The 63,860-nt window shown below is 41.2% G+C and overlaps 1 protein-coding gene across 1 annotated transcript; it reads right to left on the reverse strand.

Moving 5' to 3' along the window:
* Nucleotides 1–6,792: 6,792 nt before the first annotated feature.
* On the reverse strand, nt 6,793–40,724 carry LOC127190941 (zona pellucida sperm-binding protein 3 receptor-like). Its single transcript, XM_051148200.1, has 11 exons — nt 40,631–40,724; nt 39,583–39,762; nt 35,788–35,887; nt 24,659–24,744; nt 24,292–24,486; nt 22,117–22,299; nt 18,970–19,167; nt 12,581–12,781; nt 12,048–12,134; nt 7,789–7,991; nt 6,793–7,002 (listed from the first exon to the last, which is right to left on the reverse strand). Exons 1-11 carry the CDS (start codon nt 40,722–40,724, stop codon nt 6,793–6,795), a joined length of 1,737 nt encoding a protein of 578 aa, XP_051004157.1.
* Nucleotides 40,725–63,860: the final 23,136 nt, after the last annotated feature.

Consider the following 63,860-nt stretch of genomic DNA (forward strand, 5'->3'; position numbering starts at 1 on the left):
TTATAATTAAACAATAGATGATAAATGCATCGTCTGCTTGGGTTGAAGATAAAGGATGTTCTGTTGGAGTTAAGGCTTCAACATCCTGCTATGTTCCTTACTCCCAGAGAGCTGGAAAGACCCCAAGAGCTCCCTGCCAATCAGCTGAAAATGCTTTATCTAACTACAGACATTGTGCTCAGAACAAAATCCATTCTTCTTTTTTTTTACCTGGTCAAAATGATGTACTGCTGCCCTCCCCTTAGCTTTCCACCTGGTTACCTGGTTGGTACCTGGTTATGACTTTTCTTATAAAAAGCCTGCCTTAGAAGCAGACCAATGTCACAGTTAGGCTCCCAAATTCTTTCTGTGTCCATGGTCATGACCAGCCTTGGGTGTGCCGTTCTAATAAACCATCAATATCTCACTGAGATTGGTGCTCGAGTGGTCTGTGTGGCAATTCTTGTATTATAACAGTGACTAACATTTTAAGTCACTGAAGCAGAAGGGCAGAGTTAAACAGGGCAAGGACAGAAGAGAAAGTAACACCCCAAATATGGCAGAAAATGACATGACTTTGCATGAGAGCCAGGGCGTAGAGATCAGAGGACAACCTTCAGGACGGGGCTCTCTCCTTCTACCACATGGGTCTTGGGGATCAAAGCCCGGCCCCCAGGCTTGGCCACAGAGACCTTATGTACTGAGCTATCTCACGGACACAATTCCAAGACTTTCCCACTGTTTTCCCCTCCCCACAACAGGGACACTTATTGGCTCCGTGTCACCCCCATCCCCCCATGTCCCCCCATGACCCCTCCATGCATCTCACACATGAGCTATACTAACATTCAGACCAAGCAGCTCTTCAGGAATGGAGTGTATTCTCAATGCATGTATGCTATCAAACTGACATTGGGAATACACGAGTAGAAAATTAAAGGAATACGTTGCGATTGTTTAAAGTACACGTGAACACTAAATGGTAACAAACACATCGTTACTGCAGACAGGAAGGAGCATGCCAACTTACAGCAAAGTTTGACAGTGGCACGGTCAGAAGGAAGACCTTTTTATCCCAACATTAAACCTCTCACAAACGCACTAAGGGGAATGCTTTAGAGGGATTACTTGTTCAACCACAAACTGTATTCAGTAGGCACTGTCTGAGTTAAGGCTGGTCCACTGGTAGCTTCCAGGTCATATATTTGAGCCTGCTGGAAAGGGAGTGAGTCTTTATGAACCTGTATTCTTTACGATTTGCCATTTGTTCCAGCAGTGAGTGTTTGTTACCTGGCATCTCAGAGGCAACAGCGAACACTGGGGACAAGCCAAAAGTCACCTTTACCATCCAGCTGAGTTGCCGCACGTGCAATAGGATCACAACAGCCACGTGCACAGCTTCCAGGAAGAAAGAGGAACATTGCCCAGAAGTCAGTGAGTAGGCCCTCCTCCCTGAAATATCAAAGGTTAAATGTCAGCCTTCCCCCAAGAGAAAGGCGAACAAATATAGCCACCCTGTGATTGCTTCATCTTCCAAAGAAGAACTAGGATGATTTTAACAAGCAGCCGATTCTGCTTCTTAGTCAGGTTCCAGAGCTTTCCACAAATGGCTGCATTTGTTTTCCTGGGAAGCTACTGCACGAATGTTGTGAGCATATTTTGCAGACAGGGCAGTGATTCAGAAAGACAGAGTTACCTGGTATAGCTTTCTTATGACTTGCCAAGTCTAGTCCTTAACCTGTCTGCATCAAACTCTTCACGCTACGCTGAACTAATTTACAGACATTTCCCGGTGGATCCCTGAGACAGTCATTTAGGTCAGTGTTCCTGGAAACCTCACACTTCTACTGTGGTAGAAATGACCACAAACTGTGGCTTCATCGAAAGACCAAATCCCCATTAAAAACCTACCGAGAATCATGCGGCTCAGCCACAAGTCCAAGTCACTCAAGCCTTTGTCTGCTTGTGTGCTAAAAGGAGTTTGAAACTAAAATAGTCTCCATGATGTTTTTCAGTTCAGAGACTCCAAGTTTCAAGCCAAGGGGAAAATTGTAAATAACAGTAGGCATGTTTCCTTAAGGCACAGGATGCACAGGGAAGGGCTGAGATCTTTGCTGATGGCATCCTCTCCCATGGCCCCCACACACCACAAATGATCAAATCTGTGCTTAATGAATGAAAAGGTATATAGGTGAAGGTTCTGTGAGATTGTTTAGCAGGTAAAGGTACCTGCTGTTACGTCTACCAACCTGAGTCTGATCTGCAAGACCCACACAGTACAAGGAGAGCACCAGCTCCCACAAGTTGTCCTCTGAGGATGTGAACCACAGCACATGCTCACGCAGCCACACACACGTTCATTTAAATAAATAGTGTGTGTGTGTGTGTGTGTGTGTGTGTGTGTGTGCATGAAATGTTTAAAAACATCAAAAATGAAATGCTTCCCTTAAAAAAAAATCTGTATGTAAATGGGAAAAACATCTTGCTGGTCTGCCTTGGTTCACCAAGAAGTCCTTGAAATTGAAAAAAAAAAAATCATGAAAAACAATGCAGAATACATTAGACACAGACAAAAGGAATGAGAAGTAAGTAGAATTTGCATTGGTGACCAGCTACCTGGAGGCTGAGCTACCCCCAGTAGGGACCCTCCCATGTAAACCTTCTATTGTATCTAGTGACATTCTCATCTACCTGTATCTTTCATGGTACCATGTCCCAAGAAGGCCTCTCAATCAGTTGACTTCCCATCACGGAGGATACAGTAACTGGTCTTTTCAGCAATGGATTCTCAGATGCATTTGGAATTACATCCTTGTAACCAGGCTTCCTACATAAATATCTTCGGTAGACTTACAGAGAAGCTTATCCTTGGCCGTAATAGGAATTTCTTTGTTACATATTATTATTGTGTTTCCTAGGGAGATGTGACTACTTACCCCAAACCCACAACAGACCTCAGTACAGATACCACCAAAATCCAAGTTGGTGAACTAATGAGTATTATTGGGGTTCCTCATAGGAATAAGGATGAGGAGGTTATATACAGGAACAGAAATGACCCAAAGGTAGCTGAATCACCAGAGCCCACCCCACCTACCAGTGAAGCTCACAGGCTGGGAACACGGAGCTTATGGCACAGCCTACAGGCAGTTCCAAAGGTTGGAGAGTGCCCTTTCCAAGTGACTCTGTTGGTCCAAGACACTTCCAGGGAGCTCAGCTGGTTTCTGCTTCTTCTGGGCAGTGTGCCTGGTCTCTGAGTCATCTTTGTAGCACGGCCTGTCTGAAAGTGACCCTCAGTGGTCTTTATTGCTTACTCTGGGAAAGAAGGGGGCCTAAGGAATCTGGTCAGCATCAGGGACTTCCTGAAGCTATTTTGTATTGTTTGCCTTAAGGAGGTTCCCTGGGTGATGGGATATTTCAATCTCTCAGGAAACTGCTACACAACAACTGTGGAAACTCACTTAACATCAGAAAAAAAAGAACATTAATACATTGTAATTGTGGAGATTCACTTGTCCTAACTACTATTCCATCATAATATCACAAAGCTGTAGTAAATAATCCACTGTGGTATTGCTGTGGTCAGCCAAATACACCAAGAATCACCAACCAAAAGCCAAACAGAAGAGCTAAATAACACGTGGTCAATTTATTTGTACTGAAATGATATCAGGACCATAGTCAAATTATATATTTCTTAGTTACTTTTGTGGTGACAAAACGTCATGACCAAGAGTATCAGAGAATTGTTAGCCCATGTCCATCATGGTGGGGAATGTGGCAGGAGGCTGGCCGGCATGGCACTGGAGCAGTAGCTGAGAGCTCACATCCAGATCTGTTAGCAGAAGGCAGAGATGGTCTTGGATTGGCTTTTGAAACCTCAAAGCCCACACCTCCCCCAACAAAGCCACACCTCCTCCAGCAAGGCCACACCCACTCCAACAAGGCCACACCTACTTCAACAAGGTCACACCTACTTCAACAAGGCTACATATCTTAATCCAGTGGCTCTCAATCTCTAGATTGTGATCCCTTTGGGGGCTGAATGACCTTTTCACAGGGGTCACCTAAGGCCATCTGAAAACACAGATATTTGCATTATGATTCATAACAGTAGCAAAATTATAGTTATGAAGTAGTAACGAAAATAATTTTAAGCTTAGGGGTCAGGGTTGTAGCATTAGGAAGTTAATCCATCTACCAACTGAAATCCAAGCATTCAAATGTATGACCCTATGGGGACATTCGCATTCAAACCACCACAGTACTCTAAAAGAAACGTGACACAATTATATTTGTAATCTTGGGGTAAGTGTGGATTTCTCTAACAAGATATAAGAAAATCCTGGTTAAAGGGGGCACATGTGAAATACAGGCATTTTGCAATACTTGTGCGATTCCTCACAGACACCAAAAATCAACTCAAATAACTCAGATCATATCACACAGTTGCAAAATGTTTGTGTGTAACCTATACAAATGCTCTTGCATGTCTTCAGATTTTCTACATTTCTTAACAATATCTAATACAATGTACGTGCTATATGAAGACTTGTTACATTGGGGCTGGAGAAAGAGATGGCTCAGCCCTTAAAGGATAGGCCACAACCAAAAATATAAGAATTGTTGTATTGTTTGGGGGGAAGAATGACAGGGAATCTGTACATGTTCATTACAAGTACACAGGGTTTTTGTTTTGTTTTTTTTTGTTTTTGTTTTTGTTTTTTTTTTTCTGGATGGGAGAAGTAGTTTTCAACTACAGTTGGTTGAGTCTACACATGAGACTACAGCTATGCAGGGTTCACTGCATTGCATTACACTTACGTTCTGAATGTATGTTTATAGTGATAAAACCCTAGGAAAGAAAAAGACACATCAGAGTATGGAAACAGGGGCTTTACCACACATCCCAGAACAGACATTTATCCAGAATTCATAAACATCTAGACACTAAATTATAAGTAGTTGAACAAGCCAATGGAAAAATGAGTAAACATCTTACTTAATATTTTATGAAAAAAGAAAGTCTGAAGGTACACCGAACATGTGTTGTTTAAGCTCATTATTTATTTATTTTATTTATTTATTTATTTTTTTGAGACAGGGTTTCTTTTATATAACCTTGGCTGTCCTGAACTCCCTTGTTAGACCCACCTGGCCTTGAATTCACAGAGATCCTGCCTCTGTCTCCCCGAGTGCTGGGATTACAGGCATGCATCACCACGTCCATCTAAATGCATTAATCTCTAGGAAAATACAAATTAGAAGCTCAACCCGCCAACACTCCATGCCCAGCAGAATTTCCCAGAAAGAATGTGCATAAGAGGAGCAGTACTTCCTAGAACACTTGCCTTCTGTGGATGGAAACACTCTTTGGTGGGATCATTTTGGAAAACTGCTGAGAAAACACATGCAAACTCAGGATGTACCAGCTATTTTATCCTTAGGTCTGCATGGAATAAGAATCTATATAGAAGCCACACACAAAATATATTCTTAACAGTACACTCATAATATCTTAAACAGAAAATAATCCAAATGTCTGCCTGCCTTAGGTAAGTAAAATGTGACATAGCCACAGAGAGGCACAAAACTAAATAGCATTGAGAAAAAGTGAATGGCTAAGACCATTGGCTGCTCTTCCAGAGGACCCAGCTTCAGTTCTCAGCACCCACATGGCAGCTCATAACTGTTTGTCACTCCAGTTTAAGAGGATGTGGCACCCTCACATAGACCCACACGCAAAACAATGCACATAAAAATAAATACATCTTTTAAAAAGAAAATAAATGCAAAATACAGATATGTTTATGAAAAAAGATGAGATTGATATAATCTATTGTGTCTGTCTTAGTTAGGGTTTCTATTGCTGTGATTAAAACAAACAAACAAACAAACATGGCCAAATGCATCTTTGTTTCGTCTTCTAGCTTAAACGCCATCACACAGGGGCATCAGGACAGGAACCTGGAAACAGGGATTGATGCAGAGGAGGAATGTTGTTTATTTGCTTGCTCTTCTGGCTTTCTCTGTTGACACCACCTACAACATGCTGAGCCTTCCCACCTCAATCATTAACCAAGAAAACACCCACAGGCTTGTGTACAGGTCACCTTACAGAGGCGTTTTCTCAATTGTGGTTTTCTATCCTAGTGTAACTCTAGCTTGTGTTAAGTTGGCAAAACAAACAAACAAATAAATGACAGGACTTATGTCTGATTTAATTTTTATAAGGCAGAGGAACAGATTAGACCAAATTGCTTTCAAGGGAGACTAGAAGTCTTTGTAGTGTGGCCTGTGACCAGAAGGTGGCACCATTGAATCGCTGCTGTCCAGTAAGATTCTCCACCCAGCCTGCCTACCCGCCTCTCCTGGGAGAGTGTTTCCTAACTGGCAAGGGGCTCACTGGGCTCCTGAGATACAGTGGAATAGCATTCAGTGACTGTTCAGCAGAAACGACACCAGGACAGTCCAAGTTGCGTTCTTTGCAAGGTAGAAAATAAAGGGAAAATTAGATTACCTACAGACATGTTAGACAGTGAATTTGTGTTCCAGGTAAATACTCGTGAGACATACTGAACAGAGCGACAATACAAATATTTGATATTTGATAGTTTATGTTTAACCATTTCAGTGAGTCGAGTCATGTTGACAGTTGAACCACAATGGTTAGTCAACAATGATGTAGTTCACAAAAACAAAAACAAAAACAAAACAAAAAAAACAACCTAAGTTCTTCTGGCCCAGAAACTTAACAGGAGTGGTGGTGCTTTAAGGGCCGGCGCAGCTGCTGCTACGTGGGGATTCCGTGCCTTAACCAAAAGGCCTGAACAGCCTCTTCATTTTCAGATGTTCAAAAGGTTTCTTGTAGGCCCTGGTCCATTTCTCAGTCTCCTGTTCTAATATTTTGACCTCCAGAAACAGCTTGTACACCTGCAGGGCCCTTCTCACATCTTCTGGGCTTGAGAGGCACTGCAGGATCTTTCTGCCTTCATTCACTAGTCTGCAGTCGTCAAGGCCCTCCTAGAGGTTAAAAAAAAAAAAAAAAAAAGTAGGGAGATGGAGCAAAGAAATAAACAGGGGAGGGTGGAGTCTGAGAGGGATTCCTGTCAAACGTGAGGCTGATATAATAGATGAACATACAGAAAATCAGGAGAGACTTTGCATCCTAGCAGGTGTGTGTGTGCACATGCAGGCCACACCATTAGGAAGATGGGCATGTATGTATGCCTGCATACGTGTGTGTACGTGCGCGTGTGTGTGTGTGCCTGTCTGTCTGTCTGTCTGTGTCTGTGTGTCTGTGTCTGTGCTTTCAGACAGGATTTTGAAGGCAAGAACAGACTTAAACTTAAGACTCTCCTATGCCCACCTCCGTATGCCACTACACCTGGCTCTTGATTAGCAGAAAAGTACAGCTGAAGAAGAAAAGACACAAAGCTACAAGGAGATCTAGAGCACCCCCATAAGAGTAGAGGGGGAGTCCTGCACATGACCCAGAAGCAGAACAAAAGTATACAGACCACAAATATGTAAATCTACAGCCAAGGTGCTAGGTCTAGAAAACCCTCAATTCTAAAGTTCTGGACCCAGCCACAGAGAAAAAAAGCAAAAACAAACCAAAAAACCCAAACAAACAAACAAACCTATTCTTTCAAGTTCACCATGTTACAAATGAGAGTCTGGTAAACTGGGCATCCTGCCGGAAGTCAGGTGACACCATCATAGAACGGGGCAGAGCCTTGGGAAGAGACTACTTACTAAGTGTAAGGGTGACATCACAGAAGTTCCCTGGGTTGGGCCACTCATCACTTTACAGTTCGGTATCTCAGGGAACCATGTCTTGTTCTCCGAGCAGAAGATGGTTGAGGAACCAACTAGGTCATATCCAGTGTCACACTGAATGGTGACATTTTCCATTTCAACGTAGTGGTCCTTCTCCACAAACAGGCTTCCATGCATGATCATTGGTTTGGGACACATACCTCTAGCGAAAATGTCCTTTGAGCTTTCTGCTAAGAAGCATCAGAATTGAATGAGACAATGAAGATTGTGAGAAACTTTGTCCATTCTTGCACTCACGTTCTGTGAAACTTACTAATTTCAGAAATTACAGAAGTCCTGATATCCATTGAGAAAAGCAGTGAGTACATCTATCTGCTAAGTGTTTGTTGCTTTATAAATATTGTCACTATAACTTTATGAATTGGTTTCTATCATCATTAACATTTTACCAACAACGAAATGAATAAAGTTAATAATCTTGTAAGTCTCCTGCAACTTTTTCAGTGTTAGAACCTACATTTTGCCTTCCTTCCCACGGCCTTGATCTAATGCATGATACTAAAGATACACTTTTCCTTGTCCCGTCCTCACCTTTTAATGTTCCAGGGTTCAATAGAAATAGTGGCTTTTGATTGCTAGCAAGTGAACCAAGGACACTGAAGAGGCAGTCACACTCTTACTTCATCTTCAGTCTGTATCAGTTTACCAACCAGGAGCGTCATCGGCTCATAGAAACAAAAAGGCCGTGAGAGGTGGCAGCCAGCATTAACTTTCATGCAGATTTGCAACACTTCATGAACTGGGTATTAACTTTTGAGATCCCTCTTTCTTAGGAGGAAATGAAGGTTGCCATGCCAAGTTTACTGAAGGCACAAATAAATTCTTAGATCAAAATCATCAAGTCTAGTCTCTAAATATGCTAAAACAACACCCAACAGCTGAGTGGTTGTGGCTGCTTCTGGCAATGGTGCTAACTGTGCTTGGAAAGCTCAGGGAGGGAACTAATGCTCATTTTAATATTCTTTTTGACTTTTAAAAAATCTGCCATTCGTATCTTAAATGTAAATAAATAAATACATGGTAAACTTGGGATAGGCCTTGATCAATGGGAAATATTGCTGTTATTATTTTGTAACCCTGCCTCCCATGCATTGCTAGTGGACCTGGTATTACATTGGGGAGGCAAAGGTACCCAGAGAAAAGACATGCAAGACACACAGCAGGTTCAACCAAACATATCTGCCCCGCCCTGCCCCCCCCCAACACGTTCACATGTAGAAGCCTCAAGGTGAGCATGTATCTGTCTGTGTTCCGTTGCTGTAACACTCACTCTGGGTAATCAGCAGTGAGATGGGCTTATGTAGATTCTGATTCATGGACATCTAAAAGGAATGGGGTTTTAAAACTGGTTCCTCCATGCTCTGGTGGTGAGTATGAAAGGACAAAGCATCCAGAGAGAGCAGAACAAACAGCTCACTTCTACTCCAAGCCACCCTGGCATGGCTGGTCCATCCACCCCCAGGACCAAGACATAATCTGTTCATAAAGGCTCAGTCACCTCTTATGTTATAATGCTGCCACATTGGAACTTAAGTTACAAACACAAGAACTTCAGTCCTGGCATGGGGGGGGGGGCGGTGTATTTAAATAGTACCCTTCCGCCTCCGGACATTAACAAGTTCACGTCTCTCATGCCGAGAAATGAATGCTTTCCCTGCTAACAGCTGCAAAGTCTTACTTGTTCCACCTTCAAAACACAAGGTCCAGGGTCTCATGGGAGACTCAAGGTGTGACACAATCTGAGGGGAAATAAGTTTCTCTACTTCAAACAGGATACACAGGTATGAAAAAGGAGACATAAGACCAAAGGAAATCTAAACTTCAGAAGACTGAACTTCAGTAGGGGAAATGCACTGGATCTATTTTTTTTTCCATCCCCAGTTACAAAGGAAGCACTTTCCTTATGGCATTTTCACAGCTCTTGTTGCTCCTCGTCTATCCACTCTCCTCCGTCCTATTTGTACCCTCCCCCTTCTTCTTCCCATTTTCATGTCATATGAGTTCTATGTCCCTCCCTTAAAGCCCATTTTCTCTTCTACTGGGCACCTTACCAGTTTCCTACTCAGACTCAAAACACACACACACACACACACACACACACACACACACACACACACACGGAAAAGCCACATGTGAAAGAGCACATACACTGCTCGTCATGCTGAGCCCGTTACTTCACAGCGATCTGTTTCCAGTTCTAGCCCTTTCTCTACAAATTTCAAATTTCATCTTTCTTTAGGGCCAAATAAAGTTTCTTTGTGTATATGTACCACCTTTCCACTGCCCATCCATCTGGTGATGCTCTTCTAGGCTGATTCTGTTTCTTTGTGAATCCGTAAATGCAGATGTGCAAGCATCTCTGTGGCAGGGTATGGACTCCTGTGAACTTATGCCCAGATGTGGCATATCTGAATCACATATTAGTTATATTTTTAGGTTTTTAAACAACTTCCACACATGGTGGCTGTGCTAGTTTACACTCTAATATGTAATAGTGAACAAGGTTCCCTCTTTCTCCACAGACTCACTAGCATTTGTTTTCATGCTTCCTTCATGACAGCCATTCTAACGGGTAAGATGAAATCTCAAAATACTTTTAATTTGTATTTCCTTGATGGTTAAGGATGTTGAACAGTTCTTAAAATATATGCTGGCCTTTGTATTCCTTCTTTTGAGAGCTATCTGTTCAGTTCACTGGCCTACCTGTTGATTGGAAGTTTTGTTTTATCTGTGTTTAATTCTTTTGCAGTTAAAAAAATACTCTATAAAATAATTCTTTGTCTGAAGTATAGCTAGAAAGGCTTTTTTTTTTTTTTTTTAAACTATTCTGCTGCCTGGCTATTTACTCTGCTGATAGTTTCTTTTGCTGAGAAAAAGCTTTTTATTTCCATGGAACCACATTTGTCAATAACTATAGCCATTTCCTGTTATTGGAATTCTATTAAAACACTCTTGTCTAAGCTGGGCGTGGTGGCACATGCCTGTGATCCCAGCACTCTGGGAAGCAGAGGCAAGGGCAGATCTCTGTGAGTTCAAGGCCAGGCTGGTCTACAAACCCTGTCTAGAAAAAACAAAACAAAATAAAACAAAAACCGCTCTTGTCTATGTTTATAGTCTGAAATGTGTTCACCATGTTTTCCTACTGCTGTATCAACATCTCTGGTGTTAGTTAAGATATTTCATCCACACTGGATTGGCTTTTGTTCAGGATTAGAGATATGGGTTTAATTTCACTCTTCTGCAGGCACTTGACCTCTTTTGCCAGCTAGCACCACTTATTGAATAGGCTCTTTGTTTTCTTGATACATTTTTACACTTCTCTCAAAAATGAAGTGTACATATCTCTAAGAGTTTATTTCTGAGTCCCCTATGCTCCACCTGTCTGCGTATGTTTCTCTTCCAGTGCCATGCTGTCTTTGTCACTAGCCCTGTGGTGGTTTCAGGTCAGGTAATTGACATTTTTTGCCTGTGCTCTGACTGCATAGCATTCCTTTTGCTGTCTGTGGGGTTTCTATGTGTGTTTCCAAATGAATTTTAAAACTTTTTTCACAGTTCTATGAAGAAGCTCATTGGAATTTTAATGGAGATTGCATTCACTCTATACAGCTCTATGGAGAGAACAGCTATTTTCACAATCTAAATTCTGCTAATCCAGGAGCTTAGGTTTTTCCAACATCTGATGTCTTATTCAATTTCTTTTTCCAATGTCTTAAAATTTTTGGTTGTTTTTTTTTTTTTTTAATATATATCCTTGGTTAAGCTTATCCCTTTATCTTTTATCTTAAATTGTTTATTTCAGGTGTGTGAGTGTTTTGCCTGCATATATGTATGTGAACCACATTTGCCTGACACCTGGAGGTCAGAAGCGGTGATTATGTATCCCCACTCCCCAACTGGGGTGGGGGGAGTGAATCCAGGTATTATGAGAACAGCGGGGCTCTTAACCACTGGCACATCTCTTCAGCCCCATATTCCTAGATATTTTATTACTTTAAGCTATTGTGAATGGCATATTTTATATAATTTGTCAGCAAGTCCATTACTGGTATGTAGAAAGGCTACTGGTTTTGTTTTCTGTTGGTGGACAAATGCATATTTGATAATTTAAAGTATAAATCCCATGTGAGCTTAGGTAGCATGAGAACAGGTTTCTGTCATGCTGAGGCAAGGAATTGTTCATCATGAGATATGCACAGTGCTCAGCAATAATATCTTCAATGCCTTACCATCATCAGCTAGATATTTACTGCTCTCCATGCTTGTGTCTGACACATTGTGTAAGGCAACAGCATCATGGTTTTGCAGACATGAGTGAGGACAAGGAAATGAAAGGGTTGACGTCAGTCACTAAGTCTTTCTTCCCCTTCACCATGACGTCTCCCATTGTTTCATAATTATATAAGCCACTGCTTCCCCCTTGATGTACAAATACAGAGACTTACAGGACAGTCTTTTACTTTACTAAAATACTGTCCATAGTGTTAGCAGATAACGAGATGAGGTACTGAAGAATTTTGTTCAGTGTGCTATGTCCTTTGGTAAAAGCCTTTGTCAGCCTTCTTCTCAGTGTACCTTATCTATAACTCTATAAATGGCCTTGATGGTGCCAGGGTAAGTATCTGTGATTCTCTGTATACTGCTTATTGGAAGAACAGCCCCAAACTCACTTGTTCTTGAGAAGATTACTCTTCATAGAACTATGCAGGATCACTTGAGACATCCGGGGAAGGGTGAGGACAAGTTCTCCCAGTACTCTTACCCGCATGGCATGAAGGTATCTCAGGGTACCACTTCCCATCTGCTTCACACAAACTTCTTCGGTCGATAGGCACAGGGTAAGAATCTTCATTACAGATGTAGAAGATGTAGTCTCTATAGGCATAGATGCATACACCACTGAAGTCTCGCCTTTCGCTTACAATTCTGATTTTCTCCATATTTGGTATCGGGCAGCATATCTCTGGGAGATAAAAAGAGACACACATGTTTCATTTTACAGAAGAAGCACCTTTGGCTGAAGTCTTCACTCTACCTTAAGAAAGGCATTACTAATCAAACTCATGGAACCGAGATAGAATGTTACTTTCAGGGAAGAGGAGGAATTACTCAGTAAGCATGAAGTTTCAGTTGAATAAATTCTAGAAATGTTCAGTGCAAAACAATACAGACGTACCACCAACAATTGCAACACTGCACAATGATCAATAGACTATATATATATTTAACTTTTGAGTGGTTACAACCTTTCTCTGGGAGAAAAAGAGAGAGAGAAAGCCATATCAAGATGGCAAAATGTGCCTTTGATTATTTCCTCATTAAAACATATTGTTTGTTACTTTCCTATTTCTGTGATAAGACAACATGACCTAGTCAACTTATAAAAGAAAGAGTTTACTGGGCATGGTGGTGCACATCTTTAACCCCAGCACTTGGGAGGCAGAAGCAGACAGATCTCTGTGAGTTCGAGGTCAGTTTGGTCTACAAAGTGAGCTCTAGCACAGCCAGGGCTATCCAGAAAAACCCTGTCTCAAAAAACAAAAACAAAATAACAACAACAAAAGTGTTTAACTGGACTTATAGTTCCAGGGGGTTAGAGTCTATGACAGCAGGGTGAAGGCATGGTGACAGGTACTGGGGGCAGCAGGTGAGAGCTCATACTTGGAGTCATAAGGAGGAGGCAGAGGGCACACTGGCAATGGTATCAGTCTTTTGAAGCCTCAAAGCCCTCCCCCAGTGATGCACCTCCTCCAACAAAGTCACACCTCCTGAGTGTTCCTAAACAGTTCCACCACGTGGGGACCAAATTTTCAGAGATATGTGCCTGTGGGGACCATTGTGAGTCAAGCCACCGCGTGCATACTTGGGACCACTATCCGTAAATAAAAAGTATCTTCACGAAAGTTAGGAGAATCTGCTGAAAGATCACAGTAATTAGGTTAAACCTAGTAAAAAGGCAAAGATGTGTTGAAGAAGGTAAGAAAGAAAGAGCTCCATGCACCATAGCCACTCACCCCCACTTCACCTCTGTGGTCCCCAACTCTAAACATGGCAATAGAGAAAGAAAGGCCTTTTGCTTGTCTTAGAACTAGTATCAGATTTTCCTCAGTGACCACTACGGGACACAGGTCCATGGCCCCTGCTTCTAGATCCATGTCTATGGACAGGATCTCCACAGACAAAAGAAAATCTGAAACCTCTGAAGGACAAACATAGAAGCTTTGTTTCTGTGGCCTGCTATGGCATAGGCCTAAGGAGACAATCTCTTAAAGGTCTGTTCAGGTGTAAATGGCCAGTGGGACCCAGATTTATATCAGATTAAGTAACCAAAGGATCATTTCTAATTCTCTCTCTTCAACCTTGAACAACTTTAACCCTCAGTCAAGAAGGACCTCATCTGCTGAAAACTTTACTCTTTAACTCCGGCTCTGATAAAACCTAATCTGGGCAGAACACAATAGCCCTGGACCCAAGATGAGTGTCCATGGTTAAATCTGCTATTGCCAAGGCACAAGGCAGAGACACAAAGGCGGCTTGGGTAGGATATTCAATACAGATCATTTCTGGCAGGCTGCTGCGCTCACTGGCCCAAAGTGAGCAACTGCAGACAGCCAGAGAAGACAGAGTCTTGGTCCTTGATCCTGATCCTCTGTGGTGTTAGTTATGGCAAGCAGTCAACTCCAGGATGATCCAGTGGTCCTTCGGCCAGGCAACCACAGGACTGCTCGCTTCAGCATAATGTGACACCCAAGTAGAAGCCAGTGACTGCGAATGAGGATTCTAGGTCTGCTCCAGCCAAAACCAAAGTCTTTGGGATCTAGTATCAATAGACTACCCTCTTTAGCACCCTCACCACCCACCCTGAGCATCCCATTAACTGCAGATTTGTGACAAGTTTGGCCTTGGAGTACCCTCCCCGCCATTGCTAAAGCACTGATAATGACTCAAGCCCTGGTTTATGGCAAATTTGACTTGGGATGATGACTAGTGTTGACATTTCTGCCATAACCATTGACTCCAAGAACACAATACATGTCTTCAACTTGCTGTATAGTTCAGGCAGGCCTTCAGATTGTGATCTCGCTGCCCAATCAAGGAAAATTGGCATAGACACATAAGAAATGTATACATACATTTCTGAACAAAGAAATGTGCCTTACAAAGATTGAGGTTTGATGAGAGAAAAGACTGATGAATAATAATGGAGCCACTAATAAAAACTCTCCCTATCAAAGGGAGGGACAGATGAAGAAGACTTTACATTAGTTCTTGGATTATATAAGAGGAAGTCAAGTCCTATCACTGGCCACAGATGACATTAGCATAGATACAGAAAGAAATCCTAGTGACTCAATTAGGAAAGTACTAGGTAAATTGTAATGGATAATATTGTCAACATGATGGGCTCTGGGATCTCCTAGGAGGTAAATCTCTACTTATGCCTGTGAGAGATTATCTAGATAAGGTTAGCCTCTGGACCTGTCTGTGAGGAATTATCCAGATTAGATTAATAGAGATGGAAAGACACACCGTGACTATGGACAACACCATTCAAGCCCTGGGCCCTGGGATGGATGAAAGGGAAACAAGTTGAACACTCGCATTCAATATTCTCTGCTTCCTGCCTGTGGATGCACTGTGGTGGACTCCCCCAGACCTGTAAGCCAAATAAACCTTTCCTAACTTCCTGCGGTGCTTTCATCGGGTGTTTTGTTTCAGTAATCAGATAAGTAAATGATATAGAAGACTGGTACTAGGAAGTAAGGTTGTTTTTGTTTGTTTGTTTGTTTTTCCTGTTAGAGTGTGAGCTGATGATTCTTTGGAGTTTAGAAGTGGTTCAGGGAAGAATATGGAAGAGTTTGGACCATCAGACCCAGAGCCCACCCATCAAAGGAACTAACTTACGAAAAATGCAAATTTATGTGAAAGGAGATGGCTGGCTATGACAATGCAGCTGCAGGCATTCCCTGATCTAAAAGGACTGCTTAGGAAAGGGACTCTTTAGATTCAACCAGCAAAGCAACAGAGACTACAAAAGCTGTGATCCAAAAGGCCAGGCTCCATCCCCAACCAACAGCAGAACCGAGTAGCACCATCCACGCAGCATTTGTTTCGAAAGCCTGAAAGATGCAAGTTTTGTTCAGAAGTTTCAGAGAGTCAGTATGCAATAGGGTTGGAGTGTCTGCAAGGAGTCCATGAGAGGCCACAGTGCGCAATTGTGAAGATGAAGGCCTTTGGAGCCCAGATGATTCCATCATGTGTCCCAGATGCCAGACATAAAGCTACAATATTTGATGTTTTCACTACTGGGTTTCAGTCTCACATTTATCCAGTAATTCCTTTCTACATCTTTGTTCTTCCCATTTAGAATGGAAAAGGTTATTATGTGCCATTGGATATCAGAGTCGGGTAACTTATACTTTGTTGTACACAGGTTCACAGTCAACTGACTACCTGGATTCTGTACTCAGACTATTAAACGGTGTTGAAGTTGAAACTGTTAGAGATGATGAGACTCTTTTCTTTTATTTTTGAGGTTATGATATAATTACATCATTTCTCCCTTCTCTTTCCTCCCTCTAAACCCTTTCATCTACCCTTTTTTGTTCTTTTTCAAATTTGGGGCTTCTTTTTTTTCTATTAATTGTTATTACAAGCATATCTATGCATGTGTGATTGTGTGTTTGTCTATGTGTTCATGTGTGTTCTTGTGTGTCTGTGTGTGTGTATGTGTGCATCTTTTTGAGGTTCACGATTTGGTATTGGATAACCAATTGGTGTGTTCTTCCCCGGGAAGACTATTTCTCCCACTCTCAGCATCCTTAGTTGCCTGTAGTTCTTTGTGTAGGGCTGAGGCCTCGTGGGCTTTTCTCTAACCCTTTTGGCATGCTCATTGGTATTTTCCTTGTTCAGATCTTGCTTGGGCAGTCATGTTGGTGAGGCTTTATGAGTGTAGCTTCTGAAATTTCTAGGAGCCATCTCACAGTAGAGTCCCTGATTCTCCGCCTCTTACACTCTTTCCACCGTGTCTTCTGCAATGTTTCTTGAGCCGTAGGTGTGGGAGTGTTCTGTAGATGTACCCATTGGGACTAGCCTCAACAACCATGCATTTTGATTGGTTGTAGTTTTCTGTCATTTGAAGCTGGATTTGAGGTTACTATGAATCTATGGGGCAAGGACTAGGAGGTTATGGGTTAAAATTAATGTATTTGGGTTCCAGTGGTCAACGGCTCTTGATGCACAAATCTAGGATCTAAATTGAATCCCTGGAACCCAGGGGAGTGGACTTTTCCCTTCAGCCTTTGTATAGGTTGCAGGATTTCAATGCAGACCACCAGGCTTGCACAGCAAGAGCACACACACACTGAAGTGCTGAAAAACAGAAATGGCAGCAGTCAAGAAAAAAAAAAAAAAAAAAAAAAAAAAAACCTTTGAAATAAGCACCAGTGTAAACAAGAGTAAAATTCATGACAAAAATAAACCAAAATGGAATAAAATATATCATATGACCAAAGGAAACCATTATCTAAATGTGTAGATTCCTGGAACATATCCCCAATATTAAGGTCGATATGTGGCAGGAGACAAAGGACATTCTATTATCAATAGGTCCTCCCTACAGGAAACTAGAGTATCCATTGGGGAAAGGAACATGGTAGCTCTTGTGGGTCTAAAGGATCAGAGATACAACAGCAGCTGCCATTTAAACTAACTTGACCTCTTACAGCGAGAATAGTAGCTGCAATAATCACGCCATGGTAGTTACATGGCATTTAAGAATACCATGTACATATTACATGTTACATAGAACTGCAATGTGCAAAACATAAATGCACCTAAATAGAGTGGGAATAAATTAGGGTTCTAAGTCTTTCCATTGCCTTAAAAGAGACAAAGGCATTAAATTGCATTACAGCAAAACAATGAAAAATGCATATTATAAATTTTTTACACATTAAAGTAAATAAAAGGTGTGTGTGTGTGTAAAAAGAAACAGAGGGAGAGATACACAGAGAGAAAAATAAAGAAATCAAGGAGATGACAATTCAAAAAGGCAAAAAACATGATATGCTATATAACTATATGTCATAATTTCAAACATACATTAATCTGCTTTTAAAACATTTAAAATCTTGAACATTAGAAGGTTTAAAATTCAGCCATGCAACACAAAGCAAACTTAAATAAACTATGAACTATATTGACATAAAAATATACAGACAAAATGATTACAGCAGCAAAGGGTCATTTCATAACAATAAAAGGCTAACTGCACCAGCAAAATACACTATTTCAAATGTGTACACACCAGAAAGAAAAAAAATGTTTAAAAAAATTAAAAGATAGAACCTGGTGTGATGGTGCATCCCTCTAATTCTAGCACTTAGGAGGCAAAGGCAGGAGGATCTCTGTGAGTTCAAGCACAGCCTGGTCTACAAATTAAGCTCCAGGATAGCCAGGGCTACACAGAGAAACCCTGTCTTGAAAAACCAAAAACCAAACCAAACCAAAACTAAATTAAAACCCATAACATAGTATATAGCCAATGGGCAGCTTAGCCTTCATGTGGGTCCCCTAGTAAGGGGAGCAGGGGCTGTCCCTGACAGGGACTGGATCCTGTTGCCTGCTTTTCAATCACAACCCCCTGGCAGGGCTGCCTGGCCTGGCCTCAGGGGAAGATGATGTGCTTAGTCCTGATGCAACTTGATGTGCTCGGGTGGGTTGGTGGGGGTCCCAATTTGTGAGGAGTAGGGGGATAGGAAAGGAGGGTGGGAGTGGGAGAAGAGGAGAAATGGGGCTACAATTGGGATGTAAAGTGAATAAAAAATAAAAATAAAAAACCTTACAACAGCAAAGATAAATTTGTCATCAAATAAGTCCCCTTCAGTAAAAATTAACACATAGATTTTTTTAATGTCACAATCACAGAATTAGAACTAATTAATATACAATTTTAAAACAATAATCACAAAATAATGCACATTTTCAAATGTGTGCTGAATTTTTTTTTTTTTTTTTTTTTTTTTTTTACAAAAACTACCCATAACTACCCCATAATGAAACAGGCCCCAAGATTGAACTCAATACATTCAGTAGATAATTTAAAAGACACATGTAATCAGTAGCCTTTTCAAGTTCAAGATCACTCACTTTCACATCCTTTGGAAGGTGACCATGACAGGTTTTCCTGACAAGTCACAAACTGGGCCTCGTTAAGAACTGGTCGATATCCAGGCTTGCACTGGTATTTCAAATTGGTCCCAATTTCAAATACTTCAAAATCTCTTAAGGGAAGCTTATTTCCCTCCCACAAAGCATGGGGAATTTCTGGTGAGCCAATACAGCCACCTAGCCATGAAAAAAAAAAAAATGAAGAAAGATGTTATTGGAGTTGGCACAGGGAAACACGAGAATGGCTTTTAATGTGACCATCATAACTTACGATGACAACCTGCACATTTGTGTTTCAGAATCTACTTCCTGCCTTTCCCTTTAAATGTAATGACTTTATTCACAAAAATAGTTTTCAGTGTATTAAAAGTAACCAGTGATTAAAGGGTTAACAGACTCAGCTTTCTGTCTTTCTTGGCAACATGATAGGTAGTCTATGACCCAAAACTGTTTAACAGCTCTCTTACAGCTCTGACTACAAATGTAATTTGGGCATATTTCTCTCTCATTAGCTTGGTAAATTATGTTTTTAGTATCTCATGCTATTAAAAAAATTTAAACAAAACCAGGAAGTAGGAACACACATTACTGGTATGTGTGACTAGTGAAATGGACAAAGAAGCAGCAGCCCAATTGTGCTAAGCTGACACCTAGTAAGGGTTAGAAAGCCTAAGCAAGCTGGAGAGACTCCAAGGTGGAAAAATGAGACAGAGAGGAAGTATGCTTGATAGTTAAAGACATTTTGGTTTACTCATTATAGTACTAATTTAAAGCATCCAATTCAATCAAGTTGCTACTTGGAAAGTTGTCAAAATTGAGATCTATTGAGAGCTGCCTGGGCTTTGTGTCTGAGCTATAGCTAAATGTCACACAAACAGTTTTTGATTTTTAAAAGAGTTGAGTTGTGCTTCATAATATTTATGAGGTTTTTTGTTTGTTTGTTTGTTTGTTTTTTGTTGTTGTTGTTGTTGTTTTTTTTTTTTTTGGTTTTTTTTTGGGGGGGTTTTCAAGACAGGGTTTCTCTGTGTAGCCTTGGCCATCCTGGACTCACTTTGTAGACCAGGCTGGCCTCGAAATCACAGCAATCCGCCTGCCTCTGCCTCTGCCTCCCGAGTGCTGGGATTAAAGGCGTGCGCCACCACGCCCGGCTCTGAGTTGTTTTTTTTTTTAATGTCTTCTCATGTGGTAAAACTCCTGCTGGATAGCCTCTGCCTTACCAACAGCAGCAAGTTTTATTTACAGAATTATTCCTCCCTAGGACATTCATATATACAACTGCTTACCCAGACTTCTGTTTTACGTGGTCCAACCAATTAGGTCAGGTCTCTTCTAAGTTTAACTCAAAATACCTGTTTCCTTCACTGATGCTTCTTTAGGACATATGGAATTCTCACTTATTCTAATTTTAAAATTTCACATATGAAATGTTATTTGACATGAAGAGGACAAAAAAAATCACACCAGGTCTTAATGATTCATAGGTTCATACAATCCAGGAATTTCGTCTTCAAGGGTTCTCGTAATTTGTTTCTCCTCTTGAAGACCTTCCTGGTTCCTCAGCCTCAGTCATAAGGCCTGGGGAAAACTCTTAGCCATGTGGGATGTGAGATAATAGTGCCATGCACCAAAATATGTAATGTCACCAGTAAGAGGCCACATTGTGCTGAAGCTCCAACAAGCTGTATCTGTGCAGGTAGAGTGTCTGCAACAGACATCTGTAAGAGTTACAATGGCCAGAGCCAAAGCCAAAATTATCCTGGGAGAGATATTTTAGCCTTTAAAAGAAATAGCCAATCTATTATCTTCCTCTGTGTGTGACAATATTCTTGTGACAGGGGCTCTAAAACTGTTTAATAAAATTAACTTTAGACACATCAGTAGCAAGCCCAGTTGTAGTAAAGCCTACCTTGATCCTCTGATGCCTTCCCCACAGCCTTCCCTCTATCTATCATCTACGCTGTCACCTATCTATCTATGTGTAGGCCTATCTATCTATCTATCTATCTATCTATCTATCTATCTATCTATCTCTGTATCTTTGTATCTCTCTATCATCTATATCTGTCTCTATCATCTGTCTGTCCACCATCTGTCTATCTTATCTCCGTCTCTCCCACTTTACAATAACCCTCTTAAAGAAGCCCCTAATTCCAGTTTTATAGGGAAATTTTCCTGTTGTTAAGGTCCTGTTATGCTGTTTTTAATTGACTAAACTGTCCCATTATAATGCTCTATCTCCTAAAGGCCTTTTCTCTTAATAAGGCTAATTTCTAAAGTACAATCATGTACTTACTCCACAGCCCAACAGACCTCTAGTCCCACATGAACTACAGGGCTGAGAAAGCAACCCTATAGCATCAGAGGCAGGTAACGGAGGTTTCCCATTTTGCTGGATGCTGACTACCAGATGCAACCACTAACATGACTCATGCCCTTCTGTTTCCATAAAACCTTCATGAAACTATGGCTTCACTGGAACACGGGACTTGAGGACACCTTGATCTGTGTTCTTGTGCCATGATCACTCAGTCAGCCTCAGAACAAACCACCTTCTGTGTCCCTTTGAGATGGGAGCTGTTTCTTTCATTAACGCCTTCCACCATGTGGGTTCTGGGGATCCAATTCTGGCCGTCAGGATTGATGGTAAGCATGCTTACTCACTGAGCCACCTTGCAGGCCCATTCTATTGGAAGGGCTTTATATTAAATACACAAGCCATGCGAACAACAGAATCCTGGCATGAAAACCAGATGATACACAAGAAACAGTTCAAGTAACAGTAAGAGATTGCCGATAAAATTATCTTCCTTCTAGCAAAAAAAGTTGGAAACAAATATAGTAGAAATGTAACTTATGTGACTACTGCATTAAAGTGGGTTTGGGGAGTCAGTGAGATGGTTTAGGGGGTAAACGTGCTTGCTATTAAGCCTGAAAAACTGAGTTCATCTCCTAGATCCACATACCAAAAGAAACCAAGCTCCAGGAAGTTGTTCTCTGACCTCCACTTGTGCACACAAAATAAAAAGATGAAGTTTAAAGTGGGCTTGTGCCTATAATCATATCCCACCCATATACTGGATAACCTTAGATGCTAAATACTACAGTTCCTTCACAGTCCATACTTACTGGGTTCACAAGTGGGGACAGAAGGGTACCACTCGCTATTAGCTTCACAGTAGATTAAGCTGCTGCCTCTGAGGACATAACCCTTCTTGCAGCTGATCTCAACAGAGTCTCTGTAATAATAGGACTGTTGAAATCCAGAGACCAGGTGCCCCTTTGGAATCTGTGGCTGGTGACAGTTGATTTCTAAAGAGGTACCAAAAAAGACATCTAGGTAGTAAAGAGAGAAATGGCAGTTGACAGGTGGCACGGGGGAGTTACAGTTCTAGGAAAGGTGGTTGACCCAGTTCTCCCCTTAAAGGGAATTAAAGACAGTTTCTTTCTGGAACCCAATATGAGTGAGCATGCCCTGGGAACACAGATTCAGGCCCGCCTCTCTCCCTCCCAATTCCATGTTCCACGTGGAAGTGGCTACAGGAGATTTTATTAGTGACAGAACAAAGAAAACCACAAATCAGTGTGTTTACCAAATGCATTGGTGGGGGCCATACACAGGTGGATCATAGTGGAAAACTCTGCTATAGCTTGGGTACTATCTGGTGAGACTCTTACATTTTGAATAGATTCAAGCTAGTAGTTTGCTAAGAATATTAAGATTCTGATAGTCACAAGGATGCTAGGTCAGACACAGGGGTGGGAACGGATGGCTTTCAGAGAACTAAATAAGGATAGCCCAAGATAATGTGGCTCTGGTCTATAACAGTTTAACTCAGTTCATGATCTATGTTTGTGTCAGGTATGTACAAGGGAAACACGTAAAAATTACATATTTTCTAGGCACCTCGAGAAACTAAGAGGCCATCATTCTAGTCATGATGATAAAGTTGACTTTCTCAATTAAAAAAAAAAAAAAACCCAAGGCTAGCAATATCTAAATCTTGAAGCTTAAACTCCAGGCTTCCAAATCCTTCCAATATGGTGGTCTAATGGCCAGGATGGCTTTGGTTGTACATCAAAAGCCTATAGTGATGGCCATGGTGGTCCTGCAGTGACCTGCCCCTCACAATAGACAACAAATGCCATTCCATTTTCTAGTCCCCACACAAGAGCCTGTTGTGTTTGCTATCTATTCCTCCTCACTCCTCTCCACTCCACTGCAGAGATACAACTGAAGCCCTTTTTCTCTTTGGGTGATGGTGACAGATGCCATCAGACGTATTCTGTCCCACGTCAAACTGTCCCTTTAGTGTGGCCTCCAGTTCGCCTTCTGAGTGTGTTACACAGAGACGTTTTACAACTGGTCTAGCACAAAGCCACTTTGAACTTTGCAGCCCACAGGAGTCTTAACAACTAGAGCAAGCAAAACAGCGGAAATAGTGAAAGAGCTGCTGACACGCTCAGGCGGAGGGTCACGAGACTCAGTGGAGATGCCAGTTGTTGCTCCTGGGTTTCTTTGCCAGCCGCACATGATCTTGGGGGGGGGCATATTAGAGGGCATTGGGAGTGAAAGGTTGATTGAAAGCAGTACTGCGTGACTCAGCTTCCATGAGGAACTGAAAACATTATTGCGTGACTCAGCTTCCATGAGGTCGCCAGGCAGAATAGAGGTGGGACTTCGTAGTGATGCAGCCATTAGGGAGTCACTGGCTGCTCTATTAAGTAACTCCTTACCACTGCTCAGTAAGTGATCACTCTGTAGCATGTCTGACGGGCTCATCGGCCTCACCAAGTCGGGCACTGGTAAAGTCACATTTTGCTCTGTCAGTTGGTGCCCATCTGGGGAGAGCAGACATTTTGTTTGTGCAACTCGGCAAACACCATCCCTTCCTCATCTGACTCTTGCCAGCACTGCCCACTCTCCTCGCCTCAGCTTTTGTCTGTTCTCCTTCTGCAGTCTTCCGCTGTGTTAGATTGCGGAAGCTTTGCCGTGGAGGCATGAGGATCATCTAAACATGGCTGCCTATCACGCAAATGTGAGCTAGCATGAGACGTTTCCCAGGGGAACAACGTAGTGAGAAAGACCTGGCCCGAAGCTTTTCCTGTAAGATGCACTGGGTTATTATCATGTAGTTTATACCATTGTAATGAATGTAGTGTGAAGGCTGGACACATGAATTGCTTCACGGTTGCAATCCTTGGTTTGTATTTAAACGGCTGTTACCACTCCCACAAGTAGTGCCTTATTCTTACAAAAATTAATGAGAACAATTGAAAGCAGAATACATCACTATGACTTACTTCCACAAGTAGGGGGACTTGGGCTCCAAACACCTACTGTTTTGTTCACCACGGTGCAGGTAAGGGAGTCATTGCCAAGGAGTGTGAAGCTGGGATCACAGCTGTAGGTGACCGAGGAGCCATATGTGTAGATGTCCTCCTTTCTCCCGCTGTGTTTCCCGTTGCTGATCTCTGGAGGGGACTCGCACGTGACAACTTTGATGAGTGAGGGGAGAGAAAGGAGTAGTCAGGAAGGGTGTCATTGTAAATCTAAAATTCTGCCAACTGCAAACGGAGTGTCCAGGGAGAGACGGAGATATAATAGTATATGACAATATGACACAGTGTAAGTGTCATATTCTCGTGTCAGGAAGAAATCTTTACTTACTTACACATTCTGGGAGAGAATCACTCCAGTCAACTCCTTTACCGTGGACTTCACACCGGCTAGTTGTTGAGCCAATCAGAAGAAAGCTGAAAGATAGGTCAAAGGTTTATCTGGGATCCTACTTTGGTTTACTCTAACAGCAATTGGACACAGGTTTTGAATAAAGACAATGTTACTTATCATTTTAAAATAAAACAATTGATGTTCTATTGACCACTATATTTGTAGCTATAGAGCCAACCTGAAGTCCAATATCATTGTATCAAGCAGGAGCTCATTTTCTCCTCCCCAAACTTTCTCCATTTATGACAATTTATTAAGTTTTCTCAGTGATAAATAATGCAACCAACAGAAAAGAACACATAAAAGATTTGAAGCTATAATTATTTTAAATCTAAATACCACTTAGTAGAAACTTTAAGACAAAGTTACTCTTTTCTCAGAACAAACATGTAACATTCTCCCCACACATTAGAACTTGCGTTGTCTGTGGCATAGTTTGCTGTGTGTGTGGGCATGCTCCTGATTCTGTCAGTTTCCTTACACTGCAGTGCAAGGTGGAAACAAAATCACCAAAACTCCACACGCATGCGCCAGAAATTCAAACCTCTCACATCTATCTTGTGTCTTTTCTTTTGTCTTTCCTTTTTCCTTCCTTCCTCCCTCCCTTCCTTCTTCTCTCCCTCCCTTCTTCCCTCCCTTCCTTCCTTCCTTCCTCCCTCTCTCTTCTCTCTGTTTTCCTTCCTCCCTTTACTATTTATTGCTGTGCTGAAAGTGGAAATCAGGACCTAACACATGCAAAAGCAGTGCTCTATTGGGAAGCCACTTGACAACCCCACCATAATCATCCTTTTCTGAAGAAAGCATAAAGATAATTGTAGTAAATTTGAAAAATATCTTTCTTTCCTACTATGACTTGCAAGAGCCCAAAGTTCAGGCAGCCCACCCACCCACTTTCACAAACACAGAAGCACTTCTACCAGTTCCATGAACTAATTCTCCACACACCATGAGTTTCAAAATCTCAACTATGGCATCTATACCCTTGGATAACAAAGTGTTACTTCGCAGAATGCTAACAATGATTCATGAAGAAAAATTCCTAGTCAAGAAAATGGAATCTCTACCCTGGGTAGAGACCACCTAGTTCCAGGTGGCACAAGTTGGACCACCGCTAGAAAGGAGAGCTCATCGTAAGCTGTGCTAAAGAAGTGAGCAGGAGCTAGATGTGGTGGCGCAGGGAAGCAGAGGCAGGCAGACCTCTGTGAGTTCGAAGCCAGCCTGGTCTGCAAAGGGAGTCCCAGACAGTCACAGAGAAACCCTGTCTTGGAAAACAAAACAAAACAAATGAACAAAAACCAAACCAAACCAAACCAAAACCCAAGAGGGAATCCTACTTTCTCCTTTATCATCTGGAAGATGGGACTCCACACAAAACTAGTGATTGAGTCAAGCCTGAAACATAAAACAAGAAAGGTCCCTCTGCCAGGGTGGCTCCATTATAATCATTATCGTTGCTGCTGCTGTTTAAAATCCTGATTCTGTCACTGCATGGAGGAAATCCTGGAAAATTAGCCCTTGTTTCTTGATTTCCATCCATCATGTTGTCTGACTTCAGAAAGCACTGCAACTTCTCACGCTGGCTCTCAGGGGGGAAAGATAGGCGCTACAGGAGGGCACGTACATGTGAGGCAGGGGGGGATTCTCAAAGAGCTTGATCCTTTCCTTCAGAGCACCCTGGTTTCCACCAGGAGTCCTGCACACTGAGCTCCATGCAGGGCAGAACAAGGCAAGTGCCCCAGGGAGGTAGGAAGGAGAAGCTCTTTGGCAGTCAGTGGTCTGGTCTCCACACAGTCCGGACTGTGGCCAGAGGCCTTTGACCTTTTCACTCTGCCACCTTGATAAAAGTATAGCGTTCATGCTTTTCTTGTGTGAGTCTAAGCAGAGATAGGTGCAGGCCCTCAAGTGCATGCTCACGCTATTGCTCATCTGACAGGCATCCATGTTCGTGAGTTTACCTGATGAGCCTTCTGCCTTCATGCACGATCACATGGTCCCAGATCCTCATACAGTTGTCCATGGGTACATCAGTGACCAGGCTTCTGTCTGAGCTGATGGCTGTCTATGTGGCCTGTACTTGCAATCTCAACATTTCACTCATTGTATAGATTTGTTTAATAACAAGCTACAAATCAGTGTATAATAGACACCTGGTTCACCTGAGCTTATGTGCTTTCCTTGTCATACATTATCAAGACATATCACAATTGTAAACTATTTTGACACTTGACTTGAATTTTCTGGTTTTAAAGCTTGACATACCATTATAAACTGTTTACTTTATAGTTGTTATCATGTTTGCTCTTGACAAGCCCTATTCCTTCCACAACATTGAGATGCCCACCCACCCTGAATATCAATGAAAAGTTTATGAATAAAATGTTATCCATCAGAATGGAGAAATGCTCTAAAAGAAAAGTATACCATAACCAAATGAATTTATTTTGATAACAAAAGGACCATTTAAGTGTAGGATAGAGATTCTATATTACATTATTATAAACTAAATGTACGTCCTTGTCCCTCACATCCACATGGCACAGACAATGGTGTTGAGTATCTGGATAAGGAAGTAATCATGACTTATGAGAATGGAGCCTTAAACTAAGAAGACTAAAATCCTTTAGAGAAACTCTGATGCCTCACATTTGACCACATCCCCTGGCGGGGGAGACCTGGTGGCGCTCAGAGGAAGGACAGCAGGTTGACAAGAAGAGACTTGATACCCTATGAGCATATACAGGGGGAGGTAATCCCCTTCAGGAACAGTCATAGGGGAGGGGAATAATGGGAAAATGGGAGGGAGGGAAGAATGGGAGGATACAAGGGATGGGATAACCATTGAGATGTAATAAGAATAAATTAATTTTAAAAATTAAAAAAAAAAAAGAAAGAAAAAAAGCCAGGCCAATAAACATGTGCGGGGGCGGGGGGGAGGGAGTCTAACATACCTAGCAATCAGAGAAATGCAAATTAAAACTACGTTGAGATTTCATAGCATCCCAGTCAGAATGGATATCATCAACATTGCTGATGAGTGACGATGCAAAGGGTAAAGGGTATGCAAGCTACGCCAGTCACCATGGTGATTAGGGTGCAAGTTCCTCAAACAATTAAAACGAGATCTAGCCTATGACCCAGCCATATCCCTGCCGGGTATTTACCTGAAGGTCTCCATGTCAACATATCACAGCCACCCTTTCACATCAATGTTTAGTGCATCACTAGTCAACAACTAAGCTATAGAGCCAACATAGGCACATAAAAAACACAGAATGGATAAACAAAGCGAGCCAAATATACTTCATAGAAGGTTTTTGCAGCAGTAAGTTCTAAAATTAGTGCATTTTCAGGGAAATGAAATGCAACCAGAGATCATCAGATTGAATGAATTGGCTCAGACTGAGATAAATACCACATATCTCTGTCAACTGCCTAAATTGCTTGGGGGTTTATGCCACCCCACTAACCAGTACCCTGAAAGAGTTAAAGAATTCTGGCTTTTTATTTGTTAGCCTGTAGTGTTTAGTAGAAACATTGCTACCCTGTTATGGGACAACTCCATCTAAATCCTTTTTATACGTGTGTCTATTTCAGGAAGCTTCTAAATGGGTTTCATCACTTTCAAAGATCTTCAGTGTTTCGAATCTTCCCCTAGCTCCCTCCTCTACCCTGTCCTTCCTGTGTCCCCCTTCATACTGCATGCATTCCATCACCTTAATGTAAGGAAATATTTTAATAACTATTTCGAAACACACAGATACACACAGACAAGAAATAGGCCAGAAAAATAGACACATTTAAGTTTTGGTTATGAAAGCTGAATATTACAATACATTTGTTTCTCTAAAGGTCATTTAAAACTTGATTAGAAGAAGAAAGCAACCAATTAAAAAGTTATATGGGAAAAATAGCAAGTAAATTTCTTCTAAAGGGATATTGACAAGTGGTACCTCACAGTAAAACCCAAAAGATGGGATACTAAAGCCAGAGAAAGACACAACATGAAAGAACCTAGGAACTAAATCCCTTTGTTGGACATAGATGAAAATGTTCTCAATAAAACATTCATAAGTGGAATTCAAGAACACATCAAAGACGCTCTGGGTCAACATACACAAATCAACAAACATGACTAAATGCAGAAAGGCACCCAAGAACAGAAATTATATGACTGTCTCAAATGATGAAAAAAAGCTCTTGGCATCCTTTCATAATAAAAGCCCCCAAAGAAACTAGGAATACAAAGAGCATATTTCAACATAATAAGGTCTATAGATGCTACCAACTCTACCCAGAAAACTCTTAGACATAACAAGGACTTTCTTTCACTAAGTAACGTAACACAAAATCAAATGGCAAAACCCAAGATGTTTCCTAATAGACAAATAATAAATTTTCCAGGAAAGAATTTCGATTCACAACAGGTTTTTTTAAATCCTAAGACTAAGGTTACCTAATGAAGTAAAAAGACCAATGGATGGGAATTTTTTAAATGTTTAAAAGAAGGAAAGAAAGTAAGTAAGAAAGAAAAATGAATGAATAATGAATGAATGAACTGACAATGTAAAGATTCCCAGGCTTGTAGATTGGCAAAACTAACATTGTCAAAATGGTCATTTACAAGTACATGATCATTTAAATGAAGATGACATCCATATGTTCATATGTTTAAATAATTGATCCCCAGTTGGTGGAACTGTTTGGGAAGGATTAGGAGGTGTAGCTTTGTTAGAGGAGTTGGTCACTGGGGGCATGGCATTCTCAGCTAGCTCTTTCTGCCTTATGTTTGTGGATCAAGATGTGAGCTCTCAGCTACTGCTCCAACACCATGCCTGCCTGCCCTTCTGTCATACTCCCTGTCAGGACAGACATAGGACCGGCCTTCTGAAACTTAAAGCCCCAATAAACTTTCTGCTTTAAGTTGCCTTGGCCATGGTATCTTATCACAGCAATAGAAAAGTAATTAAGTATAATGCAATTCTTATTTAAAGAAATAGATGAGCAAATATTAACATTCGTATGAAAACACAAAAGACAAAGTTGCCAAAGCAATCCTAAATGGAAAGAGCAGTGCTAGGGGTGTCGCAATAACTGATCTCAGAGCCACAGTAACAAACCCAGAGTGAAGTAGCCCAAACCAAAGCCTACACAGCTTCAGCTGCTCAGTGTTTGACAAAGTTGAAAAAAGAAAAGAAACATACATTGGAGAAAAGACAGGCTCTTCAACAAATGGTACTAGGGAGATTGTGTACCCATGTGCAGAGGAATAAAACAGATCCCTAGTCACCCTGTATGAAATTCAAGAGACAGAAGACCTGCAACTCTTAAACTGCTAGAGTAAACAGGTAAAAACACACTTCAAGATAGGAGAATAGATGATGACTTTGTGCAAAACGACTCCAATGGCTCAAAACACACACACACACACACACACACACACACACACACACACACACACACAATTGCATGACTTGACAAAGGGGAATCCATGAAGTTAAAGATCTTTACAGTGGCAGCAACAATCAGCAGACTGAAGAGATAAAGGGGAGAGAATCTTGCAAAATTATACACCTGAGAGAGGATTCATGTCTACAAAGGGGCAAGCGAACTAATCTTCAGAGGATGAAGTAAGATATCAAATGACTATCGGGAAGCACGTGCAGCATTGTTATTCATCAGAGAAGCACAGATTAAAGCTATGCGGAGCTTCCACCCCATGCTATTCAGAAGGCCTGTTATCCAGAAACCCAACAACAGCATGGAATAGTTAGGACGCGGTGTGTGTGTGGGGGGGGGGGGGGGGAGGGCGGGAGAGGAATTCAGACTCTTGGTGAGAGAATGTCAGCCAGTTCAGCTGCTATGGAAGAAGCCACCCGAAAATTAAAAGTAGAGGCTTCCTATAGCTAGCTGTCCCTTCTGTGCACATGCCTGGGGAACTCCAAGTCAACACCACAGTAACACATGCACAGCCATTTTCTCCTCTAGTACCAAAGATTCCAGGATATGGAATCAGTTTAGATGCTGCCACAATAAATGATTGGATGAAGAAAGCATGGCATGGGTGTGCAAACACTTGAGTTTTACTCCGTCCTAAGGATTGAAATGATCCCATGTGCAGAAAATTAGATTGAAGTGAAGAGCAGCCTGTTAAGCACTATAAGCTTGCCTTAAGAACACTAGCATCCCATGTTTTCTCTTCTGTTCTGTACCGAGATTTAAGTGCGCGTGCACACACACACTATATATCTATTTATATGGTAGTAGAGGGATGAGTATGAAGATGAGAAGGAAATGAGCATGAAAACAACAATTATAAAAATATAAAATAGTACATGGAAAGGAATTAAGTTGTTGTGTGCATATATGAACAGACTAAAATTGTTGAATAGAAAATCTCGAAGAAGACTCAGATGCATTTGAGAGTTAAGATATTATTTTAAAAGGCCTTATCTTGTATCAATATAATAAATGTTGGCTTTTAAGTACATTTGTTACTTTTTATTTAATTATTTATTTATTGGGGGACTATGCATGCATATGTAGAGACAAAAGGACAACTTGCATTAATAAATTCTCTCCTTCTACCATGTTGATTCTTCAGATATATTAGAAAAAGCGACAGATACAAATATCCATGAAAATATAATGAAATGCATGACTCTTGAGGAGGGGGAGTCCATAGCATCAACTTCTCAAAAAATTATCACCATAAACCTAAGTATGTAATATAAACCTATAAAATGTTTAGGAAAAACCAGAAACACATAGGGAGAGCCACAAGGGCAACTTTGGACTGGGAAGGCTGTGGGCCAGAGCTCTGTTCTGTAGCCCCGGGTGGGCGTGGCAGCCCTCTAAGGTATGTGATCGTTTTGTGTCCACATGGTGCCAGAAGTACTCCTGGTTTCCTGTGCAGGGTCCTCAGTACGGCTCAAGAGACAGGCAGCTTGTGCCTTAGGAGCAACTTGGAAGGCAGCTCCAAGGAAAGAATTTATAATTGACACCAAAACCATGTTCCATAAAAGAAACATTGCTGAACTGGACTGGACCAGAATTAAACTCCTTTTCTTTGTAAAAGATCTTGTGAAGAGGATTAAAACAAATTGCAATTTGAAAGGAAACTTTGCAATTCACATATTCGGTGATGCATTAGAATCTAGAACATGCAAAGACTTCTAAGTATTAAAAGGAAGGGTCAAATAGTCACATTAGAAAATGGGAGAAAGAGATGAAGAGATTCTTTACCTAGTCATTGCATTCAAGAGATAGAATACCCAAGTTCAAATGCCCCCCAAAATATATGTATGCGTAGTTACAAAGCTTTCTCATTGGAGACAAAGGAGAAACAACTGATGTATCCATCAATGGTCAAGCAATGAAGTACATTCTAGACCGTGAAATACTGTCTCAGCAGTAAGACAGGGAAATTACGGGTGTGTGTAACTTTGGGGGATGTCCAGAGAATTATCCTGCACATGAAAAGGAATCTCTGCCAGGCATTGGTGGCACACACCTTTAACCCCAGCACTCAGGAGGCAGAGTCAGGTGGATCTCTGAGTCCAAAGCCAGCCTGATCTACACAGAGAGAGTTCTAGGTCAGCCAGGTCTGCACTGAGAAACCCTGTCTCAAAAAACTATTTTTTTAAAAATCTCAAAAAAATATTACACATTCTGTGATTCTATGTATGCAACATTCTTTTTGTTATTGTTTTGTTTTTCGAGATAGGGTTTCTCTGTGTAGCCTTGGCTATCCTGGACTCACTTTGTAGACCAGGCTGGCCTCGAACTCACAGCAATCTGCCTGCCTCTGCCTCCCGAGTGCTGGGATTAAAGGCGTGTGCCACCACACCTGGCTGCAACATTCTTGAAATGACAAAATTGCAGACACAGGGCATCAGAAGATGGCAAAAGTCAGGAGGAAGGGAAGGGAAGTGTGGAAGACAAAGCGTTAACAATTACAATGGTGACCTCCCCAACCGTAAAATTAGTTTTGCTGCTACTTCATAGATGTCATTTTGCTGCTGTCATGAATCATAATGTAACTATCTCAGTTTTTTGAAGGTCTTAGGTGACCCCTGTGAACGGATGGGGAAACCTCTATAACAGACATGAGGATAAGTCCTAGAGGCTTTGCTTGACGAAGTTCCAGAGACCTCCGACTGTCCAGCATGATCGCTAAACATCCAGAACAGCTGTTGAGACTTTGCTTTACGAAGTTCCAAAGATCTCTACTGACCACCACTACCTCCACATATTATGTATGGTACAGGTGTAGTGTTTAGAAATCTGCTATTTCTCCTAAAACTGTTTTTTTTTTTTCTCTTTATTTCTCAGCCCTTAGGACATTCATACAGGGAAAACTTTTTCCTACAGGGAATGTTGAAAATGGGCATCTGGCAAAAGGCTTGAGACATTTGCTCTGACTGTGAGCACCCAAGCAGAAATTGTATGTAAGAAAGTTAAGACTTAGACATAACAGTACCTGGCTATATATCTGTAAAAATGTTTCCTTAGAATCTGCTTTGAGAGCAATAGAAGGTGGACTTGAAACATCATGCTTTACAGATATTTTACAATAGAGGAGCCCTTGGCAGTTAGCCTGTTAGCATACCTGTTGGTCTGGGACTGGAAGCAGGTCAAGTTTTTTCTTTAGAAAACATTTAGCTCAAGCTATGTTACTATGGCCATCTTGTGAACACATTGGCTTTAGCCTGGGGAAATTTATGATTAAACTTTGCTGTGTATTGTTTAAAAGATAACAAACAGGTTATGTTAACTGTTGTTTGGAAATTAATTGATTTTTGTTGTAGGTTACAGAACTTTTTGTATTTCCTTGCTACTTTGTTGAATTTTTTTGCCCTAGTGATTAGAGCAATGAAAAAATCATGATGTAATGTATAACAAAAAGTAATTGAATCTCATTTCAATAAAATGCTGGGGTTGGCCCATGGAGACAGTTAGTTAGACAAATAGACAGCAAGCAAGCAGTTAGTTAGATAGAAGGCAGAAGCAAGCAAGTAACAGACATGAGACAGTAAGCTAGAGTGAGGTGAGAAACAGCAAGAGAGACGGATAGATGGGGGAATGGCAAAAAAGGCAAGCAAGTGACAGGCATGAGAGAGAGAGAGAGAGAGTGAGAATGAGATGAGGAACAGCAGGAGGAGAAACAGATAGAGGGAAACAAGCAAGCAGGGAGCTAGAAAGATGGGTAACAGAAAGCAATAGATAAATAATTAGATAGATAGATAGATAGATAGATAGATAGATAGATAGATAGATAGATGAGAGATGATATATAGATAGATAATTAGATAGATAGATAGATAGATAGATAGATAGATAGATAGATAGAAAGAAAAACAGGAAGCTAGTAAGTGAACAAGGAATTAGTTGGACAGACAGCAAGCGAGACAGAGATGGAGCCAGATAGAAAAGTTCTCCTGGGTTTTAAGATCTTCAGCTTGTACCACATATGCGGAGTCTCGAAATATTTCTTTTTCCTCCGTTCCTCCGCCTCTACTCAACAACTAAATCCTCTAGCTAGTTGTTCAACCAACAGTTGGTCTCCTTTCACCAGCTGTTCACTGCCTGCTCAATTCTCCCTACCACAGATCCTCCTCTCCTCTCTCCTGTTTGCTGTTCCTGGAGCTGGCCTCTGGGAGCAGCAAACCTCCAAAGGAGCTGTGACCCACAAGTTAAGAACCACTGACATAGAGCAGCCATCCTATTCCCAGAGATGTACCCTTTATAAATATCTATACGCACATGTCATACCACATCTAGACAGTAACGTATCAGAGACTTCTATGTTATAACATGAGATTGGAAGCACATAGAAGTCTGTTTTCAGCAATCATTGAATACACCATGATAAACTCTGGGGTTCTGGAATAGTCCTCAAAGGCTTGGGTGTTGAAGGTGTGGTCCCAGGCTGGTAAAGCTGCTAGAACAGATGGAAAATTTAGATCTGGGCCTAGTGGAAGTATGTACATCTGTGGCTCCAGGCCCTTGAAGGGATGTGTTAAAATCTAGCTCCCTTTCATTCTTTTTTTTGCTTCCAAGATACCACTGGGTGAAGTTTTGGTGTGCAGAGACTATAACCTGAAGCCTCTAAAGTCATGGGACCAAATCTTTCCTCCTCTAAAATTGTTAATGACAAGCATTTCTTCACAACAACGGAAAGCTAATGTAATACCCATAAACATGACAGAGACTTGAAATGAGCGAGCACTAGAAGCAGAAGGATCAAGGATTGCACTGTGTGTATGTGTGTGTGTGTGTGTGTGTGTGTGTGTGTGTGTGTGTGTGTGTGTGTGCGCGCGCGCGTGCATGCGCGTTTATCTTCATGGCACTCTCTTTAAGAAAGACTTCATTCTCAGGGCTCTGGAGGCTGGGGTGTCTCAGTGGCTAAGCTCTGGTGGTTTCCTTGGCTGCAGAATGATACAGAGGAAACAAGCTCTCGCATACATCATCTTGTGGAGTTCAGGAACCTACACCCAAAAGGCCTCACCTTCAAATACATCGCAAATGAAGATATGGATTTGGGTAACACAAAACCCCCCTCAGCACAAAGCAATGCGGTTGGAGGTGGGGGAGGGTCAAAGTTCAAAACAATGTGTAAAGTCTAGTTACTGTGTATGCGAGGGGTAGGATGTTCATAGAAGTTGTGTACTCAGTCGTGCTTATATAATAGATGGTGAAAGGACAGCCATAAAGGACCAAAGTCGTTTCTTATCAGAAGACAAAGAGGAAGAATGGATAAATGGGACCAAGTAGAAGCAAGAACTTCTAAGTTGTATACACTGATACTTTTTTTCTTTTTCTTTTTCTTTTGCTTTTGATACAGGGTTTCTCTGTGTAGCCTTGGCTGTCTTGGACTTGATTTGTAGCCCAGGCTGGCCTTAAACTCAGAGAGATCCACCTGCCTCTGCCTCCTTGAGTGCTAAGATTACAGGCGTGGCACCACCACATCTGGCTTCAGTTTTATTCTCGAAGCATGAATTAATTAACTCCTTATAAAGTTAATTAAAAGAAAATTATTCCGTCCAACTTGCCTTAGTCTCACTTACCCCTTTGAGCAGCTGAACTCTATGGTTGAACCTAAGAAAATATCAGTCATAATTTCTACTTTGCCATTGACCAACTCGCCGGGGTTTCTGCATCGTTTCTCTGGAGGAAAATTAAGCTGACGGTTAGTGGTCTGTAATACTCGGAAGACATAAAAATTAAGGGAGGGAGAATACTTAATTTTGGAAATCAGTGTTGGGTTTTTCTCAAAGAACTAGATATTGGATGATCAAATGACTCCGCTATACCACGCCTGGCCATGTATCCAAAGCATCTCCTTACGACATTACTACAAAGCGTGTCTTACTGCAGAAACACTCACACAACTACTTACTCTATTCACAGTAGCAAGAATCAACGTAGAGGCCCACCAACTGATGAGAGGATAACGAAAGTGTGGTGCAGACACACCAAGAAATACTGCTCAGCTGGAGAGAGAAATTAAGTCATGAAATCTGAGGTTAAATGGGCGGAACTGGAAACATTTATACCAAGTTGGAGTCACCGAGGCCTCCCGAAGACACACAAGGCGTGTCTTCTCTCAGGTGTTGGTGCTAGCTTCATATCCTCTGCCCAATGTGTTTAGTCTGAAGTACATAGGGAAGCCAGGAAACTAGAAGCAGGCCACTGGGGGATGCAGTTAGGAAGGGAGGCAGTGGGATATAGGTGATGAGGGAGGGAGGGTGGAAATAAGAATAGAAATGCTGAAGTAGTTAGTGAGTGATGGGAGCGGGGAAGGTAAAGGAGAGGTTAACCCAGGTAAGGTGTGCATGAAGAGGAGCCTACGAACTTGCAACCAAAGCAAAAATATAATAAAAGGGAATAGTATAACTCACGTGATAAGACAGAACAGGTAGGCCAGCAGCTAAGGGTTTAAGTGGGGATGGCGACAAGATGGCGGGGAAAGAAGGCATAAGGGGTGGGTTAACCATAATGAAGGAAATGAAGGATGTGTGGAGATGCCTCACAAACCGCCACTGGTTTGTAAGGGAATATAAGTTTTGTTTTTTATTTTTTGTTTTGTTTTTGTTTTTAGAAATAGGGTTTCCTTCGTGTAATAGTTTTTAAAAGCGTTTGAACAGAATTACCCCAAGTGGATGGACAACGCTGTTCCAAGAACACATGGGTTATTAAATGACCATCTCAATTCCAGACTCAGGAAACTTTCCCTTTGTCTTATTGGTCATAAAAGCCCCAGAGACACTCTTAATATAGGCTATTGCCTTTGCTCTCGCTTGCCCACAATAGCCAGAGTGGGTACGAACCTATTGCTGATGACATCATACACATTGGCTACAGGATACAAAAGGAGTCAGTCTCAAATAAACAAGGAAACTTCCTGCTGTCTAGCTTTCATCGTGCCAGAATGTGCTATGTAGGCTACTAGGAGAGAAAGAATATCAGTGGTCTTACCCAGGAATAGCCGCTGCGTGCTGCAGCACTAACCTGCTAGGCAAGGCTTGCCCACTGGTACAATACTAGCGTGACTGCGAAGGGGCAGCCTGGATATAGTGGGTCTGAGGTCTGTTTCCCAGAAGAGAATTCATTCTTGGTGCTCTAAACCAGGTCAAAAGTCTGTGACTAGGGAGGCCGTAGGCCCTAGGGTAGAACCAACTATTGTTCTTTGTCTAAATGGTCATGTTATCAAACTGCTTTTTACATATTTATCCCCATTAACCTGAGCTACTCTCAAAGCTGGTCATAGAAGCTTCTCACTGCAGAGGACAGTAGTCAACCAAAGAGTCATAACTGTTTTAAAGTGCTGAGAGTGTCAACCCAAACCCCACCACTTAAGGCTCAGAGGAATGTAAGAACTGCAGGGCAGGGAACAGAGCTGTGAACATTTGTACTCTGGACATGACAGCTGTTGCACACGTGAACTCAGAGCACCCATGGCTACCTTCGTGAGACCAAGCCAATTAAAAACTCCAGTAAAGAGCTGGAGAGGATCTCTCTCTCTCTCTCTCTCTCCTCTCTCTCTCTCTCTCTCTCTCTCTCTCTCTCTCTCTCTCTCTCTCCTCCTCCTCCTCCTCCTCCTCCTCCTCCTCCTCCTGTCTTCTCTCTCTCTCTCTCTCTCTCTCTCTCTCTCTCTCTCCTCCTCCTCCTCCTCCTCCTCCTCCTTCTTCTTCTTCTCTCTCTCTCTCTCTCTCTCCTCCTCCTCCGCTCTCTCCTTCTCTCTCTCTCTCTCTCCTCCTCCTCCTCCTTCTTCTTCTTTTCTTTCTTTCTCTCTCTCTCTCTCTCTCTCTCTCTCTCTCTCTCTCTCTCTCTCTCTCTCTCCTCCCTTCTAGCTGGGGTGGTTGACAGCTACTAATAAAGGGAAAATCATTTTTCTTTGGGTGGTACCCACTAGTGAATTCTCCTGCCTGAGCCCATGACCACACATATGCAATACAATAGCACTAATTGGACTCCAAGGGTTCTAGAAAAGAAAAAGATGACAGAGACAGAGAGCTGTGGGAGGGGAAAGGGAGAAAAAAGCATAGGCGTGGCCAAGGTACTGTGTGTCTAGGTACAAAATTTAAAGAATAAAATAGATTTAAAAAGCCTCTTAATTGAAAGCAGAAAAGCAAAACAAACAAACAAAAAACCCAACAACAACAAAAAGCAGGCAGAGCAAGCCCCAGGGAGAAGCCAGTAAGGCATTTCCCTCCCCCACTGCCACTTGCTTCCTGCTCTTGCTTCCTTCAGTGATGGACACTCATCAGAACATGCAAGCCTAGCAAACCCTTTCCTGTCCAAGTTGCTTTTGGTCATGGTGTTTATCACAGCAACAGAGAACAAACTAGGACATAACTGGCCACATGCCCAGTGGTATAATTTATATATCTGTCAGGCAAAAGCTATTTGGTCAAGTTTCTTTTGTTGTTATGTTTTAATTATCAAAATAAAAGCTCTATTCTTTCCCTTAAAAAAAAAAAGCCTCTTAATTAATTTCAACTCCCGCTTTCAGATAGCTCTGGTGGTATATTCAAATGCCTGTTTCTTCTCCGGACTCACTGAGTTGTTATTTTGAGGAAAAATAAAAATAAATGCATTACCAGTGTTTATGAAACACTTTAAGGAGAAAAAGTGCACTCAGTTTCATTTGGTTGATTACACCATCAATAGACTATGGAATACCACGCATTGGTGAGTTTTGTACACGAATATACACTCTTAAAAATGTTTATCCTTGGTCATAACAGAAGAAAATGGAAAATAAATTTTAAATCCTCAGTGCTGCAAAAGTGGGATATGGTACATTGCTGACTGTCTTTTTCCAAATAAAATAGTTAATATTAATATTTTGAAATATTTACTTTATTGATTTCTGTCAGTGTACGTGTGTGTGTGTGTGTGTACATGGGTGTGAATGGTGCATACAACAATGCGTGTGGAAGCTAAGAGAAAACATGAAGAGTCCCAGGAGCAGTTGGGCGTGGTGATGCACAGCTGTAATCCCTGCACTCTGGGAGGTAGAGGCAGGTGGATCTCTGTGAGTTCCAGGCCAGTCTGATCTACAAAGCAAGTCCAGGATACAGAGAAACCTTGTCTCAAAACAAAACGAAACAAAAGCAAAAAACAAACAAAAAAAACCCCACTAAAAACTAAAAAAAAAAAAAATTAAATTAATTAATTTAAAAAAAATTCCTAGGAGCCAGAGTTACAGCACTGAAGCATTGACCAGAAAACTCTTCTGCCATCCCTGCGGCCCCAGGTAATATTAGTTTACAGTACAACTTTATTCTAACGTTTTCTTTAGACTTGTATAATTTATTATACTTAAACGACAGGTGAGAGCACATGTTGATACTCACTGGCACAGAAGTTACTGTACATCCACAAGCCGTTCTCATCACAAGTCAGGTGGCTTGTATTGACTTTCTTGAAGCCATGGAAGCAGGTGTATTTCAGAACAGTTCCAGGTGGGAAGATTGTTTTATACAACTGGTTGATTGGAGAAGCAAATGGTAAACTGGGTGGAGGTCCACAGTCACCTGGATGCCAAATTACAAGGAACACCGCACGCTGTATCTTGAGAGACAGGATCTCAACATTTGAGTAGTAAGGTTTACTGAGCCAAGACCATGACTCTTACTTACTGCCCCAAATCTCAGTGACCACAATAGATGATTATTGATGTATGCATTCTGGTGGTAATAATAATAATTATAATAATAATAACAACAACAACAGCAGCAGCCGCAGGATGGGAATTTTGCCTACCCCCCCCCCGCCAAGTCAATCATATATATGTCAATCTCATTATTTTCTCATTGCTCACATCCACCTATCAAATATAGTCTTATGTCATACCAAATAACATTTCCCTTTCCTCTGTAAAAACATAGTTCTTCTGCAAGATTAGCTGTCTCAGAAGCAGGGATGGAACAGAAGCATTTCATTTATGTTCCCTTGGAGCTTTTGAAATTTGTTAAGTTCTGCTTTAAACAAGCTCTCAAAACCATCACAGTGTGGGTCCTATGTTAATTCCGCTTCCCTAGTAAGAATGAAGTAAAGTACTAAACACTTTTCACATGACCCAGTGGAACTGTCTGTGTCTATTCTATGTAATAATCTCCTACAGTGAAGACTTCACGATCAGACTGACAAATAACACATATTTATTCTTAGTCATAGTTGCTTTAAATTTAGATTATTTGTAGATCCCTGCAGAAGAGAGTCTAAAAGATAATCAAAGGCATCTACGAAACCATCTTTAGTCAGAAGTATACCAACTTTTCCTAAATCTATTCTACCCTCCAATGTAAAACTGGATGCTCACTAGACCATCCTTAAGGCAGGCATGTGATAGATTCATGGTGAGGAGACATATGAACTGCCCCCCTCTCCCCCATTACTTACCAAGAACAGGAACCATCAGAATAGTGGCCAAGGTCATTTGGAACAGAGTTGAACTAGAGGTTTTCCGCTGCTCAAGGAAAGACCAGGCTGCCATTATCCCTTTCCTGCAGAGGGCAGAGCTCATGGTGAGTGCATGTGGGTCGCTTGGAGATACATGATCTGATGCCTTTCTGTTATGTTTCTCCCAGGAAAACTCAGTAGCCATTGGTCTTATGCTTGTCATCAAGCACTGAAAGTGACATTGAAACTCTCTTCAAAGGAATTATAATTGAATATATACAACACTATAGTAAATGGAAATATTACAGCACATCATAGCTTCTATTGGCATAATATGCTCCGGGAACCCACTCAGAAGGCCGGGTGTTTCCATGTGGATAGATAGGAGCGAGCCTTCCAGAAGTGGCTTCCTATATGGTAAGTGTTGCTGTCAACTCTGAAGTGGTAGGTACAGAATAATTTATATTAAAAGTGAAACTCCAGGTTAGACATAGCAATAGCAGTTAGAAATAAGAGCCATCTCTAAGGAATTGTAGCCATCACTTTGACTAATTTAGATGACTCTTAGCAGGAAGGTGTTGGTTAGAGACAGAGGGAAAGACAGATAACAGTAGACTTGACTGGGTTTTCAGTACCAAGATTAGAAGTTTGTCCTCAGTGAATGGAGAGCCACCTTTGTGTTGATCTTCAATGACATGATTACTGTGTTTTCCTAAGATCATGGCAACATGTATTTACAAGGTAGTATCAGAGAGAGAGAGAGAGAGAGAGAGAGAGAGAGAGAGACAGAGAGAGTGACAGAGGCAAACAGAGACAGACAGACACAGAGACAGAAACACAGAGGACAGGGAGGTTTATGAGAGGTAGCAGAGAGGTTCATTTAAAACAAATGTTCAATGGGTATCGACATACCCAGTTTAATAAAACACAAACTGTCTGGTACATAAGCACAGACCAGTAATGTTAGTGGTGCTTTAATACTATTTTCATTAATAAATACCAATACCATGAACCCTAAGAAACACCCAAGTTAAATGCGTTGTAGACAACAGGGATTTAATAGGCATCTACAAAATATTCCACTACCAGCCACAGGACCTACATTATTCTCAGAAGCCTATAAAATATTCTCTAACATAGAACATGCCTTAGATCAGAAAGCAAGGCCTAAGACACACAAGAAAACAGAAATTATTTCTTACATACCGTCTATCACAGCAGAAAAAAAAAAAAAAAACCCAAGACAAAATCTCAACATCACAAGAAATACAGAAAATAAATGAACTCATGGAACTCGACCTATAGTACCAAATTGTCAATAGGTCATTAGAGAAATCAAGGTAGAAAATTTAAAATTCTTAGAATCAAATGAAAATGGAACACAACATGCTATAATCTTTGGGATACAAGTAAAATAGCAACAAGAGGGAAATGTACTTCTAACATTGCCTACATGAAAACTAGAAGTTGTAAATAACTTGATGATATATCCACACATAGAAAAACAGAACACACCAAATCTCAAATTAATTTGTGAATAAAAATGGTAAACATAGGGGCAGAAGTTAAGATAACAGAAGTGAAAATAACAATACAAAGAACCAGTGACACAGAGATGGCAGCTAGCTAGAGAGAGGAAGGAAGGAGAGAAAGACTGAGTGATACATAGACACAAAGAGAAAGAGTGAAACCAGGTTAATAATGGTAGAGACGAAAAAGAAAACAATATTGCAGAGACTGGTGGCAACACAGGTTCTTTGGACATACTTTGAAACCTTTAAAACACTGAAGAAAGAAACTGAAGGAGAGGCTATAAGATGGAAAGACCTCACCTCTCATGGGTCAGCCAAATCAATACTGTGAAAATGTCTAGATTAGCAAAAAAATTGAAAAAATCTACAAAATAAGGGCACATTTCTAGACACATAAGACCTACTAAATAAAGAAAATATAGTCTAAGCAGACCTTTAACAATCAAACAGTAAAACTGTGATAAAAAGTCTCCAAACTGGAAAAAAGCCCAATCCTAAATGATTTCTACCTGTATCCTTAAAGAAACATTAGCACCAGTGCTCCTCAAATTATACCATAAAAGAAAAATGGAAGTAAAACTACCAAATTTATTATTACTATTATTTATTATTACTTATTATTATTAGAGCAAAAACAGACCAAAATGTAGGGTGGGGTGAGATAGAATCGTAGTTCAATCTCCCTGAAGAATATAGATGAATAAATTCTTAATAAAATACTTGGAAACTCAATTCAGCAACATATAACAATAGCTTCACTTCTAATAATCAAATTGCCTTTATTCCAAGATGCAAGGATGGTTCAAGATACACAAATCAATAATTGCAAAGCACAACCCAAACTGACTGAAGTAGAGAGATCACATAATGTCTCAAAGATGCAAGAATTGAAAGCCTCTGACAAGTTCAACACATATCCATTATAAAAGCCCCAAAGAAACTGAAACCAGAAGACACATAGCAAAGGTTATGTCCAACAAGCACACAGCCACACACACCTAGTAAGAAAAAACTGATACCATTTCCTGTAACCCTGGACAAGAACAGGGCATCTATTTTTGCCACTCATATTCAATAGAACACTTGAAGAAGTAAGCAAAAATACATTGCCAGAGCAATAAGACAAGAAAAAGACATTCTAAAAGTAAGAGAAGTCATCTTATCCCTATTTGTAGATGGTATGAGCCTATAAATAAGACACTCTAATACTCCACCCCAAATCTCTTAGACATGACAAACACTTCCAGAAATGTGATAGGATACAGAATCAATATACAAGCCCTAGCACTTTCCTCTATGACATGAACAAACATGCCAAGAAAATAAATAATCCTATTCTCAGCGCCTTCTAAAACTCTTAGGAATAAACCTAATCGAGGAGACAAAAAGCTCTACAATGAAAACTTTAAAACAGCCGAGAAAAATCAGATAAAATATTAGGAGTGGGAAAGACTTCACATAGACCCATATCATCAGAATAGCAATCCCATCAAAATTCCAAAGCCATTTTCCCCAGAACTAGAACAATAAACCTAAAATTTATATGGAAGTACAAAAGCCCCCAGATAATCAATAATCAATTGAGCAAAAAAGAATATGATATGCATCATAATATCTGATTTCAAATTATACTAGAGAGCCACAGTAACAAAAACAGCATGTTGCTGGCACAAAAGCAGACATGTAGACCAAGGGAGTAGAATCAAAGATCCTGAAACAATACTCTGTACATATACTCACCTGATTTTCAACAATAATAACAACAACAACAAAGCCAAAAACATACACCAAAGTAAAGACAACCTCTCAACCAACAGTGCTAGGAAAACCAGACACTCTCACATTACACAAAGGTCAATTCAAAATCGATTAAAGATTTTATTTTTAAGACAGAAAACTAAAAATGCTAGAGGAACGGCAAGGTAAAATGCCTCAAGGTATGGATGTAGGTAAGTGTGGCCTAAAAAGGACTCCAATGGCATAGGAAAGAATTGCAAGAATTGACCGTTGAGGTTGCTTGAAATTGAAAACAAAAGCCATTTCTCCACAGTAATGGCCACAACCAATAGAGGTGAAGAGACAGCAGCAGACCAGGAAGAGCCTGTCAACCACACAGCAGATTTTATAAAGAACTAAAAAAATAAAAATAAATACCAACACCCCCCAAGTAATAAACAGACAACTGTCAAAAGATAAACACAAATAACAGATGGATATACAAAAATTTGTCCAACATCATTGGCCATCAGGGAAGTGCAATTTAAGACTACACTAAGATGCCACCTCATTTTAGTGGGAAGGCAATCATTAAGAAAACAACAAATGATGATAAGAATATGGGAGCAAAGAAACCCTTGGATATTTCTGGTGGGAATAAAAATCAACTCAGCCACCATAGACATAAGTATAGAGACATCTAGAGAAAGCCAAAACTGTGTTGCCATGTGCCCTGGCTGTGATACTCCTAGGAAAATGCCTGAGAGAGAATGGCACAGGTGCATCACAGATACACACCTGCTTGCACATGTTCTGTATGGCACTACTCACAATGACTGAATTATGGGATGGATGAGATGATGTATTCTATGTGTACAGTTGAGTTTTGTGAAGCCCCAACAAAGAATGAAATTGTGTCATTTTCAAGAAAATAGATAGAACTGGAGATCCTCAGGTTAAGGCAAATACCACCTGTTTTCTCTCACATGTGGCTCCTAAACTTTATATGTAATTGTATAGATAATATGAAAATAAAAGGGAGACTATTTGAGGAAAGGGAAGGGGAGTAATGGGGTGTCAGAGGAGAAAGCAAGAAGTGGGTGTGGGGGTAGAACGTGTCAAGGCATATGAAGCACTTCAAAGAAGGTGCCTTTTTAAAGCTCCTCCTGTGTAATGAACATACATTACAGATCAGTGACTTACTCAGGTGCCATTGGAGAAGCTTTCTCTTGCAGTAGATGGGAAAGAATACAGAGACGCACACCTGCCCAGTGTGCAGAGCGAGAGACCTTAAAACAGTCCTAAATGAGATGTCTTCATCAAAACCTTCCCCTCAGGAAACCCTGCAAAAGAGGAGACGGGCAGGTTGTAAGAGCTACGAAGTGGATGGATAACTCCAAACAGTCTTCCAGGCACAGTAGGGATGATGAACAATGAATCAACTCACAGAGACCGTAGCAGCATGCACGGGGCCAAACAGGGAAGAAGGCAGGATCCCTCATCTCTTTTTAGAGATTTAATTACTTATTATTTATACAGTATTCTACCTGTGTGTAAGCCAGCAGGCCAGAAGAAGCACCAGATCTCATTATAGATGGTTATGAACCACCATGTGGTTTCAGGGAATTGAACTCAGGACCATTGAAAGACCAGCCAGTGCTTTTAACCTCCGAGCCATCTCTCCAGCCCCATCATGCCCTACTAACTAAGAAGCTATCTCCAGATGACAACCATTTGCAAAGGAAAGGTGGGTATATAAACCACACTTAAGGGCAGGACCCCAGTAGTATATGGCCAACACAAATCAACTCAGTGATATTTTTATACTTTGGAGGTGGGGTCACTTACCTATAGCTTTGTTTGGACACTTTAAAAAAAAAAAATCTTACTGGTCTCTTGCTTGTGTATTGTTTTCTGACTTTGTGGTCTTTTGATGGTGTGTGTGTGTGTGTGTGTGTGTGTGTGTGTGTGTGTGTGTGTGTGTTTCTTGTACTTTTTCTTTCTCTTTTCAGTTCTGATTTGTTTTTTAATTTGCCTGTTTGTTTTCTAAAGAGAGAGGGAAAGAGACTATCCAGAGCTGGATGGGTGAGCAGCTGGATTATCTGGGAAGAGATGAGGAGAGGAAATTATCATCAGAATATATTGTATGAAATTTTTATTTTTAATTAATTGCTGCCGAGCTTGGTGACCTGAATTTGATTCTTTGAACCTGTACAGTGGAGAGAATTGACTCCCAAAAGCTTTCCTCTCACCTTCATGCATGTACACCACACACATGCCACACACCCCCATGCACACACACAAAATCATTAACTATGTACGTGTTTTAAAAGAAGACTATTTCAAAACTCTCCCACTAGGGAAACGAACATAGGAGATTGGCAGTCTGGGGTTGCCTGGGTTACCTGCTGAGAGACTCACCTGTCTAAAAGGTAGGTACATCTGTAGGAAACTGACCTCTGAGGAGGCAATGAACTGAGGGGACGAGCAGTGTGAAGATTAGTGCTATAGGCCTTGCTGCAGCTGCTTTACATCCTGGCAGTAGGTAGATGCCAGGCACATTTGCCTAACAGTAATGGAGCCATTTCACATCCCTCATTATTGAAGCGTCACACTGAGGCCACAGCTAGAGTGCAGGGGTAACAAGGGCACTGTGGCCTCAGAGACTACTATATCTATAGTGCGTGTGTGTGTGTGTGTGTGTGTGTGTGTGTGTGTGTGTAATTTTAGTTGTCTGTGTCTGCTGGAGTTTTCAAGAAAATCTAACGCTAATATTCTTTTTAGGGGATTCGCAAGATGGCGTCGACCAGTATGCACCATAGCTGATCTACTCCGAGGTGACCAGGGATGTGAATGGAGCCACAGACTGCTGGATTTTGAGAACTGTAGGTGAGTGGGGCCCCAAACTCCGCAGACCACCAGTGGGTCTATCCCTGGGACAAGCAACAGCCCGGAGGTGCTAAATGCACTCCCCAAACTCTGAAATGGAATCCACAACCAAGCTGCAGCCAGCACATGAAATCCAAACTCGCCAATTGGGGAGAGGATTTTCCAGAGCTCCCAACCTGAGGAGTCTCAGCGAATAGGGTGAAACTACCATTGAACCTCTCCATCCACACCATGCCAAATTGTGGAGGTCACCTGCCTAGCCTGAGTGGAAACACAGGTGGTGGGACTCACCAAAAACAGCTAGAGTTGGCGTGTAGCTCGCTCTCCGCGTCCTGGGCCCAATCTGAACCTAGACACAAAGGATTGACCCTGTAAACAGGGACAGTTAGAAACCAGCGTGGCACCGCCCACGTTATCGGGAGACGTGGGTCTTGCTTGCAGCGTCTAATTGCAGATCTAAAGCGAGCTGGGAGCATTCTGGCTTTCACTGGCCAAAAGAGAAGATACAGGGGATTCCCGCCAGTGATCTGAATCACCATTGTTGCCAGCCACCTGCCCAGGCTGCTGGCACTGACCCGGCACTCCCCAAACAACAGAACCTAGCTAGGTCCATTCTTGCGGGCGCGACAGGACCTCGCATGATACAGGGAGCTGTGGGTCGTGCTTGCAGGGCCTAACTGCTGATCTAAAGCAATCTGGGAGTGTCCTGGCTTACAGGGGTGTGGAAATTGCTGCCTCCTTGGATACTGCCAGTGGCCTGAAACCATATTGTCTCAGGCCGACCAGGCACTGATCCTGTAATCTCCAACAGGCAGATCCTAGCTGCATCAGCTCCTGAAGACCCAGCAAGAACTCCCAAATTCATGGGAGAGGCTGCACGGTCCTACAGAGTATAGAGGCAGAGCTAAAAGACAGCTGCAGCCCAGAAGATCTGATCCACCTGGGGTCTTGGCTACAAAGCAACAGGAAGGACAGGCAGCTGGGATCAACCTACACAACCAGAGAGCTTGTGTGCTGACCTTACTCTAGAGCCCAAAACTGCTGTTCTGAATTACAGCAGTAAGGTGAAAAGGCCCAAACAGAAACCTACTTTGCAAGACTCAGCCTGGAGCCTAAGGTGTTGAGAAAAATCTCCAGGAGTAGAACCTGAACCACCTGCCTGGTCCAGGGAAATACTCCTTGATCCCCACAGGCAAGGGTACCCTACCTATAATCAGGCATCAACTATCCACTCTCAAACAGGGAAGGTCACTACAAACCACCTCCCAACACCAGAGTCACCAAAACGACAAGAGGACAGCGAAAGAACGCTAACAAAAACCAAAACAGGTTGGCATCTCCAGATCCCAGCAATCCCAATGAAAACAACCTGGAGAACCCAACAACAATTGATATACAAGAAAATGACCTCAAGTCCTTAGTAAGTAAGATGATAAGGGAAGAAACAAATAAAATCTGTAAACAAAAGCAGGAGGAGGCAAACAAGAGGGCTGAGGATTTAAAAGAGTCATATAAAGAGGCATTTGAAGAATTTCAGAAAAATACAAATAACCAGATGAAGGAAATCATTAAAACAGTTCAAGACCTGAAGATAAGGATGGAAGCTATCATAAAGAAACACACGGAAGAAAAACGTGTTCAAGAAGCATCAGAAAAGAAAGCAAGCATCTCAGAGGTGGCCTTATCGAACAGATTGCAAGAAATGGAAGAATGAATATCGGGACTTGAAGATACAATCGCAGAACTGGAAACATCCATCAAGGGAAATTCTAAATCTGAAAAGTGCCTGACACAGAGCATTCAAGAAATCAAGGACACCATGAAAAGACGAAACTTGAGAATAATAGGGATAGAGGAAAGAGAAGGCAACCGACTCCACAGCCCAGAAAATATCTTTAATAGAATAATAGAAGAAAATTTCCCCAATTTGAAGAAGGAGATGCATATAAGCATACAAGAGGCATACAGAACACCAAATAGAATAGACCTGAAAAGAAAATGTTCCCGCCATATAATAATAACAACACAAAATATATAGAACAAGGAAAAAATATTAAAAGTGGCAAGAAAAAAAGCCCGAGTAACATATGAAGGCAAACCTATCAGAATTACTCTGGACTTCTCAGCAGAGACCATGAAAGCCAGAAGGGCCTGGACAGAGGTTCTGCAAACCCTAAGAGAACACAGATACCAGGCAAGATTACCATACCCAGCAAAATTATCAATAACCATTGATGGAGAAAACAAGATATTCCATGACAAAAACAAATTAAAACAGTACCTAGCCACAAATCTGGCTTTACAGAAGTTATTAGAAGGAAAACTCCACCCCAATGGGTCAAACTACAACCAAAACTACATAAGAAATAGGTAACTATACCATCGTAAAATCACAACCTCACAAAATCTCGACTATTACAAATGCCAAAAATGAAGAGAGTTACCAATCACTGGTCATTAATATCCCCAACATCAATGGTCTCAATTCTCCAATAAAGAGACACAGACTAACTGAGTGGATGCATAAACATGGCCCAACATTCTTCTGCATTCAAAAAACACATCTTAACCACAAGGACAGACATTGCCTCAGAGTAAAAGGTTGGGGAAAAATATTCCAAGCAAATGGTCACAAGAAACAAGCTGGGGTAGCCATTCTAATATCTAATAAAATAGACTTTCAACCAAAATTAATCAAAAGGGATGAGGATGGTCACTTCGTACTCGTCAAAGGTAAAGTCAATCAAGAAAACATCACGATTTTGAACATCTATGCTCCTAATACAAGGGCTCCCACATTTGTAAAAGAGTTATGAACAAAGCTTGAACCACTCATTTATACCCACACATTAATAGTGTAAGACTTCAACACCCCACTTTCACTCAAGGATAGGTCTTTGAATCAAAAACTAAGCTGGGAAATAACTTCAGTAACCAATGTCATGAATCATATGGATCTAACAGACATCTACAGAACTTTCCACCCAAACTCAAAGGATTATACCTTTTTCTAAGCTCCCCATAGAATGTTCTCTAAAACTGATCACATAGTTGGTCACGAAGCAAACGTCAACAGATACAAAAAGATTGAAATAATACCTTGTATCTTATCAGATCACCGTGGTCTAAGGCTGGACTTCAACAGCAAGAGAAATAATAAAAAACATACTAACACCTGGAAACTAAACAACTTTCTACTTAATGACACATGGGTAATGGAAGAAATAAGGGAAGAAATAAAAGACTTCCTGAAATTCAATGAAAATGATGGAACAACATACCCACGTTTGTGGGACACATTGAAAGCAGTGCTAAGAGGAAAATTTATAGCACTAAGTGCCTTTAAAAAGAAAATGGAAACATCCCACATAAACAACTTAACAACATATCTGCAAGCTTCAGAAAAAAAGAAGCAGAAACACCCAAGAGGAGTAGACGCCTAGAAATAATCAAACTCAGAGCTGAAATCAATAAATTAGAAAGAAAGAGAACAATCCAAAGAATCAACAAAACCAAGAGCTGGTTCTTTGAGAAAATTAACAAGATAGACAAACCCTTAGCCAATCTAACTAAAAGACAGAGAAACACTATCCAAATAAACAAAATCAGAAATGAAAAGGGAGACATAACAACAGACACCGAAGAAATACAAAGAATCATAAGAACCTACTTTAAAGGCATTTATGCCACAAAATTTGAAAATCAAAATGAAATGGACAATTTCCTCAACCGATTCCATTTGCCAAAATTGAATCAAGACCAGATAAACAAATTAAATAGCCCTATTTCACCTACAGAAATAGAAGCAATCATTAATAGTCTCCCAACCAAAAAAAAAAAAAAGCCCAGGGCCAGATGGTTTCAGCACAGAATTCTACCAGTCCTTCAAAGAGGAGCTAATACCAATACTATTCAAGCTATTACAAAAGATAAAAATGTATGGAATATTACCAAATTCATTCTATGAGGCCACAGTCACATTGATACCTAAACCCCACAAAGACCCAACAAAAAAAAGAGTATTTCAGACCAATTTCTCTTGTGAACATTGATGCAAAAATACTCAACAAAATACTTGCAAAGCGAATACAACAGCATATCAAAGACATCATTCACCATGACCAGGTAGGCTTCATTCCAGGCATGCAGGGATGGTTTAACATACGGAAATCCATCAATGTAATCCACCATATAAACAAACTGAAATAGAAAAACCACATGATCATCTCTTTAGATGCAGAAAAAGCATTTGACAAACCCAACACCCATTTATGTTTAAAGTTCTGGAGAGAGCGGAAATACAGGCACTTATCTAAACATAATAAAGGCTATATATAGCAAACCAATAGCCAACATTAAATTAAATGGAGAGATACTCAAGGAAATCCCTCTAAAATCGGGGACCAGACAAGGCTGCCCACTTTCCCCATATCTCTCCAATATAGTTCTTGAAGTTCTAGCCAGAGCAATAAGACAGCAAAAGGAGATCAAGGGGATCCAAATGGGAAAGGAAGAAGTCAAATTATCCCTATTTGCAGATAATATGATAGTGTATATAAGTGACCCGCAAAATTCCACCAGAGAACTCCTACAGCTGATAAACACCTTCAGCAAATTGGCAGGATACAAAATAAACTCAAAAAAGTCAGTAGCTTTCCTATATACAAATGACAAACGGGCAAAGGAAGAAATTAGGAAAATTACTCCCTTCACGATAGCCACAAGCAATATAAAATATCTAGGAATAACCCTAACCAAGCAAGTGAAGGACCTATTTGAAAACAACTTTAAATCTCTGAAGAAAGAGATTGAAAATGATATCAGAAGATGGTGGGATCTACCTTGTTCGTGGATCGGGAGAATTAACATAGTAAAAATGGCCATCTTACCAAAAGCAATTTACAGATTCAATGCAATCCCTATCAGAATACCTACAAAATATTGTGAAGATATTGAAAGAACAATTCTCAACTTCATATGGAGAAACAAAAAGCCCGGAATAGCAAAAACAATCCTATATAATAAAAGATCCTCGGGAGGAATCTCCATACCTGATCTCAAGCTGTACTATAGAGCAACAGTAATTAAAACAGCATGGTACTGGCACAGTAATAGGCTAGTGGATCAATGGAATTGAACTGAAGACCCAGAGATGAATCCACACACATTTGGTCACTTGATTTTTGACAAAGAAGCCAAATCCATTCAATGGAAAAACGACAGCATCTTCAACAAATGGTGCTGGTCTAACTGGATGTCTACATGTAGAAAAATGTAATTAGACCCCTATTTGTCACCATGCACAAAACTCAAGTCCAAGTGGATTAAAGACCTCAACCTAAAACCAGAGACATTAATCCAGTTAGAGGAAAAAGTGGGAAAGAGTCTGGAACACATAGGCACAGGAGACAACTTCCTGAACAGAACACCAACAGCCCAGGCCTTAAGGTCAACAATTAATAGATGGGACCTCATGAGGCTGAGAAGCTTCTGTAAGGCAGGTGACACTGTCAAGAGAACAAAGCGACAGCCTACAGACTGGGAAAAGATCTTCACCAACCCTTCATCTGACAAAGGTCTAATATCTAAAATATATATATAAAAAAAAAAAACTCAAGAAATTAAACACCACCAAACCAAATAACCCAATAGAGAAATGGGGCTCAGAACTAAACAGAGAATTCTCAACAGAGGAATATCAAATGGCTGAGAAACACTTAAAGAAATGCTCGACCTCATTAGTCATCAGAGAAATGCAAATCAGAACGACACTGAGATTCCATCTTACACCCATCAGAATGGCTAAGATCAATAACTCAACTGACACCACATGCTGGCGAGGATATGGGAAGAGAGGAACACTCCTTCATTGCTGGGGCGAATGCAAACTAGTACAACCACTTTGGAAATCTATCTGGCACTTTCTCAGAAAAATGGGAATAGGGCTTCCTCAAGACCCAGCTATTCCACTCCTTGGAATATACCCAGAAGATGCACTACCACACAACAGGGACATATGCTCAACCATGTTCATAGCTGCCTTATTCATAATAGCCAGAACATGAAAAAAGCCGACATGTCCCTCAGTAGAAGAATGGATAAAGAAACTGTGGTACATTTACACTATGGAATACTACTCAGCTATTAAAAACAAGGAATTTCCGAAATTTGTGGACAAATGGATTGAACTCTAAATTATCATAATGAGTGAGTTCACCCAGAAGCAAAAAGAGTTAAATGGTATATACTCACTTATGTCGAGACACTAGTCCAAGGGGTACGTCCCCATGGAAAACTTTACCTACCAGGAAAGTGGGTCAGAGGGGAGGACATCCTATTGAGACTTTAGGTGTGAGAAGCCTGGGAGAATGAGGAAATAGGAGCCAGAGGGTCCTGGAAAACTACAGGCGGGTCTGGGCCCTGGGGTCCTCCTCAAACTATGGCACCAGCCAAGGAAAATATAGGCAGTAAACTTCGAACCCCTACCCAGACTAGCTGATGGACAGGACATTCTCCACCGTTAAGTGGAGAAGGAGATCTGATTTTCACACAAACTCTGGTGCCCCATATTTGACCATGTCCCTTGGATGGGGACGACTGGTGGCACTCAGAGGAAGGATAATAGGTCACCAAGAAGAGACTCAATACCCTATGAGCATATACAGGGGGAGGAGGTCCCCCTCAGTCACAGACATAGGGGAGGGGAATGGGGGGGGAAGCAGGAGGGAGGGAGGAATGGGGGGATACAAGGGATGGGCCAACAACTGAGATGTAATTTTAATAAATTAATAATTAAAAAAAGGAAAAAAACATTTTTGATAAAAAAGATAGATAATGATATGCATTGAATTAAATTTAAATTTAATCCAAAAGAAAAAAATTAAGAACATGATAGCCTTTGGATAAGTGCATAGTGGAGTGCTAGTAAGATAAAGTTTTCGGATGCTGCAGTTAAAACAAAACAAACAAACAAACAAACACGAGATAAAGCAAAGCATAACAAAATGGCAACAAGAACGAACCTTGCAATAAGAAAAATTCTGACTATAATATCTATGTAGGGTATATATGGAAATCTTTTATTAAATTCTGTTTTTTTCATGTTGAATTTTTCAATAAAGTGCTGGAACAAGCAAAAAATTCTTTTTAAAGGACTTGGCATAATGCTTAGAGCATAAAAATGTAATTTTTTTTTATATGTTAGAACGTGTTTTTGGAAGATAGTAACAGAACTGAGATTAGAAAAAAACTCTGCCAAAACATGGACTCTTAGGAGTCAAAACATCATTATAACGATTAAAGCTATGATAATGAGCGGTTGTATCACTGGGGCACTGTAATTTTATATGCTCCAGTGGAAAGAAACACCCAAGAGAGTTGGTACCAGAGGCTCTTGGTCTGGTGTCCAGTGGCCTCTGGAGAGCCAGTGTCTATGCAGAGAAGATACATAGGACTGTCAACATTCCTCACGTGTGAATATTAAAGATAACTTGTCCACTTAAAGTGCACAGCTCTGTGAGGTTTCATAGTCCACTGGATTTCAGGGCATTTTTATTACACACACACCCAAAGCCACATTCTCATTAATAAGCATTTCTCTTTTCTCTTCCCCAGTCCTAGCATGAACTCTGTGTCTACAGATCTCCCTGTTTTAGATAGTTCATGGAATTGGTACACTGCATGCGATGACACAATGCATGTCCCACTGTGACTGGCTTTTTTTTCCATGTAGTATATACATATTTTTAAATTAATCTACACTAAAATGTGCATCAGTGCTCAATTACTGTTCATGACTGAGTAACACCATTGCCTTAGGTCACTATCCCATATTTTGTTCATCTTCAACTGAAGAGCATGTGTGTTGTTGATAAATTAAAGATGTTCCTTGATGTCTCATCGTCCAACTGAAACCGTATCACACTTAAAAAGTGCGTTTGTATATCTAAGCTGCTGCCTCACTTTCCTTCCCCTGTTGCTGTGATAACATACCCTAACAGCAGCAAAGTCAGGGAGTCTGTACTGTGGGGAAACACTGGCAGTGAGGGCTTGAGAAAAGTAGCCAAGTTGTATCCTTAGTTAGGAAAAAGAGAGCAAGGACTACCTGTGCACTGCTAGCTCTCTCCTTTTTCATTCAGCACAGCACCTCAGCCCAAAGAATAACTCCACCCTTCTTTACGTTGGATATTCTCACATGAATTAACCTAATCTAGAACCTGTCTCTCAGGCATGGAATGCCAGAGGCGCGGGGGGGGGGGGGGGGGCTAGTGTAATCTAGACAGTCCCTCGTGGCTGTGCTTAGAGGCTTATTTCCTAGGGGACAGACCCTGTCATGGTTGTGCATCACTGTTAACCCTCAGACCTAACCAAACAGCCCAGTTTAGCCCAATCTACATGGAACACACTCAGAACACTTATATAAGCCTACACTCAGACAAGAGCCTTGAATACAAAGCCTACCTCGTAATAAAGTGCTGAAAATCTCGTATCCATAAAGAGGGGGCATTTTGTAGATGTTACAGGACCAAAACCATAAAACACATCATCAGCCATCCCCATGCCCCCCACTTCCATGTTTGAGTGGGAGCCGATGGTTCCCACTACCACTTAGCATCATAAGAGGTCGCTGCAGCGTATATTGCTAGCCCAGGAAAAGACCGAAATTCCAAACTCAAAGTATCTGTAGAATGCATATCTGACAATAAAATGATCTGAACATCGCACGTCAATCTGCCATGATAGAGATCCTCTATATTATAAACAATGCTGCCATGAGCATTTGTGTACACTTTTCCGTGTGGACTTTTTTTTTTTTTTCATTTTTCCCCCCTTGGGGCTATGCAGCTTGGCAAGGGACTCTTGGACCAGACAGCAACTCTGTCAACACCCCTCGTGATACCAAAGTGGTTACTGGATCATTTTACATTCACAGCAATAACTCATGAAGATTCTAATCTCTTGACCTTTTCCCTCAGAGCTTGTGTTGTTTATGTTTTTCTTGTTGTTTGTTTGGGACGCAATAGCCCTGTTTCTGTGAGCATGGTCTCTTGCTGTGAGTTTGATGTAAATTTCCCTAATGAAAAGTGATACTGATGATATTTTCATGCCACCTGTTCACAGTTTGTGTAAGTCAGTCCTTTGGAGAAATGTGCATTCACATAACTTTATTTTTAACTCAATTCAACACATTTTGTTGTTTGCCTGTGGAAATCATTTCTTTACCTTTCCTTTATTTGTGGAGAAAACCTGGCTCTCTGAAGTCCCAATATCCCAAAGTGTCCTTAAATTATCCATCTTCCCAAATGCTGTAATTACAGGTGTCTGCCACCATGCCCAGATTCCTAGTCATCCTTGATAGCATCTCTCTAAGCACAAGAGTATTTTTTTGAGTAGCCCAACTTTTCCTTTTGATTGTTGCTCATGTATTTCATGCCATAAATAAGAAATTGCTGCCTACTCAGGAAGTAAAGATTTACTCTTCTGTCTTCTCATAGAAGTTTTATGGTCTGGCTTTTATGTTTAGGTTGAAGGTCTTTTATTTTGAAAAGCAAAGGTACAATGCTAGGTCTGGAAGAGTGCGAACAGGAGGCACAAGGAAGACTAAACTTTCTCTTGAGAGATGACATAGAGGGTGACAAATGTCCTCTTATCTACTTATTTTCCCACACAATGGTTTATAGCCAGAGAGGAGCCTGGCAGTGTTGCCAGCTCCAGCTTCTCCCGTGCTGAGAATGTGCTTCCTGTCCCACTTGCCAGCCCTTTCACCTCATTGGGTAACTAATATCATTTGCCATTTTTTTTACTCTCATATACAGGGAGTAACAAACCAACACATTTGTACCTCACAATCAGAAGAACGATGCCATACGTTTCTAATCTACTGTGCACCTCATTTTGTTATTAGGCACTCCTCACTGTCCCGTTCTGTTCTCCCCAAGGCGATATAATTCTAGCCATTCCCCCAAGGTAGTCAAGAGTGTTTAATAAATGACTGACCTGCAGGTGTCTGAAAAAGACATAGGAAGACTCTCGTGTTGCCTTGGTTTCCCCCCCACCCCTCAGAATGAAGTGTCTGTGGCCCCTGACATTCTTTGCCCCTCCCTGGAATAGAATTGCCATAACATTCTTTCCTTTCACCCAAATGTTCTGCCCAAGCTCTGAAGTTCCAGTGACGCTGTTAGTGGTTGGCTGGTCCAGCGGGATAAGCTCAAGTAGATGCAGAGTCGGTCATTGTTCTTGGAAATATGAGAGGTAGATCCCAACTCTTGGCTAATCTTCGAATGTGACAATAACATACGCTAGTGTTTGTTTCTGTCTAGCCTGCCCGTGAGAGGCAACTGGAAGGACATATCTACGGATGTGCCCACAATACAGTCTTCTCTCCCTTGTGGATTCTACAGATGCCAGTGGTTGACTGGTAGATTGTGTAGGTGGGGACACAGTGGTTGTATCTGTTCTGAACATAGACATTATGTTCTCATACATTATTCCCTAAATAATACCATGCAAAAAGTATTTACATTTTGTATAAAAGTAATATAGAAATGATATAGAATACACAAGAGGATTATGAGAGTAATCCATAAACACAATTGAATGAAGAAGAAGAAAACAAACCCAGCTCCTTCTTCAAAACCATTAAGAGATTTATTCTGGAACCAAATATTAGTGACCATGGTCAAGGAACACAGAATCAGGTTTCTCACATTTTCGTGTTTCCACAAGGCCTTAGTCTCATAAAAATTTTTATAGTAACAGAACCAAGAAAATCACAAGTCAACACTTTTCAAATATATTGCCTGAAACATCAGTGTGTGACAGCAAGGCAGGGAGCTTCTGTTCTGGGCTCAGGTGCTGTCTAAGGAGTCTTGGCTCCTGGGTTGATGCAATTCAGTGATAAGTTAATGTACCCCCAAAAGGCTTTGTGCAATTATCCCAAGGGTGCTACATGAAATACAAAAGTGGGCAAGGAACATCTGTCAAGGGGGCTAGAGATAACCATGTATTTCAGCCAGACTCTGGGCCTCTAGTACCCCAACCTCCCCACAATCTTTGCAGTGCTCACGAGCCTTCACAGAACCTTAATGGTGAAACTTTGATCACATGGTCCATTAGTGCATAATGAATTTGAGCCAAGTCCCAACCTACAAAGCACTGCAGAAAAGCTTTATGTAATGGGGAGTGAAGCCAGATTAGGTGGGTATAGAAACATTTCCTGTCCCGTGGTCTTCACCTTTTTGTTGAAGAATGAAAATTATATCCATCCTGCCAGATCATGCCAGAACATGCAAAACTGATTAATTCTTACAATTTAAACAACCTAAACAATCCCTAAATTGAATCTGATCTCATAGGCAGCAGTTCAGGCTGTGGATTCTGGTCCTACGATATTAGAGAATAATAAAAAGTTTACTGTGCCACTTAACACATTCATATCTAGCCAAATGAATCGGTCATTCTCTGCAGTTGCATGGAGAGCGGGGACTGACTCTGACATGAACTCTGGTGCCCCATATTTGGCCACTTCCCCTTGGCATGGAGTCCTGGTAGCACTCAGAGAAAGGATAAGCAGGCTCCTAAGATGAGACTTGACAGGCTGTGACCATATGGTGGGGGTCCCCTTCTGTCACAGACCTAGGGGAGAGAAATAGGGTGAAAGAGGGAGGGAGGGAGGAATGGGAGGGTACAAGTGAGGGGACAACAATTGAGATGTAATCCAAATAAACTTTAAAAAAAGATACTGAGGACCTGTTTTTAGCCATTCTTTTTCAAGATTTTGTTATGCTGTTCACTGGTTTTGTCTACATGTGGTTGATGTGTTCAAGGTTAACTTGCAGCCAGGCATGGTGGCACATGCCTTTAATCCAGCACTTGGGCGGCAGAAGCAGGTGAATTGATGTTCGAGGCCAGCCTAGTCTACAAAGTGAGTCCAGGACAGCCAAGGCTACACAGTGAAACCATGTCTCCAAAACCAAAGAAACAAAACAAAACAAGAACAAAAAACAAACTTACTTGCTCTCCTAGAAGCTGTTTTTATTCTTGCCATTTTCCCAGAAAATTGAGCAGAAAAGGACTTTTAAAATACAGCTCTTATATAGCACAGCCAACATGTAAACTCATGTTTGAAAATGTATCTATGAAAATTAAACATGTACATGTTGCAATCAACACGTTCACCAAGACAAAAGGCAGTATTTTTAGTTACATAATAACCAAAGAACTGAAACAAACTCCAAATTCCTCCCTGAATGAAAAAGATAAATAATAGTATGTCTACATGATAAAATAACAGGACAAAAACAGCAAGGTGAACAAAGCTATATATGACAAGTAAAATAAAACAACCTAAAGACATCTGATATAAGGCAGGATATGCCATGTGACCCAGTCATACAAACAACTGTCTTTGTCTGCCTATCCTGGTCCTTCCTCTCTCACAGACTTGTCCTGTTCAGTCTCCCAGGATTAGCAATCACCAGCCGATTTCCTATTTTTGAGTAAGTCCTTAGGAGCACTATATACAGTTCTATAAAGAATCAGATGAGCGTTTCGGTGTTATATCAAAGAAACAACTAAAGGAAAAGAAAAGGGAATGTGGAGATGGCTCAGCTGCTAAAGAAGCTTGCAGCCAAGCCTCAGGATCTCAGTTTGATCCCTGGGTCTCCTGTGCCAAAACAAGAGAACTGCCTCCCACAGGTTGTCCTCTGACCTCCACACATATACTGTGGCATGTATGCACACAACACACACATTTTAAAAATGTTTAACTTGAATATAATTTTCAAGGAATGGGAAAATAAAAATATAATGAAAAATTATACTGCGTAAACCTAAGATTTTATGCCCAAAACAAACAAGACTTCTTTATAAATCATTCAAAAATAGAAATAGCAAGTAAAACAACAAACAAATAAGTGGATAGGAAAAGAAAAAGTGAAAATGATCATTTCTAGGAAATGCTACATGAATTGTGTTCCCTGGAAAACAGCTCTCAGATGGTTTGCCCTCAGATGACTTATCCGAGGCCACCATCAGAACAGTACCCATAAGGGAGGAACAGAGCTGAGTAGAAAAAAGCTGAGCTGGAAATCAGTAGCATCAAGCACTAAAGATACCCTACCCTACACCAGGGATCCTCAACCTTTGGGCTATGATCCTTAGTGAGGGGGTGTCAATAGCTCTTTCACAGGGGTCACCAAAGACCTCCAAACCCACAGAGATTTACATTACAATTCATAACAGTAGAAAATTGGCAGTTATGAAATAGCAATGAAACCAATGTTATGGTTAGGGGTTACCACAACATAAAGTCGGTTGAGGATCACTGTTTTAAACTCTCCCTATAAGGTGTCCCCACTTCATTAAGCTGAATGCTTGCATGCTTCCATCCACCAATCAGAGGAAGAGAAGGCGACCTTAAAAGGAGACAAAAATACCATGTACTTATTAAAAATACAGATAGATTCCAGGTATACACCCCTAACCAGATGTAAGTCTTCAAGGCCTGAATTGTTACTCAACAGGCCACTTTGATTTTAATTTTTTTCTTTAACTTTCAGGGCGTACATGTTTAATAACCTTAACAGTTTTGCATGCGATGCTATCACTCAGTGGCTAGTTGACTTAGCCAAAGAAGAGTTAAGAACAAAGTGCAGACAACCACTGAGAATACTTCTAGTTTGTTAGAATACCCAGGAGGAACAAGTACAATAAATTTAATAATGCTGTTTTATATGCTATCACTGTCTCTAAGGTGTGTGAGGAAAGTTAACAAAGGACAAGGAAACGAGTTTGTCTGCAATGGTATCTCGATGCACATACGTCTACTGAAAATATTTCAGAACTGGAAAAATTCACAACACCGAATGCTCTCTTTTCTAAAATGTATGGGAAATGTGGACATTTTTCATGCTTAGAATGGCGGTATGGGGAAAGGGAAACCATGATTTCTTTGGCTAGCCCTATCATGTTATTCTAAAACTATTAATTAGATTGCAAAAGTAGAACAAAGAGCCCCCCAAACTAAATTTTTTTTCTTCTAAGCAAAATTGCCACAGAGATGGAACATCCTAATTTAACCCTTGATCTGAAGGTGTTTTTATTTCACTCTCCATGAAAATGAATTGGCAAGATGTCCTAAAGGAAGAGCATGCTAACAATCTAGTGGAAGGAGGGTTGGGAAAGTAGCTGACGTGGTGGAGCGCTTGCTTACCATGCGTGAATCCCCCAGTTCCTCCCTCAGCACACATTTGTAATCCCAGTACTTGGGAGGTGAAAGTATAAGGGTCAGAAGTAAAAGGTCATTCCCTGTAACCTAGTGAGTTTCATGTCAGTCTAGGATACTTGAGAGTCAGTCTCAAGAAATAAACATCATAGATAGATAGATAGATAGATAGATAGATAGATAGATAGATAGAATTCAAGGAAAGAGAAAAGGAAATTTCAGACATTAGCTACTTCTATCCACCTTTATTCTATTAATAATATGTATTGTTTTGTATATGTTGAACTTATTTTAGATAACTTTTGAAATCCATTTTAATAAAAGAATATATTTTAAAATGGAAGAGCAATTACACTAGTGTAAAAAGAAGCCTACAATGAACACGTGTGACCGTGAAGATGCTAAGGGAAGAAAAAGGATGAGGAACCAAAGGCCTCATGTATTTCTTCTAGTAAAGGGGGCCATGGAGACTGAAAAGGCCACCCTCTAACCTGACAGGACTCCTAGGGAGAGAGGGGAACAGCAACCCACCCACAAAAAACTTCAACTCCAAACTTACCTTGCCCACAAAATGTTCAGGAATAAAGATAGAGCAAAGAGTGAGGGAATAGCCAACCAATGACTGGCCCAACCTGAGGCTCACCCCATGGGAGAGAGGCAACCCCTGACACTATTAATGACAGTGGGCTATGCTTTGACCGGAGCCTAGCATGGCTGTCACTTGAGAGATTCTACCCACCAGTGGGTTGAGACTCACAGCCAAACATTGGTTGGAGCACAGGGAGCCTTGCGGAAAAGTGGGGGTACGGGGAATGAAAGAACCCTGAGGGGACAGGAGCACCACAAGAAGACCAACAAGAACCAACTAACCTGTGCCCAGGGGGGCTTTCAGAGACTGATACATCAACCAAGAACCATGCGTGAACTTGACCTAGGCCCCCCACACATATGTAGCCAATGGACAGCTTAATCTTCTTGTGGATCCCCCAGGAAGGGGAGCAGGGCTTGTCTCTGATTAGGACTCTGTTGCTGGCTTTATACTGATCACTTCCCCCTGGTGGGGCTGCCTTGCCGGCCACTGTGGAAGAGAATGCATTTAGTCCTGATGTGACTTGATGTGCTGGGGTGGGTTGGTCGGGGGGTGCTCCTCTTTTCTGAGGGGTAGGGGACGATGGGTAGGGGACAGTGGGAAGGGGTAAGGTGGAGCCTGGAGGAGAGGAAGGGGACTATAATTCAGATGTAAAGTGAATAAATAAATTAGTTTTAAAAATTGTATAGCCCTACCAGAAACCTGTGATAAAAACTATTTTTTTAATGTGATAGATCTGTACACCCACCTCCCGATAAGTCGGTAGTAATAATTTTTCAACTTCTGTTTAATATCTTGCTATAAAATATCACACAAACCCTTCCCTGACTCCCGTTCACATCACTGATGAGTGGGCAACTGGTTGAATGTGTCTTCCTTCTCTTGTAAATTCTCCTGGCCGGGGATTTTTCTAAACCACTTTATTAATAATACTCATTTTCATTCTCTGAGACCATATTTTTGGTAACGAATGCAAGATGAACATTGTCCTACATGTAAGCATCTAAGCAGCGAAATCAGGAAAGAGAATGCTGTTCTGAAACTGCCAGGGGCGCCACACCCAGAACCAAGTGCGAATTAAATGTGTCCAGTGGGTGGTTAAGTTCTTAATACATTTTAATGAAGCAGTTTTCTCAGGTGGGTACAGCAGATATTTGATTTGTGAGAATGTAACACGTGGTATCTGTATATGTCAGTTTATAGGGACAGACGACTCTGAAGCCTGGGAAGGGAAGTGTGTCAGGGACAATAGAGAGCCTAAATAACTCGGGGTCCTGACAGGACTGATGACAGCTACATGGAGTGTGTAAACTACGACGTGTCAGATGGAGTGTGTAAGCTACGACGTGTCAGATGATGTGCCATACAGAACAGGTGACTCTACACAAGGCTTCTGCACCCTCCGTGCTCCTTAGTCCTTGGCCTACTGCAACCAGCTCCGGATAGTAGGCCCCTTCTTTGTAGTATGCTTTGCTGCCTCTAGGTGTCACTGCTGCTGGAGTCAACAAGCAGATGCACACCGCAGGCCCTCATCAGGAGGAGAGGCTAGCTCAGAGTCACGTTCCATATGTCCTCCGAGTGCTGTCATCATGACTGGGCTCCTGGGAGCAACAGCAATAGCACCGTCTATAATGGTGCCTCTTCGGTTCTCCTTTCCTGTCATATGACCACCCCCTCTCAGTGCTTACCACAACCACCTTCTAAGTAAATCAGCTGCCATACACGCTTGTATGTGGGGGAAAACAAGGACAGACTTCCAAGAAAGCAATCCCAAATCAACTGTTGGTATTGGGCCATAGCTTTTACGATGTCAGACAGGAGCTTTCCATGCTCCCTGTACTGCTTTCACAGTTCAGGCCCATCGGTCTCACCCGAGGCCCTGTGAAAATGTGTTATGCCACGGCCTCCTTGCAGTATGTTTGGGGAAAGTAAATGAAAAGACTAAAGTTCCCTGTGAACTTTAGCTCCATGTGAAGAGGCAACAGGAGGCACTGAAACAGGAAGGACGAAGACTCAGAGGAAACGAGAGTTTGGTGCCTGGAGATATGTGGTGCCCCAGAGAACTCGGATACACACAACAGTAATATAGGCTTTCTCCTCCAGTGTTGGGAGAATGGATCCAGCCATATTACTTCAATATTAAGGAAAATGGTGATCAAATCAAATAGCAGACTTGAGAGTATGCAGATGGCTGATGTGATCTTCATAGCCAACAGTCTTTTAACTTCCTTCTCTAGGCTGGAGTAAGGTCAGAGAGACTGCACAAGTTCCCTTCATGGA

The sequence above is a fragment of the Acomys russatus genome, chromosome 6 (assembly GCF_903995435.1).
Source record: "Acomys russatus chromosome 6, mAcoRus1.1, whole genome shotgun sequence".
NCBI classification, from domain to species: Eukaryota; Metazoa; Chordata; class Mammalia; order Rodentia; family Muridae; genus Acomys; species Acomys russatus.

Excerpts from the sequence above, each read along its gene's own strand:
- LOC127190941 (XM_051148200.1), bottom strand. The coding sequence starts at position 40,724 with ATGGCAGCCTGGTCTTTCCTTGAGCAGCGGAAAACCTCTAGTTCAACT. Across the intron at positions 39,763-40,630 it reads TCTGATGGTTCCTGTTCTTG|GTGACTGTGGACCTCCACCC; the intron begins GTAAGTAATGGG and ends TTTGGCATCCAG. Across the intron at positions 12,782-18,969 it reads ACCTTCCAAAGGATGTGAAA|AGATATGCTGCCCGATACCA; the intron begins GTGAGTGATCTT and ends TTTATCTCCCAG.